Source organism: Lontra canadensis, unplaced genomic scaffold (assembly GCF_010015895.1).
Source record: "Lontra canadensis isolate GAN:19392208 unplaced genomic scaffold, GSC_riverotter_1.0 scaffold35, whole genome shotgun sequence".
NCBI classification, from domain to species: Eukaryota; Metazoa; Chordata; class Mammalia; order Carnivora; family Mustelidae; genus Lontra; species Lontra canadensis.
Genome location: NW_022631029.1, coordinates 10,983,173 through 11,044,120, shown reverse-complemented (window position 1 = coordinate 11,044,120; position 60,948 = coordinate 10,983,173). Strand labels below are relative to the sequence as shown.

Sequence of the window (60,948 nt, the reverse complement as noted above, 5' to 3'; positions counted from 1 at the left end):
TTCAGTGCTCATTGACCCTCAGCAAGGTTCCTCCCCCAACCACCCCAGCACCCAGTATGGCTCTGAGCAAAAAGTGTATGCTCAGTCTCTCCTTAGTAAGTCCTAACCTCCAGAATGAGAGAAAATGGTCCCCTGACTCTGTGCCCAAGAACCCCTCAGAGTCTGTATCCTGGACTCCCCTGAGGCTTTGCTCTTTGGACTTAGCCTGGAGCATTTCCCTTTTGGCTTCTTTGCCCCCAGCAAAGCGATCTCCCGTCTCTGCCAGGCCAGCCCACCAGGATGCCCAGGGTTAGGAGTATGTGGACATGAAGAGCTCTTCATTGGTTCTGCTTCAGGGGCTAGCCATGGAGGAGGCAGCTGCTTGGCTGGGGATAAAGGGAGCGGGAGCCTACCTCGTCTGCCAGCTCAAGCTCCATGGGGATGGGCAAGCTGCCCAGGTCAAGCCCTTGGGCATCTCAGCCATTAGGCCAAATACATTAGGCTGACCCTTTGGCACTTTGCCCTCCTCTCTAGGTACAGTCCTGTCCCAGGTGGGTGCCTGATTTACCTTGCCCTCCAGAACAGCATGTCCCCTCCCCCTCCAAAAGCCTCTCTTACCTTATCTGGTTTCATATTTTTCATAGCACTTAGCACTATATGAAATTTTATTACCAGGCTTGTTTCAATTGTTTCCCTTCCACTATATTTTAGGTTCCTGAAGGGCCAGATTTTTGTCTGCTTCCATTCTTATGATTACCCTCACAGGACAGATAGATAGAAAATATCTCCTATTCAATAGATGAGCAGATGGAGGTTGCCAGGTTAGTGAGTAACAGAATGAGGATTCAGGGCCGGGTCTGTCTCATAGTCAAACAAATTCTGAACCTCTATCATTGGATACAGTTTGAGTAATTTGGCAAGATGGAGTGGGGGAGGAGAGGGGATCGGCCTTGAGCCCTGTGGTCTGTTTCCAACAGCACTAGGCAGCTGTAACAGGGCAGGAGGCATTTATGGAACTCCTAGGAGCCTTCCCCAATACTGCTGCAACACTCTTGCCTTCTTGAAGCTCATGGCTGTTTAGGCAGAGACACATATTCTAGACTCTTCACCGCAAAGCAGATTGTGCTAGAAGCTATAAAGGTCACAAAGTGCTTTCCAGGTGCTTAGGCTGCTGGAACAACATACAAAGGACCAGGTGGCTTAAATGACAGGCATTTATTTATTATTTTTTTAAAGATTTTATTTATTTATTTATTTGACAGACAGAGATCACAAGTAGACGGAGAGTCAGGGAGAGAGAGAGAGGGAAGCAGGCTTCCTGCTGAGCAGAGAGCCCAATGTGGGACTCGATCCCAGAACCCTGAGATCATGACCTGAGCCGAAGGCAGCGGCTTAACCCACTGAGCCACAGGCGCCCCAATGACAGGCATTTATTTATTGCAGTTCTGGAGGCTGCAAAGTTCAAGATAAAGGCTGGCCAGTTTGTAGATGGCTGCCTTCTTGCTGTGTCCTCATATGGCAGAGAGAGAGCATTCCTTTCTCTCTTATGTCTTCTTATAAAGGCACTAACCCCATTCATGAAGGTACCACGCTCATAACCTATTACCTCCCAAAGGCCCCACCTCCAAGTACCATCACACTGGGGATTAGGGGTTCAACATGAATTTGGGGAGGACACCAGCATTCACTCCATAGCAGGTGTTGACTGTAGTACTCAGGAAAGTCGGGACAATGGGGTCTGGGAGAGTGAGTGAGAGGCTGGATGGGCCATCAGGGAAGGCACTTTGGGCAGAGGGCAACAAGAACAAAGGCTAATGAGATGGGGCCTCTTTGAGGAATGCTAAGTGTTCCGAATGGACCAGAGAGTGCTGGGAAAGGGCAGTGGTGGCGTGAAAGGTAGTTCAGAAAGTAGACTGGGGTCAAATCAGGGAAGGCCTAAAAGAGACTGGGAAAGTGGGCTTCCTAGGACTGCATAGTAGATAAGAACAAGGACAGAGCAGCCGATGCTGTGCGTTGTGCTTCATGTTTTACAAAGCGCTTCCCGACCATTCCTCTGCTCTGTCCTCACAACGGGTAGCATGTAGGCAAAAGAGGGGGTTTAGGATCTGAAGCCCCAGGTTGGCTCCACTCACGTCTAGTCTTACTCATCTGACCACAGGGCCCAATTACACGCACATGAAAATGCTGATTTAACTTCCGGTCCTTCAGTCCTTTCTGTGTAAAATAATGGTAATTCCTGTCCTGCCTAATTCTGGGGGTTGTGGTCCAGCTTTGTAAACCAAGACCAAAAGGCAAGAATCTTATGAACAAGGCCGGGAAGTTCATGTTTCTTAGCTGGGAGGCTGAGAGCCTCAGGGACGGGACTTTGGCTACTTTTAACAGCTTCACTTAACTTACTCGGGACGGTAAGAAGCAGGAACAGAAACCTCACAAGCTCGGAGCGAACGAGAGAAGAAACGCGGCGCCGGCTCAGTGACGTCACTCAAGCCGACCGCTTAATGGACCAAAACCTTTCGTGCTCCGCCTCCGCCGCCGCAAGATCACCAATCAAAGGGCGAGTCGCTCCGTGACGCTATCTCTTTGCGACGCGGCGGGTAGGCGGTGGCGTTTGCTGGTGACCGAGTCCCGGCGCTGAAGCTATGGGCAGCAGGGAGGTGCTGGGTCAGGCGGCCCGCCTGGCCTCCTCCGGTCTGCTCCTGCAGGTACTCTCTGCCCGGCTGGCCCAAGCTCGACCCGCAGCCGGGATGCTCGGGGAGGCGGCCCTGGGGCCCTTGTGAGCACGCCCCGGGCTACACCCAGTCCCGGTGTGGACCCCACTTACAGAGGGGTTGGACAAGAGGCAGTGGCGGCGGCGAAGGGGCGCCTGGGCCTGGAGCGCGGAGCGCTGGCTGGGAGACTGCAAACAAGTCACTTTCGTTCTGAGCATTGTATCTCCCAAATGGTAGTAGGAGACGGGTCGGGTGGCAGGTGGTCTAGAATATGCTTTTAAGGGAAGGGGTTCACTTTCTCCATGCCCCATCGCTGACCCTCGGACCCCTTTTCAGACGATCTGACTCCCACCGAGTTGAGAGAGACAGTATGGCATAACTAAGAAAAAGAAACCTGGTGTAGGAATCCTGGTTCTGCCTTGTGCTAGTTGCATGACCCAGGACAAACGACTTCTGCTAAGACTCAGCTCCTCATGGGAAAACTGGGGTCATACTAGTACCTAGCTCATAAATTTGCTATGAGGCTTGACTGGAGTCATAAAGATAATTGTACTTAATGCTGAACCCGACTCTTAGTATGCACTTAGTAAATATTGGCTGCATTTTCCCTCTGGCTATGTGACCTTGGATAAGTCACGTCCCCTTTTTGGCCCTAATTTTCATCATCTCTCAGATAAGGTACATGCCAGTTGGTCCAAATGGTCTCTAAAGATTCTTTTAACCTAGGAGCTGGTCATTCTAAGTCAAGGGGCTCAGTTTTTCCTGTGTTGCACTCTTGAGCCGTTTAGCCCTTACTCAGAAGAATCCTGAATCTGCCCTCCCCTTTATTTTAGAGACAGCATTTCACTTGGGTAATAGAGAGAACCAGGCACACTTGAGCTCAAGTGTAATCCTCCTTACTTGGCAGATCCCTGACCTTGTGAAAAATTGCTTTACTTTGAGCATCAGTGTTCTTCATCTTAAATGAGAGCAGTAATGCAGCCTCATAGGGCCATTAGCAAGATTAGATGGCATGACTGTTAAGTGCCTGGCTCATTATGAGTACTTAGTAAATGTTGGGTATTTTTATTATGGTAATAAGGATTTTTAAAATGGTCCTTATAGGAATGAAATGAAATAATCACATAAAGCATGTAGAAGAGTTCCTTGCACAAGATAAATGCTTAATAAACATTCACCTAACCCTAAAGTAGGTGAATACTGAATTTACCAAGTCTTTTTTCTTCTATTCCACAACATAAATAATGGAGTTCGGTGTTTGAGCCATAATGCTGATTGTTCAATCTTTGATGATACCTTACCACCCAGATTGGCTTCATAAACAAACAAACAGACCACATCTTAGCAGAAAATACAATGGACTAGAGTCAGGTGCCTACCTGTAAAGTGAAGCTGGTTCATGTGATTGTTGTGTGACATTGAGCAAATCACTTTGCTCTGAGTCTTAACTTGCTTCCTGTGCATTTACCCAGTTGCTTTGAAGGGGCAAATGGGTACCAAATGTAAGAGCTATTTTTAAGTTGTAAAGCCCTTGAGGGAGGTGGGTGGGGGACAGGCTAGATGGGTGATAGGTATTAAAGAGGGCACTTGTGATGAGCACTGGGTGTCGTGTGAACAGGATAAATCACTGAATTCTACTCCAGAAACCAGTATTGCACTGTATATTAACTAAAATTAAAATATACATATATGATGCATGTAATAAATTCCTTTTAATGTGAAAAAATAAACTGTGAAGTCCTTTACGAAGTTAAATGAAGATTGTGTTGCTAATAAGGGCCACTATGTGGAGCAGATACTGTGTGGCATGAACAACTTCAGAGCTTCATTAACTTAACTCTTCAACTAGGAGATAGGGATATAGCCCGAGACATTTTCTTAGACAATGATAACTTTGACTCTTGTTAGCATAAATAGATGTACGTCATTTTAAGAATACAGCCATAATCTAGGCTTCCTGAGTGTTTTTTAATCTGTGTATGTTTAATCTCATATGCGTCCTCACATTACGATGCAAATACTTGAGGTAGGTTTGCAATTACATTGTATTCTGCAAGAATTTGAGAGCTTATTCTCTCTCTTAATTCTGAGCTGATCATAGTGAAAGTATGAAGGTCTTTCATTTGTATGTGTTTTTCAAAATGTTTTCACCTTCACAATCTTGTCTGATCCTGTTCTCAACCCTATGAGATAGGTAGAGGAGTTAGGAGATGATGGGTTTAACAGCTAAGTGGTGATTTTTCCATTGACGGCCCCATGAATTGGCTTCAAACGTCTAAAATTGAGTAAAGAATTTGATATATCTATATCTATATCTATATCTATATCTGCATGTTTCCTAGGAGAGCTACAGAACTTTCATCAGGCGTTTCCCTAAAGGCCACCTTTGACTCCATAAAGGTTAAGACTGTGGTAGCTTGGCTTTGGAAACTTTGTTGCTCTATGACACTTTAGTGTTACAGACACTAACAGTGGTAAACTGTACTCTCCGTTTTTGGTCATATCTTTCCCCAGAGATTTTCAAACCATCATGGCCTATTGGCATACTTTGATTGAAATCTTTCAAGGTTTAGCTGTTCAGGAGCGCTTAGGTGGCTCAGTCAGGAGAGCATTCCAACTCTTGATTTCGGCTCAGGTCATGATCTCACATTCGTGAGATCGAGCCCCATGTCAGGCTTCACACTGGGTGTGGAGTCTGCTGAGGATTTTAAGATTCTCTCTGTCCCTCTCCCTCTGCTCCCTCCTCTTCCCTCCACCTCCCCAAAAGGGCACTTGCTCTCTCTCAAAAAAACAACCAGGGATGCCTGGGCGGCTCAGTCCATTAAGCATCTGCATTCAGCTTGGGTCGTGATCCAGGATTCTGGCATCAAGTCCAGCATCAGGCTCCCTGCTCAGTGGGGAGCCTGCTTCTCCTCCTTCTGCTGCTGCCCCTGCTTGTGTGCTCACTCACTTTCTCTCTCTCTCTCTGTCAAATAAAATAAACAAAATCTTTGTTAAAGAACCCAAATAACCAAAACCAAAAAACAACCAAACAAATTGCAGCTGTTCACACGTAACTCAGAGTGATTTGTCATTTGCTGGGGAGCACACTTGAGTTCTACCTGCTGTGCTGCCTGGATGCAGAGGGGGCGCTGAGGTTTGCAGCTGGTCAATATCCCCATTTAGCATCCCACCTGGCACCCTGTTCTCTTGTCTCCTGCAATAATTCTTTGCTCGGGTAGTTTTCTTGAATTGACAGGTTTGAAATTTTGGTATATATCCTCTTCAATGGCGATAGCTGGACTCTTTCTCCCTTTCCCCATTTTATATTATCTTATTATTTACAGTTATCATTTAAAAGTTACCTCATTGTGTGTTGGTGGTACTCAAAAATTTTTTTAAAGGATTTTATTTTTGGGGTGCCTGAATGGCTCAGTGGGTTAAGCCTCTGCCTTCGGCTCAGGTTATGATCTCAGGGTCCTGGGATCGAGCCCCACATCAGGCTCTCTGCTCGGCAGGGAGCCTGCTTCCTCCTCTCTCTCTGCCTGCCTCTCTGCCTACTTGTGATCTCCGTCTGTCAAATAAATAAATAAGTAAATCCTTAAAAAAATAAATAAAGGATTTTATTTTTAAGTAATCCCTATACCTAGCTTGGGGCTCAAACTCATAACCCCAAGATCAAGAGTCACATGCTCTACTAAGTCAGCCAGGCACCCCTGTACTCAAATTAAAAAAAAAAAAAAAAAAGATATTTCAACTCCTCTCAGGAAAGTAGCAAATATTTTTTCTTTTCTAATTGAGAATACAAGTTAAAAGAGACTAAAAGTCATTATCAGAATCCCCAGATATTACTAGGCAGAGAAGAAAGAGAAATTAGGCCCTGTGATTCCTAGAGATTCTGCCGTACCCTGCAGGCTCCCACTTGCTAAGTGTGTGCTATTTCTAAACAGGCTTGGGGGGCAGGCAATGTGAAGCACTAACTAGAATTCTCTGTCTCCTGGAGCACCTAACTTTGAGCCCAAAGAAATTCACTGAATATGTCAGGGCCTCCCTCTTATCAATAAATTAGGGAGCCTTCCATGTGCCTTTGTGGGTTCTTGACCATTGCACAGGTGTGCTGAGGGACCCCAAGGAATGACATTTCAGCAGAAATGCAGACAGGTGGCGCATTTCTGAGAGGGTCTCTGGCGAAGCTGCTGTCAGTACGTTATTAGGGAGAACAGCCACATTGTTTTCATTTCACAAGTAAATGTTCCCAACATAATTCAGTGTATTTTCCCTCTTTTTCCGTAGGTGTTGTTTCGAGTGATCACCTTTGTCTTGAATGCGTTTGTTCTTCGCTTCCTGTCAAAGGAAATCGTTGGCATAGTGAATGTAAGGTAAGAAGAGATGAGCCCTGGCACTGCCCACAGCCCACACCCCGAGTCAGGGCACCTTTGTGTCACCCTCGGATTTTAGAAGCACGGCCCTTTCCCAGAAGCGGAGTGTTCTAGCAGCGGGCTGAGGGAGAGCGTGCTGGGGTGGGGGAATGAGCAGGCGATGTTGCTTCTAATGGCCCCATGGAGTGTTTTCCATTAGCAGCCTCCAAATGCACATTTCTCTGTCAGCTGTTCCGGTTTGGCTGCTCTGGGAACCCAGGAGAGGAGTGGGAGTAATTCCTTGCAAACCCTGTCTCAGGTATAATCCTGTGTTCTTGTCCTGCTGACAGTGAGGGAAGCAGGAATTCTGCAGTGCTTGAGGATGTGCTTCATAACTGCAGGCCTGGAGCAGGCTGCCTTCCCTTCTCAGTGACTTCTATAATTGGAGAATGGAAGCTAGGGTGAGAGCTTGAGTCCCTGTCACGAGTCCCTCAGTGGCGGCTCTTAGAGAGCTGCTTTGCTTTGTCTTTAAGACTCCATTTTTTTTTTTTTTTTTTTATTCCTCTCCTTTCCGTTCAAGGGCGCCCACACATATTCTGAATTCACAAATGACACGAAAGTATATGGAATAATGTGAGTGCTCAGAATAGCTCAGCCTCTCAGGTGTAGCATCGTGTCCTGATAAATAAGACAGTATGTTCCAGACAGGATTTCACACAGAATACCCACCAAACAAGCTCTGGGCTCTGTTCTCCGATCTTGCAGAAGGTTCTCAAACTTTGATGGGCAAAGGGATCATGTGGTTTACAGTAGGTGGGACTGAGGAGGGGCCCAGGAATCAGTATTTTGACAAGCTCCTCAGATAATTTTTTAAAAAAATATTTTATTTATTTGACAGAGAGAGAGATCACAAGTAGGCAGAGAGTCAGGCAGAGAGAGAGGGGGAGCAGCTCCCTGCCGAGCAGAGATCCCAACGTGGGGCTCGATCCCAGGACCCTGAGATCATGACCCGAGCCGAAGGCAGAGGCTTAACCCACTGAGCCATCCAGATGCCCCTCCTCGGATAATTTTAAAGTAAGGACCATACTTTAAGAAATACTGTGAAAAGCAGGAAGAGGGGCGCTTGGCTGGCTCAGTGGGTGGAGCATGTGACCCTTGATCTTGAGGTTTTAAGTTTGAGCACTATGTTGGATGTAGAGATTACTTAAAAATAAAATCTTTTTTAAAAAATGTAAAAAATGTGGGCACCTGGGTGGCTCAGTCAGTTAAGGGTCTGCCTGTAGCTCAGGTCATGATCCTGGGATCCTGGCATGGAGCCTTGCCTGGGGCTCCCTGCTCAGTGGAAAGTCTGCTTCTCCCTCTGCCCCTCCCCCCACTCATCTCTCTTCCTCTCAAATAAATAAATAAAATCTTTCAAAAATCTTTTTTAAAAAAGCAGGAAGGAAGGGGACCAAATCTCCTCTTAGGTGCTCAGATTTGAAAACAGTTTGGGCCTCTCGCCATCTGGTCTCCTCCAGATTGGCAAGTCTCTGCTTTGACAGCCATGGTCTAGCCCGCCCCCTACTTACCATATGGTCCAGTCTCCTCATTGGCAGTGGTGGACGGAAGCCTTGGGTGGCCACATGATCCTTGGACAACCTCAGAGAGACCTTAGCCGTGGGCTGTCCCCACTCTAGCTTCATCAGCCACAGCCTGTTGATGAGGGAAAACCTCAGCTACCACTCACCCAGGTGCAGGAAGGTCCACCTAGGTACTGCCCACCCAGCAAGTATGCAGACAAGCCTTGCTGACCTGGGTTGCGGTGACGTGTGTAACAAGTCTGTTGGCTGTCCTGAGAAAGCTTTTGGCCAGAGCTTCCGCTCAGTAGAGCCTCTGCTTCTCTTATAAGAACTGATAGGTCACCGGTCTCAGTGTGACCAAGAGATCCGATTGCTGTGTGCAGTCATACCTTGTCCTTTTCTCCTTAGTGTCAGAGCCACACCTCTGCTATTTGCTCTGAAGCGGTAGGTTTTGGGGGCCACTGCGGCAGTGTCTATTCTGGCATAATGCTCTGTAGGCACACTCTCAGGTGTCCCTTGTTCCATTCCTAACTCTGCTGTTCAAGTGGATCAGGTTAGTATGGGGCCCTGCAGGAACTCACTGCTCTTCACATCACCACCAGTGACTTATACCCAAGACTTTTCCTTCCTCTCGCTGGCAAAATCTCAGAAATTCTCTCTGTGAAAAAAAACAGAGTCATTATTGATTTCTGCTTTTCCTTTACAGGCTAACACTGCTTTACTCGACCACCATCTTCCTGGCCAGAGAGGCCTTCCGTAGAGCATGTCTGAGCGGGGGCCCCCAGCGAGACTGGAGCCAAACCTTTAACCTCTTGTGGCTAACGTGAGTTGTGGTTTGGCGGGAGACAGTGCGAAAGCAAGTGTCTTAAAGGTTAAACAGCAACATCTGCCCAAAGCTGAATTGTCTCCAGCTTTGGTTTAATGGGGTGTTTCTGGGGCCTGGGCATGGGGCAAGAAGGAGAGAGTGTCCAATTGGAAAGAGTTTGTTGGCTGTTTTCTCTGTGGGTAGCCAAGAGCTCTGGGTGGGGGTTTCGGGGCCAGGTTTCTAGCCCTGTTTCTACCCTCTTGGGAGGTTGTTTTCTGCCATTCCTGATGCCCATTCTGGGCCCCACTGGGACTGTGCTATCTTCTTCATTCGTAATCTTTGCCCCTGTAGTCTTTTCCAAGCTTTTAACAACCACTTAGTATTTTTTGAAAGCCTTTTAGGGCTTTCATTATATCTTTCTTCAGTTTTGTTAGGTTGATTTCAGTTCTGAGCCTTTTAGAATAATCCTGAAGGTCAAATACATCAGCTAAAACTTGTAATGGCTTTTCTGCAGTTAGATCCCTGCAGAGAGGGCTGGTGCTGGCTTACATGACTCCTTCTTGCCCCATGGAAATGACTGTCGTGAGGCTGGTAGGGGTTCATTTTATTCAAGGCCTGACAGTTAACTACTTAGTCATATTGAAGTGCTCTGTGGTGTACGTGCGAAGGGACGCTGCGCACTGGACCGTTGCTTATTTGGGTGCAAGAACCAATGGGATACTGTCTTTTAGTCATTCGCGGTGCCAACAACAGGCACGTACTTTCCGGGAATTTTGCTTATCTCCTCAGCGTAATACACTTGATAGGAGTGTAGGTTTTGGCGTTAGATGGGGATCAGGTTCTGCTTCTGCCCTTGACTAACTGTCCATGACCTTGGCCACATTACCCAGTGCTCGTCATCAGCCTTAGTTCCCTCATCACTTAAATGGGGATAATGATAGGATCATTGGGAGGTGTTGGAAACGTAAAGGGAGTGAATCGAGTACCTGGCATATAGGAAGTGCCTTGATAAGTGGTAGCTATTTTTATGATTATATTTCCTTTCTGTTCAGTGTGACTATTTTAATATATATTTATTTTTATACTTAGCATATTAAAAAAAAAATTTTTTCCCTTTTCTAGCGTCCCCCTGGGTGTGTTTTGGTCCTTGTTCCTGGGCTGGGTGTGGTTACGGTTGCTTGAAGTGCCGGATCCTAATGTCATCTCCCACTATGGAACTGGAGTGGTGGTGTTTGGCCTTTCGGCCGTGGTAGAGCTTCTGGGAGAGCCCTTCTGGGTCTTGGCACAAGCACAGATGTTTGTCAAACTCAAGGTCAGTGTGCCTTCTGCTTTGATGGGAAGTGTGAAAAATAAGAGAAAGAGCGGTTTCTTAAAAATGTTTTCTAGGAGAGGATGGTTTTTTTCAGATTTGCATCTAAAAATGAATTTGGAAAAAGATAACATGATCGGTTTAGTTTATTCCCTTGAAATTTGGCAGATGGGCTGGGCTTAAGTTTACCTCTGCTATATACTAATAATGCAAAATAGATTTACTAATAGGGAAGTTACTAGTTTAGATAAGACTTTAAGAGGACTGTAAAGGTTTTTCAGATTTTTCTAGTGATTCTGTTCGTAATTGCATACTAACAATAACTTATCATCTTGCAAAATAGGTAACTTGATATGTACAAGAGAATACATAGCATATGTGTGAAGCTTAAAGCATGGTAGTATACTGAAGGTCCATGGACAAACCGCCCAGCCCACTGGAGCATTATGGGTGCTGTGTCTAACCCTGTGCCCCATCCTCACTGCCACGGTGGCCACTGTCCCAGGTTCCTATTTGTCATTCCTGTGCGTCTTTAGCTTTTATTAATGTGAGATGCCCCTTTACCCTGTTCCTGCAGGTGATTGCTGAGAGCCTGTCCGTCATCCTCAAGAGTGTCCTGACAGCTTTTCTCGTGCTGTGGTTGCCTCACTGGGGGCTGTACATTTTCTCTTTGGCCCAGGTAAGAGTTATAGCTTTTCACTTTTGTATAATCTATGTTTCTCCATTTTATTTTTTTTCTTCTTGTTCCCATTACTGTGTGATTTCCATCTGGAGTATTCATGCATGTGAGGCAGGCTGGGAGCTCTAAAAAGACAGCCTTGACAGTGCTTTTCCTTTGGCTGTCCCTCCTGCTCCTGGCGTCCCCAGGGGCCTGGTGAGGTCCCTGCATTAGACTTTGCTGTCAAACATAGCGACTCCTTTAGATGTTCTGTGGGCAAGCCCGTTCCAAGTTCACCTTTGATTGTCTTATGGAGGAGGGGAGAAAGCAGCGAGGGGGTGGGGTGGGAGTCAAATTGCATGTGTGTGATTTTTCCCTGGATTTCAATCAGATGTTTTCAGAATAGGAGGAAATTCTGCCAAGCCTGTTCGGAGCTTGGACTGTGATCTTACACAATTCAGAGCACAGGAGCCAAGTCCTGGCAGGCACACTCTCACTTCCGGCAGGCCTGGCCTCATTGCCGTCCCATGTTCTAGTTCTAGTTCATATTCCTAGCTCTAATGAAAGTACAACTGGAGTACGGTGTTCATTTTAAAAAATGAAACCTACGATCACATAGTTACTGGAACAGCTTATAGTACAAAGCAGTTTGTAATTTTTCTTAATGTATAGGAAGATAAGTTAAAATTTTTAGTAGCAACTTATGTGAAAGTCTTTCCCGTATCTTAGCAAAAACTACAAATATTGTTGTGAAACACAGAAAAAGTAGATTTCAAATCAGTGGTATAAGAATGAGAATTGCCTCCTAAAAGCAGTTTGCAAATAGTTGAAATAGTTGCATATCTTAGAGGAGTTATTTGTGATAATTTTTGCCATGTTTTATTCGATCTGGGACTACAGTTCTCCACATTCATCATGTTTTTTATATACTCTCCCTAATAGGACAGGAGGCCATGAAGATGCCCAATTATTGGTTGACTCCTCTTGGGAAAGACACTTGTGTTAGGACTTTCTGATGCTCCCACCCAGGATACATCCTAGGTCAGCAAGGCCCATTCCAAGTTTACTTGCTTTCTTATTATAAGACTTGGGAGAGCTCTTCTCTGGCATTTTCTCTGTCAGTGTCTGTGTGAGAGGTCTAAGAGCCAACAGCACCTCCTATCAGCAGGCGATCCCCACCACGGCTCTGGGATTCCCCTTTGTTCAACCCACTTCCAGGTTCTTCCGTAAACAGTCCCTTACCCCATGGCATCGTATGTCGAATAAAGGGGTCACTCTAGAATATATAAAGAATTCTTACAACTCACCAACAAAAAGGCACATTACCCAAAAAGTAGGTAAAGGACCTCAATAAACATCTCTCCAAAGAAGATACCCAAATAGCCAATAACCACATGAAAAGATGTTCCATATCATTAGTCATTAGCAAACGTAAATCAAAACCACAATGAGATACTACTTTGCACCCATTAGGGTGGCTGTTACCAAAAAATAAGAAGATAACAAGTGTCGATGTGGATATGCAGAAATTGGAGCCCTCATATCGCTGGCGGGGATGTAACATGGTGCAGCCATTGTGGAAAACAGTTTGTCAGTTCCTCAAAAAGTTAAATGTAGAACTGACGTATTATGCCCAGCAATTCTGCCCCTAGGTATATTCCCAAAAGATTGAAAACGTGTTCAAACAACTCATACACAGATACTCACAGCAACGCTATTCACCACAGCCAAAAGGTGGAAACAGGCCCGATGTCCATCATCTGATGAATGGATGAACAAAACGTGGCATACGTGCACAGCGGATTAGTCCTCAGCCATAAAAATGATAACGTGCCACGGCACCATGAACTCGGAAACCATTATACTAAGTGGATGACGCCAGGCTCCAGGCCACCGATTGCACGCTTCCATTAATATGCAGTGTCCAGATAGGCGAGTCTATAGAGACAAAGCAGATTTTCATTGCCGGGGTGTGGAGGACGGGAGCGTGATGGCTTAATGGGCACAGAATTTCCTTTTGGAGTGATGGAAATGTTCTGGAATAAAGTGGTGGTTGTACAACACTGTGAATGTACTAAAAGCCACTGAATTGCATGTTTTAAAATGGTTATAACACTCGGTGTTATCCTATGTAAATTTTTCCTCAGTCAAAATAGCGGAAGGATCACGTAGTTAGGATGTCCTACCTGAAGACTGCCCATGGACTGTCGCTCTTTCCCCAGGTGCTGGTCTGCGGGAAGGTGCAGGGAGGTGGAGGAGGGAATCCTCTTGTCATAGGGGCTGTTGCATCTGGTGGCATGGCTCACAACAGAGCTATGTCTTCTTACAAGGCATGAAAGGACGGTGGACTCTGCCTTGGCTACAGGAGCAGGCTTAGCATTTCCAGATTGAAAGCAGGACCTAGAGGGCCCGTTCCCTTCCGAGCTAGTGTGCATTGCCTTCACAGCAAGGAGAGAAGGCAGAAGGGAGCCTGTGAAAGGGGCTGTTTGGATACTCCTCCCAAACTGCAAACAAAACCCCAGGCTGCGGCTCCTGGCCCCAAGCCACCCTTTTGTCCTGGCTCTGTGGAGGGAAGGGTGGGCCCTCTTATCACCCCCAAACCCCGACTCCCTCCTCCGTCCTGGAGTGGCTCTTGCCCTGCCCATGCACCCGGCTGAGAGGAGGGAGCTAAGAGCTCAGTTCTGCTTTGTAGTCCCCGTCACAGCTTCTGGGTTTCTGGGAAAGCCCCCGTCATCTAGGACAGGGGTCTCTGCATGTAAGCACAGGACATGTGGGTCCTCACAGGGTGCTGTCGAGGCAGGAGGGTCGTTCCTTTGAGAACATGTCTGTCATTGCTGTGGTGGTGGCCCTAGGGGATGTCTGTCAGGGAAATGATGTTCTGCCTGCCCAGAGCTGTTCTCCCAGTCAGCTGCCGTGTTTGGAGCTCTTTCCCCAGAGATGCCGCAGTGGAGCTGGCTCTTCCCCGGAGCGGGAGGCACTGCTGACTGGAAGGTGCAGTTAATGAAGACAGTTCTCTTTGTTATTTGGCCTTTGAGGTCAGATTTCCAGGCAAATCTTAATTCTGCCCGTATTAAAAGCATGCCACTTAAATCCACTATTTTCTTTTTTCAGCTCTTATATACTACCGTCCTGGTGCTCTGCTATGTTATTTATTTCACAAAGTTATTGGGCTCTGCAGAATCAAGCAAGCAACAGACTCTTCCCATCTCCAGAATGACAGATCTGTTACCCAGTGTTACAAGAAATAGAGTAAGTAATACACTCTATCTCTTATCATTTTAATCACAGATGCTGATTATCCTGGAAAGGAGGAAACTATTACTTTCTCACTGCTGTCATTGTAAGGATGATTTCAGAGCTCACACTTATTAAGTGCTTGCTGTGTGCTGGGGCAGGGTTTCTCAGCCTGGGCACTACTGACTTTTGGGGCTGGATAATTCCTTATTGTGGGGGCTGGCCTGGGCATTACAGGATGTTTACAGCACCCTTGATCTTTGCTCACTAAGTGCCAGTAGCTACCACCTCTCAGCTGTAATAACCAAAAATGTCTCCGTGGGGGACACATGTCCCATGGGGGGCAGCACTGCCCCCCGTTTAGAACCATTGTGTAGCCACAGTGCTGAATGCTTTACCTGCCTTATGTTTAAAGTTTATACCGACTCTGTGAGGCTGACCTTATTATTTCTATTTTAGGGTTGAGGAACTGAGGTTTAGAGACTAACCCTCTGGCCACGGTGGGGGTCAGAGTGAGGGCAGGAGCCTGGAGCGGCTTGAATGCCCACAGAGCACGGACTGTAACCACCGCATGCATCTCTCTATTCGGCTGTGTCTTGGTTTTTCCCAGGACTGACTTGCAGCACAGGGAGTCCAGTGCGCCGACAAAGCAGGGATGATCCCTGCGTTGCTCCATTACCTAGAGCCGGGCCGGTCTTTCTGGTGACGCCCTTTCCATTGAGGGAAATCCCACTGAGGATTCCAGGTGCTGATGTGTAGGAGCAAGGCATAACCTTTTTCTTCGGAACTCTTCAACGCTCAGTCCATTTGACTTTTATTTCCTGACTCTGGTGGGGTCTTTGCTACTGTCTGCAGTCCCTGACTTGTGCACGTGACGTGATGGCTCACTGCCTCTGCTCAGTGCTCTGTGAATGGGGCTGACCCACTTTCCCTTTTTCCCATGCTTGTTTGTTGGCTAGATGCGGTGCACGTAGCTGAGGTAAGGCTTCAGCTGGACTTCTCCTTATTCCTGTTTTGTGATTACTTGAGAAATTAGGAAAGTATTTGAGGCATATATCTCAGAACTTCTGGAATCCTGTTATACAGCTTTTCAAGAAAGACCAGATATTATGTAACAAAGAAAGATACGTTCTCGTTTGTTAGGTAAGAGTTCTCCGTTCTGATCAAACAGATATCACCTTTAACCTAAATCACCGTGGCAGTTTTGGGATACCACAGTGCCTTATCTGTGGGCTTAGAGGGTATGGACTTGGGATCACTTCTGTCTGGTGCTGCTGCAGCCTGCCCACAGAGCAGGTCTGAGTGTTCAGGAAAGTTCCCCTCCTGAGTGCTCCCCAGTGTTCATCTGTATCAGGCCTGGCCAGCTTTTCATACTGTGCTGGTTCCTGTGCCCAGCAGCATTTTGTAAGGGAGCATTTAGTCCATTAATACAGGAAAGGGGACAGTGGGTAGTGAAAAGAGCCTTAGTGTATATTTAGCCCAGTGGTGGGCTCACAGCTCCAAGCTGCGGTTTCCTTATCTGTCAAGTGGGGATACTAAGAGTACCTCTCTTCTAAGGTGCTTGTGTGAGTACGATGAAATGGGGCATGGCTGACACAAGTGGGTGTCCGTAAGTGACAGCTGATACCGTCCCCTGTGCTGCTGCTGCTCTAGCAGGGATGGGTCCACCGGCATAGCTTAGCAAGGCAGTGTCTGATGGCGTTGGGTGGGAACTCAGTGGTTTAATCTGGCACTCCATCCTGCAAGTTCCCAGGCTCCGACTGCTGGTACAGAGCCTTGACGGTGAGAAGGGATGTGTATCTGTCTTTATTTTTTATTTTTATTTTTTAAGATTTTATTTATTTATTTGCCAGAGAGAGAGAGAGGGAGAGCGAGCACAGGCAGACAGAATGGCAGGCAGAGGCAGAGGGAGAAGCAGGCTCCCCGCCGAGCAAGGAGCCCGATGTGGGACTCGATCCCAGGACGCTAGGATCATGACCTGAGCCGAAGGCAGCTGCTCAACCAACTGAGCCACCCAGGCGTCCCTGTATCTGTCTTTAGACAGGGGCACCGTCCCTGCTGATAGATAGAACACAGCCCCATGCTGTGTTGGGGGATACGAACCTGTAGGAAGGGGATTACTGGGCCTCGGGGAGTTTCTTGTGCATTTAGGGGTCAGTGAGTGCAGATATAAAGCCTATAGAACTCTCTCCAGACCTCAGGGTCCTTATTTTTAAGGTGAAATTATTGGGTCTATACGACCCATGAGGCCCCTTTGAAGACTTAAGGAATCGTGAAGGTATTTGAACTTGCACAAAGCTGTTTATAGTAGCTACCATTGACTGCACGGTCACCGTGTGCCTGGTGCTATGCTGAGCACTTGGCATGGACTTGTGTGTTGAGCCATCCTGGTAACCCTGTGAGGTACTGTCTCCATTTTGCCAGTGAGAAAACTGAGGTTCGGAGGAGTCAAGTGGCAAAACCAACATCACCCACCTGACTTGGGACCCACTTCTCTCTAACTTGTGTCTGTGGACTAGCCTTAGTCTGTGGTTTAATCTCTCTGCTGTGCAGTCTTCCAAAAGAAATTGGCTTATTGCCCAAAGTAGTTATTTGTATACTTAACGATTAGGAAGTTCGAGGTAGAACAATCCATGATTCAAGCTTATTTTTGTAAAAGAGGAAGGAAATGAATTGAATCTGAATGCATTGGATGACTTTCCCACCAGCGGTGTGCCCACCTTCACTCTCGGGAGCAGCTTTGTGCCCTGGGGGCTCCCTCAGACAGCTCCTTGAGCAGTTACACCCAAACCGCTTTGACCAGATGGGGAGATTTGTTTCTGTACTTGTAGAATTCCATCTTCTGTAGAGACTTACTTAGCCTTAACATAAATAAGTGGTACCTCAGATTAATGGCTGCCTTTTCTATCTTTTTTATTCTTTGACACTTCTGAGTGGTTTCATAGGAGAGATCTGCTAATATTTAAGTAAAGCTGAGGAATTTAACCCAGCGAGCATGTATTAAGCAGTACTCTGTGGTAAGCACTGTTTCAGGTGTCCCGAGTGGGGGCCCCGCCCTCAGAACTTGCCTTGTGGAGGGGAGATAAGGTGTGGACTCAGCTAACCACTGCCAGACAGTGTGTGTGGAGTGTTAACAAAATAGAAGCACAGGAAAAGGATCTGAATTCCCTGGGGAACATTGAGGAAGGCTTTTGAGCTGGGCCTCGACACGTGGGCAGGCAGAGGTGAATGTGCACGTGTGGTGGAAATGAGTGTGTGTGGCTGGGGGAGAAAGGACATTTGCTTGGGGCCGTTACATGCCCCTCGCTGTGTTGGCATTGGGATTGCGGGGATGACTATGGAACTTAGGTTGGCTGGACAGTGGGGGTGAGGTGAGGAAACAAAAGTTGGAAGGAGGTTCTGGCCTGCTGGGCTAGGGCCAGTGGTGGTGGCCTTGGTGCCCTGGAGTGTGGGCTTGATTCTGGGGCAGCAGAGCCTGATGAAAGGTTCGGGAACAGTGCTGGGATCCAGTTGCCTATGTTGAGGTGCTTACCATCTGCTTCACATTTATCAAGGGTCTCTTTTCTCTCATTCAGTCTTTAGACCAGCTCTAGGAGATGACTCCTTATCTCATTTTGTGGATGGGAAAATGGAGGCCTAGCAAAATTAAGTGTCTTACCTGTAGCTTTCGCACTCAGAAGTTGGGAGCTGCACCTTGAGCCTCAGTGTCTGAGCTCTACTCCAAAGGCCAGACCCTCCCAGGAGAAGGATGGGCTAGAGAAAAGTTTGGAGATGAAAGAACTTACGAGGAGGCAGTGGCAGTTGTCCAAATGAGAGTGATGAGGACAGTGGGTGGACATGGGAGTATGGACACAGCTGGGGCAGAGTCGATGGCCCCAGAGCAAGAGGGAGGTGAAGGGGTCCTGTGTGGGATGTGGAGGTGATACAGGGGAGGACACAGGACCATGGCTGTAGACCCCCAGCTGACTCTTGTCAGTGGAGGCACATGGCTACTGGACCATTCTGAGGCTGAAGAGTTTGGGAAGGGGAACACTGACTCACTCCATCCTGGGTCCCCAAGTTCTGACTGCAGACCTTCCCCCTAGGGCACTGCCCATCACCTTTTGCCATCCATGCCTCAGTTTCTCTACTAGTACAGCGAGGCAGTGGAATGGCTTGTTGATGAGAGGATTCCAGAGAAATGCACAGCCATGAAGACCAGCTAAGCAGTAACAACCTAGCTCTTGTGAAATAGGCTTCTTTTGACCTCCCAAATGACAAATCTGTTCTAAAGAAAATGGTAAAAGCCCAAAGAATATGCTACTTCTTTCCTACTACTTAGCAGACACCTCGGAGAAGAAACCCAATCTCTGATCAGACTTCCTGCCTCTATGCCCTGAGCGAGCATTTTGGAGATTAAGTACTTAGTGTGACCATTCCTTCTAAACTGTGGGCCCATTTAAATTGAAGCCATTAGGAGAATGGAATGCCCCCGTATGAGCTTTCAGGTCAGACGCACTGTCAAGATTACACTCTGATAAACCTTTTTTTTAGAGAGCTCCATCCATCACGTTCCCAAACCCATTCACAGCCTCTGGCAAGTGGGCGCCACGGGAACCCCATGGCCAGCTGTAACTGTTCATTTTCTTGGAAGAGAGCACGGGCACTGCTGCACAGATCCTCCCCAGGGGACCACCTCGTGTTGGGGTGTAGAGTGCGACAGAGATAGAACTTTCTGCCCTCCACTACCCTGGAGCAAAGGGCCCTGGAGCAAAGGGCCCGATGGGTGCTGGGGATGATGCGGTTCACAGTGCCCCCTAGTGGTGGTAAATACTCAGGCACTCTTCGTTCTGGGGGAAAGGAGATGCCTAATTTTCTCCTACAGCAAGAGGGGAGATTTACCCCTGGGCTAGAGCTCCCAGTGGCATCTGCTCCAGGTCCAGTGATGCTCTGAGGGCAGCATGGTTTGGGAGGATTCAGGCCCGTCTTCACAGTGTCTGGAAGAAAGGCTGTGAAATCAAGGGGTGAAGAGATTTGAAGACGGAAAATGACCCTTGTTTTCAAGGGATTCTCTGGACTTACTCTGTTCTAAATGGTAGCCGCCAGCCAGCTGTGGCTATAGAGCATATGGGATTGAGATGGGCTGTATGTGCAATGCAAGCACTGGATTTCAAAGACTTAGTATGGAAAAAACGTGAAATGCCTTTAATACTTATATATGTGTTGAAATGCTGGTGTTTGGGGTTAAATAAATATACTAAAATAATCTTACTAAAAAATTAAAATAGTCTTACTTTTTTTTTTTTACTGTTCACTGTGACCGCTAGAAAATTTTAAATTCTATGTGTAGCTTGCATTATATTTCCAGCGGACAACAGTGCTCTATTGAGCGGGGTTTGGGCAGAGGTAAGGGGACCATGTGACTAGAACAGGTTCTACATCTACCCTTCGGCCAACTTCCATAGCTGTAACTGATCTCTTAGAGAGGTAAAATGGGCTTGGCTCAGCCCTTTCCTCCCAAAGAGCCCCCTGAAATTCTACCTTTCAAAGTCATCACTTTGAGTTAATAAGAATTTTTCAAAATGCAGGTGCTCTGAGATTAAAAGCCTAACACCTAGATTAAACATTCTGGGATCCAAGGATGCCTCCGTGAGAGAGGAGGGGCCTTCAGAGGGTACTGCGGGAGATAGAAGTCTTGTTTGGCTGGGTGCCTTATTCCTCCGTTTTGTGGTCAGCAAGCTGCCTTTGAGATGGCCTCTCTCTTACAGGTTGACCTCTGCCCTTCCTGAGTGTTTGCTTTCTTCTTACCCTCCTTGTCCTTAGGAAATGGACAATTTGGGAAGAGCCATATCAAAGCTCTGGGCTTGTTTTTTCTTTTCCTCTGTCATACCAGTTCTGAGCAGTTTGGCTGACCGAGGAAGCCTGGTTTCCTTTTGAAACACACAAACAAAGCTCATATACTTTGTGTAAAGGGACCCTGAGTGGCTAGATATAGCATTAAATTAAATATAGCATTAAATGTAGTGGGGTGTGTGGAGCAGAATTTGTTCTGCACCATGGCGTGCTTCAGACATTTTTAAAGGCACGAAATGACTCTGAGTTGTGTGTGTTAGATACAGCTGGCTTACCGTCTGGGCATTGAGGGGACAGCTCAGTTCCTTAGGGGTCTCAGATAATGACTCTTGGGCAGGATCCTTCCATGGGCGCTGTTTCCACCTAGAGACTTTGTCTTTGTGTTAAGCAATGGAAACCCTTTGCCAGGATTCATTGGTTCCCTTCTGTGTGCTTAGTATTAAATGAAAAATGAGTGGGAACTCTCCAAGTTGGGATTTAGGGAGCAGGATGAGTTTGCCTCCCCTGGAGGCTTCTTGTACTCGTAGACTTAAAGTGTCTGGGAGCTTTTTGTTTTGTTTTGTTTTCTCTCCTAGGCTTTTGTAAATTGGAATGAGGCTAAATTGACTTGGAGTTTTTTCAAACAGTCTTTCTTGAAGCAGATTTTGACAGAAGGTAAGTAAAAGTCACTCTAAGCAGTCAGGACACCATAGTATAAGGGAGGGGATTCCACAAAACTGAAGATTACCTAGACCCAGACTTCCTACTTTCTAGAGCCCCTGTGGGCAGAGGAATCTCAGAAATGGAAGCTTTTGAAATAGGGAGAGGGAAACTAACATTGATTTAGTTTGATAGTGTGGGACAGTGCTGTTGTATAACTTCTACGGGGTCCTACAGTAATGAGGAACAACTTACCTCTTCTTTCTTTCTTTTTTAAAATTTTATTTATTTATTTATCTGAGAGAGAGAAAGTGAGAGAGAGCATGAGAGGGGAAAAGGTCAGAGGGAGAAGCAGAACCCTTGCGGAGCTGGGAGCCCGATGCGGGACTTGATCCCAAGACTCTGGGATCATGACCTGAGCCAGAGGCAGTTGCTTAACCAACTGAGCCACCCAGGTGCCCCGAACAACTTACTTTGAATCTAATTCTAACTCTCAAACGCTGTTTTATCATTTGAAGAAGTGTATTATGTAGTTTTATATCAATTAGAGAAAATTTGGAAAATAAAGAAAATTATCCGTAATCTCATTATCCTATTCTTTTTATACATTTCTTTTTTTTTTTTTTAAGATTTTATTTTATTTATTTGACAGAGAGAGAAGGATCACAAGTAGGCAGAGAGGCAGGCAGAGAGAGAGGGGGAAGCAGACTCCCCACCAAGCAGAGAGGCCAAGGTGGGGCTCGATCCTAGGACCCTGAGATGATGACCTGAGCCGAAGGCAGAGGCTTAACCCACTGAGCCACCCAGGCGCCCCTACATTTCTTTTTTTGAACATCACTTTTAAGAACAGGATTCCCTCATTTATTTTCTTAAATAAGATTTACCTGTGTGGTGGTTTGGCCAGATTTCCAGTATCTTAAGGCTTTCCAGTTTAACAGTGACAGAGCTGTACACGGAGGGCTGACATGGAGCTGAAAGTTCATCTAGTTTTTCTACCTATGTGTATTGATTTATTTGTGCCCAGCTTTAATTCAAAGAACGAGATTTGAAGCATCTAGAAGTGCATAAAGGTAGTGGTTTCTCTCTATATAAATTTCATATGTCTATGTCCATATATCTATTACCGAATATATTTTTAAATCTTTGCAAAAATTATCTTTTTTTTTTTTTTTTTTTTAAAGAGAGCAAAGGGAGGCCACATGTGTACGAGCTGCAGGGCAGGGAAAGAGAATCTTAAGCAGGCTCCTCCCTGAGCACAGAGCCAGATGCAGGGCTCAGTCTCATGTCCCTGAGAGCAGGAGCTGAGCCAAAATCAAGGGTCAGTCCTTTAACTGATTGAGCCACCCAGGTGCCCCTCAAACATTGTCTTTTTATTATAAAAATAGTATAACTTCATTATAAAAATTTTGGAAAATAGAAAAAAGTTCCCCACAATTCTAGCATTCTAATACAACCATCATTATTATTACCTTATTATTTCCTTTTCTCCCCTCTCTATCTTTATTTTTCATTAATTATGCTTCCAAAGGGAAGGAATTCCCCTAAGCCTCACTTGCCCCATCTGTGAGTTAAGAGATAGGACCAGGAGGGGTCTGAGGGCTCTTGAGCCTTGAGAGTGCTTAGTTCTAGCCTGAGCCTATAACATTGCCATTTCAAAGTGGAACTTTGGGGGAAACCAGGACTCCTGGGGGAAATAAGGGTCACAAGCCTTTGGAGAACTGAGTGAAGGTGCCTTAATTATATGTTTCTTGGGAGCAGGATGTGCCATTTACCACTGTCTCTCCAGTACCCTGCTGGAACTGGCACACAGTTGGTGTTCAACAAGTATCTTTTGAGAAAGGTGTCTGTAGTGAAATTATATATTGTGATAGTTTATATTGTTAGAACAGGAAAATCAGTAGAGGGAATTTGGAAAGGGCATTTGCTTTATGCACTTTCTTTTCCTTCCAAAGTTTTAGGAGCAGTTTAAATGAGTTGAGGAGTGGACCCAGTCCAAGCAATGTCCCGAAATTGACTGTCTGGACCATAGTAGCTAGACGGCAGCAGGTGTCAGTGAGCCAGGTCTCAGTGTGGTGCCGATAGCTCACTCGCCCCATGGCTGGACCTCTCCAGCCTGATTGGCAGAGGGCTGTTAGGAACCATCTCAATCTCCATCACTGTAAAATAAGGAAGTGACTGGACAAGAACCCTTCCCCCCCACCCCCAAATTCTTTTTATGTAAAAACTACAATACTAAAAAAAAGTTGAAATCATTCATTGTAATAGCAAAAATATAGATGCTTTTACCTTCTGCCCCCACATTTCCTGAACACTGTATGCCAGGTGCTGAGAATACACAGATGAATGAATTATAGGCCACAGCCTCAAGGAGCTCATTCTCTCACTCAAGACGAAGACTTTTGTGTGGTTAGTTATGAACCAGGGCTGTGAGGGCTGTACTTGGAAACATTAGTGTCTTTCAAGTGCCATTGCATTTCCTGGAGCTCTGCTAGGAGACCAGGGACAGAGAAATGAGGGAGATGTGTTTCCTGCCTCCTGGGAGCTTACAGAGTGTGGGAAGAGAGGCCAGTTGTACCAGAGCACAGGGAGGTCCCTACGGAGAAGCCAGTCTATGTAGCCAGCAGTGCTAAGAACAGAGGCTGGGAGCAGGAGGGGCTCCAGACCTGGAGGGGCTAAAACCTGATCAGGTAAAGCAGAGGATGACAATGTAATGCCAGGAGGTGGGGATGAATTTGCTGAAGAAAGGCCAAAAAGATAGTCTGGGGTCAACTTATAAAAGGCCTCAAATGCAGAATTAAGGAGCCTGGACTTTTTGTAAACACCAAAGAGCAATTTAAAGGTATGGAAGCAGGGATTGCCTTAAGATCTGTATTGCTGAAACTGGGACTGTTAGCAGTGAGGATGGATTAGGGCAGTGCAGAGATGTGGACAGGAGCGAGTACTGTACTGTGGGCCATGCCCGAGAGGGCCTGCAGATGCCCCTGCCACTGATGCAGTGCTGGGAGAGTGCAGGGAGGCTGGGACCGAAGGGAGACTTAAGAGAAGATCCTCACTTCTTCTGGTCTCTGAAGATTGCTTTCCTTTTTGAGCAGGTTGCGAGGAGGTGAGAATTTGCCCGTTTAGGGCTGTGGTCACTCCAGAGCTCCGTCTCTACAGTGGGTTGTGTTTTCCACTGACAGATAATAACATGTATGGAAGGTGGGGGAGGGGCTCTGGACTGGTGTCTTCACCTTGAAGGCATTAGCTTGTCTTATATTTGAATCATGAGCTTGGGCTCCGAAGCCTTTCCAGTCTCCATAGAGCTTTCTCCACCCAGGGAGGCAACTTGACACATTTGTGCATATGATCATGGACCTCTCATTTCACAGAATTTACACTTAAAATTTGGAACAATCATTTTCATTATTAACATTTTTGTAATCTCCCTCCTCCCCGCTTTTTAAGTTATTAGACTAGTTTTATTGACTTTGTTTCGTTTTTAATTTAACTGGTTTGGATATTTGCTGTCAGTAAATGCCCCACCACTTTCCCAGTTGTTACTATTTTGAGATTTTTTGAAATCAACATTAGGACAAGGAAGATATCTTCAATTGATTTTATAATTTTTCTCCTTTGAGAGTATCTGCCAGCTGGAGAGTTGCTAGACAATAAGAATAAAGGAAACAAGAAAATTACGTACTCTTAAAATGCTAATTATTTTACTTCTCTGTTTGTAGGCGAGCGATACGTAATGACGTTTTTGAACGTGTTAAATTTTGGCGATCAGGGTAAGATGAAAATTCTGTAGTGAATACCATTAGTAGATACTTTCTAATATTTTTCCCAGCAGTTTGACACATTTAATGAAAAATAAGCCTGATGATGATAAAAGATGGAGACCGTAATAAAATGATGCCTGAAGATTGAAAATTGCAGGTGTCTGCAGATGTCTACAGTGTATTGACTACCCGCTCTCGTGTGACTCGGGTGGCAGGTCCTCTTTAGAGGTCCCCTGGTTTCTGCAGAGCTCTGGTGCCTGTTGCAGGGTTGGGGTGCTAAGGGAAAAGGGAGCTTCATTATCACAATCACAGATCTGCCCTGTGTTTGTACAGCTAGATAAGTCTTGATATTTTCTTCTTATTTATTTATTAAGGATTTTATGTATTTATTTGAGAGAGACACAAGCAGAGGGGAGGCAGAGGGAAAGGGAGAGAGAGAGCGAATCCTCAAGCAGACTCACATCTGAGTGTGGGGCTCGATCCCAGGACCCTCAGATCATGACCTGAGCTGAAGTCAGACACTTAACTGACTGAACCACCCAGGTGCCCCACTTCATATTTATTTTTAACTGTAATGTTAAAGTAGAGGAAAGAAACATTTTCAAAAATCAACTATGCATTAATGATTTTTTTAAAGATTTAGTTATTTCTTAGAGAGAGTGAGGGGAGGGGCAGAAGGAGAGAATCCTCAAGCTGACTCCCTGCTGAGTGCAGAGCCTGATGCAGGGCTGAGTCCCCGGACCCTGAGATCATGACCTGAGCCGAAACCAAGAGTTGGACGCCCAACTGAGCCACCCAGGTGCCCGGCATTAATGATTTTTTTTTAAGATTTTATTTATTTATTTGACAGACAGAGATCATAAGTAGGCAGAGAGGCAGACAGAGAGGAAGGGAAGCAGGCTCCCCGCCGAGCAGAGAGCCTGATGCGGGGCTCAATCCCAGGACCCCGGGATCATGACCCGAGCTGAAGGCAAAGGCTTAACCCACTGAGCCACCCAGGCGCCCCAGCATTAATGATTTTTATAGAGAGGGGCCGGTGACGGGAATGTTCTGTATTTGACCGTATCAGTGTCAGTACCCTAGCTGTGATATTGGCCAATACTGTCACAAGATGTTACTGTTCAGGAAACTGGGTAATGGATCTGTTATGTTTTCGAATTTCATGTGAATCTATAATTATCTCAAACAGCTTAATAAAAAAAAATTAAGTCAGAAAAAAATGTTAATGGTGCTGTGAAATTCAAATAGAAAAACCAGAAGGATTGTTGTTTCTTCCTTTTTGTCTTCTAGGTGTATATGACATAGTGAATAATCTTGGCTCTCTAGTGGCCAGGTTAATTTTCCAGCCAATAGAGGAGAGTTTTTACATATTCTTTGCTAAGGTGCTGGAGAGAGGAAAGGATGCCACACTTCAGAAGCAGGTAGTCTTGGTTCTAATGTCACTATTTCTCAGGTGAATTCTCCAGTTGTGGGATAAACAGACTGAAATGTAGAGCAGTCAGTTTCCCTCTGTTTGGAATTTCCTTCTAGGTCTCATTCTTCCGTCTGAATGGAATGATGGCAGGACTCTGAGCTCACTTCTTTCACAGTCTCTGCCCTTTGCCCTGGCTGGCCCTTTCCTTCTTACCCTTACTCCTTGTCTGTGACCTCATTCTTGATCCAGAACTCTCTGCTGCTGTCCCCAGTGTGGCATAGACCCCCCTTTCCATGGTCTTCCTAGGCTTAGCTGGAAGATTGAGATTGCCTCCTCCATCCTCAGATTCTCAAGATCCAAGCATGAGCTGAAGGACGCCAGGGCTGGAGCAAGGCTCACATACAGCGTGGGGAAGAGAGGACATGCTCATTTCATTTCACTCACCACACCAGTTGGTTAAGCTTCTTAAAGACTATGAAGTGCCCAGACTGCACTCTGACCGTGAGAACCTACCTACTCTGATTGGCAAATGCAGAAGAGATTTTAATCCAGGCGTATCTGGTTGTAGAAACTTCCCTTTTCTGAAACCGTTGAAAATGTCTGACTTATCTGAGAATTAAAAGGAAGCGAAGTTGGCCTCTTACATGTCTTAGAAGACACTTCGCAAAATACAATTTATGCACAATATCTGGAAACAAACTAATCTGGTTCTCGGTTGATTTAGGAATATTTTCCTCAGCATACTTCGACGAGAACGTCAGGATTTGGAAATGTTTGTCAGGAGAAGCACTCTGACGAAGTGGGCCATCTAGCAACGTAAAAACTTGCTCTCTATTTAAGAATAAATATTGGAGAGGAAAGTGAACGTTTCCTAAGCAACCTATGAAATAACGTATCCCAAATGAGCTAAAAACCACACCTCTCCCGCACTACCTAAGGAGGAACAGATTGGCTTTTCCCCTTCATTTCCTTCGTGCTAATTGACATGAAAACACACACAGGCTGCAGAGAAGCAGGGTTGCCTCTCAGCAGTTGAAAGAGTGATCTGTGAGACAGCAGAGAGAGAAGGACAAATGTGAAGTTTTTCTTTAGCTCATGATTCATCCGACTTCCTTCCCTCTCCCCCCGCCCCAGGAGGACGTTGCTGTGGCCGCCGCGGTTTTGGAGTCGCTGCTCAAGCTGGCCCTGCTGACCGGCCTGACCATCACCGTTTTTGGCTTTGCCTATTCTCAGCTGGCTTTGGATATCTATGGAGGGGCCATGCTTAGCTCTGGATCAGGTATGCACAAGAGTTTTGCCAGATTTGTTCTTTTGTGCAAACAGGAATGAGTCTTACGAAATTCAAAAACTTGGGTGCATACAGGTTGGTGTCTGTCGGTGTCTGTGCCTGGGCCTCTGAGACCGTTGCCCTCAGATGAGGTCAGAAACAGCTCAGTGTCCGGGGCTTTAGCACTGTCTGTTTGGGCCGTCAGTCCCCCAACCTCACTTGGAGAAGTCATTATGAATCCTTGGCTTTCCTCCCAGGCCTAAAATGTGTTTTGCTGGGTACTTCCCTGTGCACCCTCTGGAGTGAGGGAAGAAGGCAGAGAGCAGGCTCTAATGAGTCTCCACTTGATATTAAACATGTCTGAAGGTAGTAAATGCCGCATAAATCTCCCAGCCTGATGCATGAGCCTCTGAAGGGTAACTCAGAGCCATTTGCAGAGAATAAAATGGATCTCAGCAAGCAAAAAGGGATATTTAATCCAGTGACTCTTGGTTTTTGAAGGACAAAAGTATGGAATGTATCTAACTTAGAAGTACCTGGTACCCATGCCACTGAGTCTCTCATGGCACTTGCTAGGCCCTGGGGACTTTACCAGTTTCAAAATGTGCTGGGCCATAGGTTGGCAGTCCATTTGCAGTCCGTTTCATCTTGGGTTCAGCAAAAATGCTTTCAGTTCCTCGTGTCACTAGACAAGAACTCTGAAGACTTCTTTCTGCGGCTCTGTCTCAACATAAAGGCCTTTTTCAAATGTCATTTTACAAGTTCGCTGTCATGTTTCGGTCTCTGCCATAATGGGCCCAGACTTTGGTATTAGGGGACGAAGGGCCAAGTTTCTACCCAAGAGTAAAGGTCGTTCAGTTTGTAGAAACACCTGTTATGAAACCATGATGTGGTTGCAGCTGCCTGGGGCTCGTGCTTTGAGACCTGCGTTTCCATCAGGCAGGCAGGGGGCTCGTCAGGAAGCCATTAGTAAGTCGTGTGCAGACACTGGGCACTCAACTGTTTTTGCAGATGCACAGCCCCTTCAGAAAGGTGATTCCCCAAGGAACAGCCTTGATTGTCACATAGTCACAGGACATGGTCATGAGGAGAAGGCTGTCCCATCAGCACAGTGTTCACCAGGTGGAGTACTTAGTCATAGAAGGTCTAGAAGCAGACTGCTGTGACTGTGTGGGCCTTTGGTGCAAGTGAGAGGCTGGTGCCAGTTTTCAGCATTGGTAGTAAGAGTTACCAGTTAAAAGGGTCAGTGGTAGTTGATTTTTAAGGTAGTAAATTCTGTTTCTAATGGCTTATGTCAGAGCCATTAATAATTTTAGACTCAACACAACGAGCAGTGAGTAATGTATAGAGTAGTTGAATCACTGTATTGTACACCTGAAAGTAATACAGCACTGTAAGAAGAAGAATTTTAGATTCAAAAAGATACTCTCTTGGTATCATCTTCTGAAAGAGGAAAATCTTAAGAATGGTCTGGTTTCTCAGCCTCTGGAAAGAATGTGCTGTCTGGTGAACCAGGACCACTGTCATCTCTGGCCCAGGGCTCTATCATTGTCACTGTCCCAACAGGGTCTTCTAGCATCTGTCTCCTTGTTGTAGCTGCCTCACACTTTGACCAAACTTCGGGCTCTCTGTAACCCACAGTGGCTCCTGGTAGTCCGTCCCCTCTGGGCCCCTGCTGGCTTCCTTCCCTCATCTCCACGCCACCCTGCATCTCCTTGCCCTGTTCCTAACTCCTCAGACTAGTGCTGTGGATCCAAACATCTTTCCTGTGCTGGAAAAGGTGAACGCTGGTGCTCTCCCCTGCTAGTCTTCATTCACCTAAATACTCCACACAGCTTGGGGCACCTCGGGGGCTCAATCAGTGAAGCCTCTGACTATTGATTTTGGCTCAAGTCATGATCTCGGGGGGTGGGGGTGGGATTGAGCCCCGCGTGAGGCTCTGCACTCAGCATTGGGTCTTCTTGAGATTCTTTCCCTCTCCCTCTTCCTTCCCCTGTCTCGTGTGCTCGCTCTTTCCCTAAATAAATAAGTAGAATCTTTAAAAAAAAAAAAAATCAAAACAAAACTCCATAAAACTTGACTATCTCTAGCCTGAATTTAATAAGAAAAGAATGGCAACTTTCTGTGGCTCAACCAAATCACCTGAGTTTTGTTTTTATTTTTTTTTTTAAGATTTTATATATTTATTTGGTAGAGAGAGAACACAAGTAAGCAGAGCGGCAGGGAGAGGGAGAGAGAGAAGCAGGCTCTCCGCTGAGCAGGGAGCCCGATGCGGGGCTCAATCCCAGGACCCTGGAATCATAACAAGCTAAAGGCAGCTGCTTAACCAACTGAGCCACCTAGGTGCCCCAACCTGAGTTTTGTGAAAGTGAAACTTGCAACACTGCTGACTTCAGTTGTCCCAGTTGTGTATTGGTCTTTGTCCTCACCTGGGAAGTGGACTTACCTATGACCTGAACTGGCCTCTTTGAGCCCCTATCCCCTGTGCTGCCATCTCCATGTGTGGGACCTGGACGCTACATCGGTGGGGGCCAACATCCTGGTTAAGATCTGCAACCTTTCCTTTATCCAAGAAAGCTCTTTCAGGACTCTTTCCAGTCAACTGCCCATCCTCCATCTCAGAGGCAACCACTCTTTTGATTTCTATCACCATAGAATAGTACTGCTTTTATAATTTTTTTTCACTTGATCGAGAGAGAGAGCCTGAGCAGGGGGAGGGGCAGGCAGAGAAGCAGACTCCATGCCCAGCGCAGAGCCCGTCATGGGGCTTGATCCCATGATCCCATGATCATAACCTGAGCCAAAACCAAGAGTCAGACGCTTAACCGACTGAGCCACCCAGGCACCCCAGATTAGTATTGCTTTTAAAAGGGACTTCCTTGTCCCAGATCCTTGTCCCAGTGAAATCATACACCATGGACACTTTGGTGTTTGGCTTCTTTCTCTCAAGATATATTTTTGGGGATTCATCCGTATTTTTGCATGGATCAGTACTTTTTTCCTCTTGGATTCCTTCTCTGAAAGGTATTTCTTTATATGGATGCCCATATTTTATTTATTCTTTCTCTTGTTGATGGTCAGTTTGGACTATTATAGGTAAAGCTTCTATGGACATTTTTGTACAAGTGCTTATGTGAACATATACATTTATTTTTGTTGGTTGTATATTTAGGAGTGGGATTGCTGGGTCATAGGCTGTTTTGTTAGAAGTTGCTTGGCTGCCTCTTGGTAATGGCCCTCCCAAAAGAGAGGACCCATTCCATTTTATTTTTTTTTTAAAGATTTTATTTATTTATTTACAGGCAGAGATCACAAGTAGACAGAGAAGCAGGCAGAGAGAGAGAGGGGGAAGCAGGCTCCCCGCTGAGCAGAGAGCCTGATAATGGGGCTCGATCCCTGCACCCTGAGATCATGTCCTGAGCCAAAGGCAGAGGCTTTAACCCACTGAGCCACACAGGCACCCCGACCCATTCCATTTTTAAGGCTGCCAGTCTTTTGTTAGCAGATTTTTTCATCAGCTATCGGTCTGCATCACCATGTTTTAGAAGAAAATGTCATGGTTATTCTGATTTTCTCTGCAGATTTGTAGGTGTGTTCTGTCTCTAGTGTTTTGCTGCTCCCAAGTCCTGGGCTTCTCCCCATGGTCTTGTCTTCAGGACCCCTTTAGCCAAGTTCTCTTGCTATGCAGGGCCCTTGAGTGCTCAAACCACCAGACCTCTTCATGCTAGTTTAAGAAGCAAGAAGATTTGCTTCCTGGGCAGATAACATTTTGTTAAGCGAGACATTTGTAGATCTATTCCTTTTTTTTTTTTTTTTTAAGATTTTATTTATTTATTTGAGAGAGAGAGAGTGCACACAGCAGGGGGAGGGAGAGAGACAAGCTGCTTCCATGCTGAGCAGGGATCCCAATATGGGACTCAGTCCCAGGACCCCAAGACCATGACCTGAGCCGAAACCAAGAGTCAGACACTAAGCTGACTGAGCCACCCAGGCCCCCCTGGAGGTTTATTCTTAATTGCCCTTTCATTGTTTTTTTTTTAATTATTATTTTTATTAACATGTATTATTTGCCCCAGGGGTACAGGTCTGTGAATCATCAGGCTTACACATTTCACAGCACACTCCATATCACATACCCTCCCCTATAATTGTCCTTTCTTTTTCAACTGTTTATTTTAATCAGTGCCATAGAGTACTAGAAGTCCTTCCAGGATTAAGACCATAGGCTCAAGTGTGTGTCTGCCTATTGACGACACCATCCGGGCTCCTGACCCAGTTCTGGTACATGCAGACCTCCTATCTGGGCTCTAGAGTCTAGAGAGACTCTAGAGTCTCAGTGGGTTGTTTCCTTATAGGTCCTATTTTGCTGCGTTCCTACTGTTTCTATGTCCTCCTGCTTGCCATCAACGGAGTGACGGAGTGTTTCACATTTGCTGCCATGAGCAAAGAGGAGGTCGACAGGTAGGTACCCAGAAAGACCTGCCTTTAATCATGGCCTTGGGCCAAACTGAAGTAACTTGCCCATCTTCTTTCTTTTCATCCTGAACATGCGTTCCCAGAAAGCGTTGTAGAGGTAGCGCTCCCCGCTGGTGTGGCACCATTGCTGGGTGGCCAGTGCTGGCTCGGGAGCCATGCGGTGAGTTCTCCCCATGCAGGACTGGGGCGGCAGCTGCCCTTCACCTCCCTTCGGAGGAGGGAGAAACCTGGGCCCTGAAGGGCTGTGTTAGCCTAGGTTTGCAGCGACAGCCACAAGACAAGCTCCCCTCCTCTGCCTCTGTGCCCAGCGCCTCAGTGGGTTATCATGGAGCTTCTTCAAGATACAGCATCCTACCCCCGAGACTCTCTTAGGCTCTGGAGAAGCTCAGACATCTGTGTTGTCTCTCCTCCAAGAAAGGCCCAAGTACATATACACATTTTGCCACCATTTTTGAAAAGTGGCATGAAGGCTCCGCCGCTGGCAGATGAGGTTGAGGAGGATAGAATTGACGGGAAAAGGAGAGGAAGAGAAGGCAAAGACAGCAGAGGGGTGGTTAGAGGGAATCGGGCACGCGGTCCTTGTTATCCCTTTGCCCCCTGACGCCTGGGTCTCCTGGGGGCTTTCGTGCTGTCTCTGTAAGGCCTTGAGTGCCTAGACCAACTGTACTAGCACTGAGGGGCTTGGGCCAAAGAACCTGTCATCACAGCCCCAGGAGATTTCCGATGATAGGGCCTTGGAAACCTCGGGCCCAGACCAGCTTATCAGTAAAACGACTCAGAGCCCTGTGACTCTCTACATAGGCCGGTGGGCCTGACTGAGTGGAGCTTTCACAAAGCAGTAATGCCCCAGCTACGCGCAGGACGCACTGATGGATTTTACTTCCGTTTTATTTCATTTTTCAGACTGCCTGTCATGACTCATTCCCTGAGTCAGTTGATTTCCCTGCCCACTTTTAGCTCCCAGCCCATGGTTTTCAAATATTTGTCCAGATAGGTTTTTTACGTCAGAGAGTTAAATATATAGCTGGCAAACGACTTTGAGGCCACCCTCCCCACCCCTTATTTTTTTCATGGATGAAAAGGCCGATTTAAGTTTGATTTTGAGATAATGTGTTTTTATTTAAAAGGTGCTTCAAACATGAGATAATTTTTAGATACAATGTGAAATATACTAAAGGAGACACTGAGCCCCAATGGAAAGAGCTCTGGACTAGGAATCTCTCTTCGAAGGGAATTTTGTGGTAATAATTTCAGCGTTGGTGTGTGGGGGGCAGAGTCAGCATTAAGCCTGCTTAAAATGTTAAAAATGGATCTTACAATCAAATCATGAGGGAATAAAGACAGTGGCTAGTTGCTTTCTTTCCTCTTACATAGCATTGAACCAGAAGAAACAACTTTTTAAGTTAGTTGTAATAGGATTTTGATGATACATAAACATCCGGAAAATTGTTTTCATGATATGAATAGTTAACATAGAGAAAAGACAGACCCAGAGCGCCTTCTTTTCTTTTTTTTTTTTATTTGACAGACAGATCACAAGCAGGCGGGGCGGGGGGGAGGAGGCAGGCTTCCTGCTGAGCAGAGAGCCTGATGGGGAACTCGATCCCAGGACCCTAAGATCATGACCTGAGCCGAAGGCAGAGGCTTTAACCACTGAGCCACCCAGGCACCCCCCCAGAGCGCCTTCTAATGCACTTTTCATCTGCAGTAACACACTTCCCCGAAGAGTTAAATGTGACTTTAAACATGGTCTTCCTATGTGTATAACCATAGCAGCCTAGGTCCTGTCTGGGCCCCTGGCCCAGCCCCCAGCTGTGGTCTGAACACATGGCACCTGGTCTCGTCACAGACCCCAGCATTTTTTCATCTCTGTGAATTTAACCAGACTGCCAAACTACCAGACTACCAAACTCTAGTAAGGATTTTTATGGTGGGATTGGGTGGCTTCATTAAATGCCATCATTGATTGACATTTCAGATTCTGAATTGAAAAAAAATACCACATTGATAAAATCATGGGCTTTTACTTAACTTCAGGTCAATCCGTGTTTTTCTAAATAAAAATAGGGCATTTGATTGGATGTGAAATATTAGAACATCCTTCGAATTCCAAGTTGCTTTTTTGTTAATAACTGCATAATATATATCGAATATGACTGACGGGTTTTTCAACCCGCCCCATTGATGAATTTTATTCTGTTTTGTTAAGGGTGTCTCAGTTTCTTTTGTTCATTTGACAAGTGCTTTTTGAGCCTCTACTCTACTGGGCCTCATTTTAAGTCCCAGGAATATAGCAGTAAAAAGACGAGATCCCTGCTCTCCTGGAGCTGACGTCAGGGAGGCAGACAGCAAACAAGTAAATAAATAAGGAAATATTGCGCCATATGGATAACTAAAACAAGGTTATGCAGTGAGAGTGGGGCTCTTTTAGGTTGGGAGGCCCCTCTGGGAAGATGGCATTTGGGCTGAGGCTGAATGACCAAGCAGAGTTTGCCAGGCACAGAGGTCAGTGATGCAAAAGCCCAAGACTGTCTGATTTGCTGGCCTGTGAATGCCCACCTTGGAGCTGGACTCCATAACTCAAGAAGTGAAGGGTGAGCGCGATCTTCCCACTTTGGCGATGAGAGACTGGCGCCATCCCTTCCGTGGCTGCCAAGGCTACACTGATGGATGGTGGGTCTTGATGTGTTCAGCCAGCACCCACTGGGGGGCGCTTTGGTTGCTGCCGTGGTCAACATCCTTGACCGGCAGTCTCTTAATAAGCCTGATTTTAATCCCAGTTATCTTCTTGGGGCCATGGAAAAACTAAGTGTTGACTGTTTTATAAATAAATAATAACTGACTGTTTATGTTAACCGAACCTTAAAAAATAGTCATTATTGTCACTAATTTTGCACTGATTTTAAAAGTGGCTTTTTTTTTTTTTTTTTTTTTTTTTAGTTTAATAAGCATTTATTCCTTTAGGTAAACAGTCTATACACACAAAATATATATGGTTTAGGATCTCTTTCTGAGTGGAAAGGAATTTAGGTCTCAAGAAGTTTTGAGCCTGCTGTGTTTTCTGGAAATCATTTACCTGAGCTTAAGACCCCTGGAAAAAAATACAAAAACTGGTTCAAGGAAACCGGCAATTAGATTTTGAGATCGAACTGCGGGGTTGGGTCAGCAAACTTAGAATTGGGGCATTTCCTCTTTTGTGTTTCCCACACTCAAATTCACCGTGGGAAACAGAAACCTTGTCTACTGAAGATAAGATAGAAACACAGTGTGGTGCTTTGCTTGACATCAAGATGGGCGCCGTTGATGGGCCAGCAAGTTTATGGTGGAATGGTAAGGATTTTGAGGGGTTGGGCAACAATGAGAAAAGTGACTGTAGACAACACCTAAGGTAAGATCTGAAACTATAAACTGGTATTGACACCAACTACATTATTTTTCTCGGTAGCCTGTAGGAATGGATAAGGTGAGTTCACCCAAGATGACTTAAGACTTGGAATGAGCAATGGTGTACTTTTAAGTAAAGCCAACCATATTTTTTCCCCAAGGTGGCTTGTGGATTCATAATGATCACAGACACCACAGATAAAGCATTTAAAATTCTGATCAAAGCCAACTTTAATTTTTTATCTTCACACTTAAAAGGTTATCTGATGGCCACCAATTTCTCAATCCTAATATTGGTTGCTGGCTTACAAATCTCAAGGTAAATTCATCTCCTTTACCTCATGTTCAGTTTCCATCAGTTTTAATATACACCAGTATAAATATCATTACTGACTACTTTGTATGAAATTCAGTATTCTACAGATCCCATGAAGTTGTGGGATAGAACCAGGAACCTCTGCCTTTTATGTGAACTTGAGTGGTACTGTGGAGATCAAGGCAATTTTGCTTACCTTTATTTATTTACATTTGTAAGAGAACCCTCTTGCAACAGGTTTATTCAGTTTTTAAAAAGTGGTATTTTAATTGCATCTTTAAATTTCTTTTTTTCCTGAAGTGGATTATGCTTTTAAGGTTCTAGATTTGTGAGTTCTGGAAAGTTCCACAGCTGCAGAGCCCTATTCTAGTGAAAAACAGTGGACCCCATTATCAGCTCTTCCCAAATGGCTACACCAAAGAAGCTACACTGTTGAATTAGCATAAATTAACTACTGATTTCATTCATTATTGACATTTTACTTGGAGCTGGGTGAGGATGACTTTGAAAGTTTGTGCACCTATAGTCCCCACTCCGAGGATTTGAGATGGTTTCTGGGGGAGAAAAAGACCATACATCTCTGCTCTTTTTTGGAAAAGAGGTCGGATAACTAACCCATCTGGGATGGCCCCCACCCTCAGTGGCTTGTTATGAAGTTGGCTGTTCTGATCATTGATCAGTAGTTAGGGAAAAGCACACCTCCACTATTGGGGAAGTGTATGTGTGTGTGTGTTGGGGAAGTGTGTGTGTGTGTTAGTAGTAGTAGTAATAGTAGTAGTAGTAGTAGTAGTAGTAGTTGTAGTATCACCCCCTCTGATAAAGTATATCTCCATAGCACCTTGGGCTTCGTCAACCCAAGGACCAGTACCTGGGCATTCAGCAGACACAGTGGCTTTCTTACCACCCCTCATGTGTGGAACCTGAGTGGCCTCCCTAACCCAGCAGACAGGGCTGGAGGACCTAACAGTTTGCTTCCCTCAACAACTGTGTACTTAGAATTGCCTGCTGCTCACTAAGCAGAAACCAGATGCTGGAAAATTTTGTGCATGGCTATACCACAAGCCTTTTGGAAGACTACAGCAGCTGTTTCATCTTTGCTGAGACTCAGTTTCCCTTGGTGAGGACTGAAGGTAACTAAGCTAACTAAATGGAAGGGTAGTGTAATCTATCCAGTGAGGAATTCAGAGAGCTCTGGACAGGGAAAAGATGTGTAAGAGTCTGAGGGTCACTGTCATGGTTCTGGCCTTACTCCCTAAGTACATGTCATTTTGAAGGCGGGTAACTTACTTTAAGTGAGCGCCACAGGCCAAGGTTACAGGGTTTCTCCTTTCCCCAAGGGAAATGGTGTGCATTTCCCTAAGTTGAGGGACCAGAGTCAGGTCACTCCTTAGGCAAATTGCCCAGCCTCCTTGTGCCTGGTTTCCTTGTCTCTAAAATGCAGCCAGACCTCACAGGGCAAGGGCCACGTGTGTTCACCCATCAGCGTAGGCCTGTGCTCCTGACAGGCTGTCACAGAGTTTGCATTCACATATAATTATTATCCGTGTCATGTTCTTGTGCCTCACATTCAATACTTGGGCTGAACAGGATTTTTCTGTGTTTGGATCACAAAGGGTCACTTAAACTAACCAGTTATCCTTAAAAACCATAATACCTTGCGTCAATCATTTCCTCACTCTTCTCCATACAGTGTTCACAGCTAAGAAAACCAGCTGGGCTACTGCTGCTCAGAGGTGCTCTCTGGGATTCCATGGTCACGGCCGCTCGTTTTGGAGCAGGCTTGTCCGGGACAAGGCACCCACTCGCCCGCTTTGCCGCTCTCCCTCTCCCCAGGTACAGTTTCACCATGCTGGCCCTCTCGTCTTCATTCCTGGGGTTTTCCTATCTCCTGACCCGATGGTGCGGCAGCGTGGGCTTCATCTTGGCCAACTGCTTTAACATGGGCGTTCGCATCACACAGAGCCTTTGGTTCATCCGCCGCTACTATGGAAGGAGCCGCCATAGGCCTCTGGCGGGCCTGTACCTGTCACCCGCCCTCCTCGGGGCATTCGCCCTCAGTGGTGGGATTACCGGTGTTTCTGAGGTGAGACCCCCTGCAGGCCCCCCACCCCCTACTTTTGCAGTCTGCCCATTGTTCCCTGGCTCTGCTCTTCCTGGACCAGCTGGGCCAGTAGCTGCCTCCTCTTGCCCCTTCCCCAAGCCTCGAAGACAGCATGTCTTGATAGATGTGGCCAAACTGAGTCACCAGTGGGAACAGTTAGCCCCTCGGTACACAGCTGTCACACCTTTTATCTGACTCCAAGCTGGAGCGGCTGGGCCTCCGCTCCCCCGGCTTGCCCCCGATTTCCAGGTGGAGGGGCCCGAGTGGTGACGGTGGTATCTCTCTGCAGGTGTTCCTCTGCTGTGAGCAGGGCTGGCCAGCCAGGCTGGCACACATTGCTGTGGGGGCCTTCTGTCTGGGACTGACTCTTGGGACAGCGTTCCTTACAGAGACCAAGCTGATAAACTTCGTGAGGACTCAGTTGGGTGTGTCCAGACTGGCCGACAAAACCTCATGACCTCAGAGGCATGGACACCTGTGGCACCTGGACCAGCTGTGGGGCGGTTTTGTGGGCAGAACGCATTAGCCGTGCAGGAGAGCCCTGCTGATGGGTCTGCGGTGGGGGAGGACTGACTGCAGTGGGGGAGAACCGACCCCGGTGGGCAAGATGTCGGAGAGAAGCGCCAGCCTGAACGCCATCCGTTTGAAGCCTCAAACAGGAAGGAGGAGTTCCAGTTCTAAGGGAAGACCAGAGACTCTTTTAAAATAGATACATTATTTTTGTCACCATTTTGTTCTCTTCCACATTTTTCTTTTTGGTTAATGTATTCCTTTTGGGTGTAATTGACCTAAGGAGCTCCGTAAGGCAACAAACTATCTTGGATATGATAGTTAACAATAATCTGGTCCAGAAAGAGAAAGGTAGCCATTTTACTTGTCACAGGAACATGCCACTGTAAAAGCAGGAAGGAGACCTGATGTTGTGCACCGAATGAGACCAGAGGTGGCCCAGGAGTTGTGGCTTCCCCCATGCAAACCCTGTGGTCTGGGTTTTTAGAGAGGGAATGACATTTCTCAATGAGAAATCCAAGAAATGAACACAAAGTTTTTCAGGTTGCTTTTTCCAGAGTTAGCTGGGGAGAGTCTCTCCCCTCATCGTCATTGCACGTGCCCTTGACCGCGTGCCTTCCCAGAGCCGGTGCAAGGCTGGCGCCAGACCCCCGGCCTGCCACCTGATAGAGAAGGCTCTGAAGGAAGCAGAGATCTGGTGTGAGCTACCTTCCTTCCCCGAAGGAAACACTGCTCATGTGGGGATTGCACGGATGGCAGCCGACGGTGAAGTGTATGTTTTCCCCTCAAACAAAATGGGGTAAGTGCTATATGGCAAGCCCTTCCCACTGACCCATTGCTTCCTGCACTGGTCAGTAGACCTGAATGGACCAGTGTGGCAAGCCTGGGGGCCTGGTGCTCCAGCCAGCAGTGTGAGCCCAGGCCGAGGCCCACCTCCCTGCATCCCACATCCTGCGCCCAGCAGGCAACGTTGTTGGGCATTGTTCTGAGGTGACAAGGCATCTTTCTTCTTTCGATAATGTATTCCTTTTGGGTGTGATTCACCTTTGCAGCTACATGCACAGACAATAGGATGATAACAGTAATCATCTGGGCCTGATGTCCCAAACTTGCTGTTTACACCCAGAGAGCAGGGCACCTTGCATCAGAGGGAGGTTTGGCCAGAATGCACACATTTAAATCCACTGGCCAGGAGCCAGAGCTGAAGGGCCAAGGATCAAGACCCATCAGCACACTGAGACTAGCACTCAGGCACTTGGGCATTTTTTATGTTCAAAGGGAGAATGCTTCCCGCTAATTGGAAAAATAGCTACACGTAAGGTGTCATGACCAGTCAGAGACCCTCCAAAAGCATGGTCGTGGTTATGGTCTTATGAGGCTGTCAGGCTATCTCAGAAGAACCAATTGTCCCATGGTGGGGAGCCCTGGGGTGGGTGGGGGCGGCACACACTGAGGCAGCCTTCCCTCCCTGTCATGTAGTTTTGTCTCTTGATGCACAGAAGTGAACCTTAGTCCTCACAAGTTCCTTCCCTGCCGCCCTGGAGACCCACTGCCTCCCCCAGAACCCTATTACCCACCCCATGCCCACTCGACCCCAGACCCCAAGCATGGCCCTGCAACTACCTGCCTCAGAAGTGCTGGTGGTGAGTCAGAAATGTAGGTTCCCGGGACCCATTCCAGACCTTTGCAACCATTGTCTCTGGGGCAGGGCTCTGGGATCAGCTTTTTTAGTGAACCAAGGTTGGCACACCCCATCGCCCTCACCTGCTTCAGGGCCTGAGACCTGTTGTCCACAATGTCCGTCCTCTGCTCCAGGAAGAGTTGCTGTTGCCTGGACATTGCCAGCCCCCCAGCTCGCGGGAGCAGGCCCACTCAGGTTTCTGCTCTGCTCTCCGGCGTGGAGAGAGGCTGTGCCTGATGGTGCCCGCCTGGCCTTGCCTCGTCCCAAGCCATCCCGCTGGCGCTTCTGTTTGCACGGGGCCGCTGGAGGCAGGATCAGCTCCTCTTGAAAGACGGCCAGCCGGGCCGGCAGACTGGGGCTCCTTCCCACATCCTACTTCCCTGTTTATAGGAAAAGCCCCATGGGAAGCGGTTATTTACTTACCACTAGCACCTGCCCCCTGGGCTGTCTGTCCGGAGGTAGCGGGCCCTCTGCACTTCACCAACCTCTGCCGCCACCCGCTGGCCGCCTCCAGGAAGTGCAGTTGGGCCTGAGCTCTGCCTCTGGAGCTTTCCCTTGCTGACCCCCTGAAGTCACACGGGTGCCCCAGGGAGCTTGCATACACATGTGCTGAGCTGCCTTGCTTTCCCCAAAGGGCTTCTGGGGGGATTCACACGTTTGGCTTTAAGTACCACTTAAGACATCGTGAGGCTACTTCTCCATGGAAACAAGTCTGTAAAGCACATCCTTTTATGAAACGAAGAAGCTTTGATGGTGGGAATAGCGGCATTCCTTCTGTGCTGCTCTGGCCGTGCCTTCGAGTTGGTGACTTCATATTGGGCCTCTTGGGTCCCTCTATGAGGGGCTGCTGCTGCCTTGCCAGTTCCTGCTCACTCCTGGCTCAGAGGTGCTGTGTGCTCTGTCCCATTCCTGGCCACCCGCCAGCCTGATGCCAGCAGGGCACGCCCTCCTGCCTGCCTCCTTTCATCATAAGTTTGTGTTGCTAGTTTCATGTCAGTCTCCTGATTTTAAAACAAATCAATTATTTTTGCATCTCTTCCTTTCAAAGAAGAAAAAAATTCCAAAAGGAAGGTAGGCCAATGGCTTGAGTACGTGAACCATCTTTATTCCTTATGGTAACTTTTCTCCGCACACAGATGCTGTTCCTGGGCTGTGGGTCCTGACTCACAGGGGGACCGTTGTTGCCTGGCCTCTGTGAGGGAGCCTTCTGTGTCCGGGGCAGAAAGGCCTGGCAGCGCGCCCCTGCTCTTCCCTTCCCGCCCTGAGTGTTGTTCCTCTTTGCTTAACTGTGCACTCCTCTCTCCTGTCTTCTCTGTCTGGCCTGGACCTCATCTTGGTCTGTTTTTGTTTTGTTTTGTTTTGTTTTTTTTTAAGCAGCCATTCCTTGACAGGTGAGTTTATATATCGTATCGGGCCAGTAGAGCAAGTGTGTTACTTTAGTGCGATTTGCGGGGATCCCACAGTACCCTCTCACCTTTATCAAGTGCTGGACCATGTATTTACTTCGGACATTGGACTTGTGAGCTGATCAGATGCTATTGTTTTCTTCTGCCCTGCTTGCTGTGCCGGGGTGAGGGAGCTTTTAATGTCAGTCAGTATTTCATTTGCTAATTAACTTTCAAAGGTAGGGGGGAAAGATGCTTTTTTGGAAGAGTTTGAGGGGAAGGAAGGACTTCTGTTGATTTGCACCATCTTTGACCCGTTCCCATTGCATTATCAGTCTTGCTATTTAATGTCAATTCCTTTTTAACCAGAATCGTCTGGGTCCATCGCAGTAACATTGGAAAACTGGGCTCCTAGTGTCGTTTGGCCTCCTTTAGGGGCCTAATGAAGAAGACTTATAAATACTTCTTTTTTTTTTTTTAAGATTTTATTTATTTGTTTGGCAGACAGAGATCACAAGTAGGCAGAGCAGCATGCAGAGAGAGAGGAGGAAGCAGGTTTCCTGCTGAGCAGAGAGCCCGATGCGGGGCTCAATCCCAGGACCCTGAGATCATGACCTGTGCCGAAGGCAGAGGCTTAACCCACCGAGCCACCTAGGGGCCCCAATAAATACTTCTTAATGAACAGAAGTTGCTGCGTGCCCCTGTCCCAAAGTGCAGTCAGTGTTTTGCCCAGCAACTTCATCATCCCTGGGCAGTGCGGCTTAGGTGGAAGGGGCTGGAGGGGAGGTGTAGGGCGTTCAGTCTTTCCCTCGTGACTAGATCCTCCCCAGAGTCAGTGCACCCAGACCTCCGCGCCACCCGCTGCAGGCTCCAGCGCCCTCATGGAGACCCTGCTCCCAGCTTGTCAGAGCTAGTGCTATGCCCTGTGCCCCTGCCATCGAACACAGCGAGTGTACATGTGCACAAAGTTGTGGTTGGCGATTGGCACACTGTGTTGTTGCTGGGTCAGGTTCCTCAGGAGTTGAGGGCCCCTGGATGCTGCACCCGAGAGGCCCAGTGAACACGGGGCCCTGGGAGCCAGGGAAGGAGGGAGCAGTGCCCGCGAAGCCAGCTGGCTGGGAGGCTGGAGGCCTGGCGCGGGCACCAGGGCAGCTCCCTGGCCCCTCTGCTCTTTCTGGCCTCATGCTGGGGCGATTCTCGCCTTTCCTGGGGCCCAGACAGCGGGGTGGAGGGGTGCTTAGGCTGCTGGGCGGTGCAAGGAGTCATCCTCAGAACCGGATGCTGCCTCAGGGCGGGGGCCTGGGCTTTGCCACTGATGAGACCCTATCTTTCACCTTTTCTTTTGTCTCCAGCCCCCAGTCCTCTCAGCTTTAACTTCTGTTCCCAATGCAAAACCCCTGCAGGACAAAGAGAGCTGGCGCTCATTATCCCTATAGGGCTGAGTCCGTGGGTCAAGGCCATAAGTGAGCCAGTGGCTGAGCCGCCCATGGGGCAGCTGAGCCCAGGTCAGTCCGCTCTCACCCCACCGCTCTGGGTGGGGGCCAGGCAGGGTGATATGTGCCATCCAGGGTTGCCCCTCAGCCTCAGGAGCTGCGTAAGGGCCCCGATAGAACAGCTGACTTGCGAAGGAATCTTCTAAAGCCCCATTGGTTTGCCTCATTTCCTCCCTCCCTCCAGTGGATGTGTCCCAAAGTTATGACCCTGTTGACCCCGCTGTGTCAGTGTTGCCCTGGCTGACAAATGCATTTGGCCGAGGCCACCTGGTTCACGGCGCTTGGTGAGAAAGGAGCCGAGAAACCTGGGGGGTGGGGGTGGGGGTCTCAGTCCTCGAATCTCATCCCTACCACCCTGTCACAAACTGGGGCCTTGAGGCAGGGCTCTGAGGCTGTCAGAGCAGGCAGCGAGCAGGGACAGATTAAGACATGACTGCATTAGTCACACTGGACGTGACAGCTGAGCAGCCTGTCTCAGGTTCGTGTCTCAGAGACCCTGACACCCTTTCCAGTAATGCGGAAGTAATAGTGTGTGGCTTCCACAAGCCTGTGTGGCAGGGAGAAGGCGGTCCGGAGCGAAAGCGTGACTCACTGGGGGCAGCGCCGGTTTTGTTCCTGGCTCATCTACTCCCCGCTCACTTATTTGCACCTGCTTTTGAAAAATCACAAAAAGTGACACAAGAGAATGACTTATGGGGGACCAAAGGGCCTCTCCCAGATGGCCTTTTCACTTCCACCCCATACCCAGGCAAACTGTGGGACACTTCAGGTGACCCAGGCGCCTCCCTCCTTCCTGTAGGTGTGCAGACCCACCGCCGCGCCCCCCCCAGCTGGTTAAATCTCCCCAGTCTCCGACCACACTTCACGCTCTTATCCAGGCCTCCTCAGGGCCTAGCATGGCTGTGCAGGTGGCGAGGGGCGGCGGGGGGGGGGGGGACGATGAAAACACAGGAAAAGCAAACCTCTGTAGCCATGACAAAAATGGGAATGTTTTCCTCCGCACATAATCTCAACCAAACTAGGGAATGTTGCGAAAATAGCTTTCTGTTTCCCCCAGGGCATTCACAGTTTTATGAACAAACCAGATGAGCAGAGTGCATTTTTATGTTCCTGAACTAGAGCCCAAGATTCCTTCTTCCCCGTGTAGGGCATGTGATCCCCGAGTGGTGTCTCTCCAGTGACAAGAGGATGTCTTGCAGGCATGCAGATGTCAGGCTGTGGGGGGCAACAGAAGGGACAGAGCTCCTTGCCATTTTTTCTCTTGTATCCTTGAGTGAAATCCGGTGGCACTCTGGCTCCCCGGCGGGGTGATGGCCTGACGCCCAGGCACTGTGGCGACTCAGCCTTGCCTCCTCTCAGCTCTCCTGCAGCAAACCTGCAAACACAGGGCTGAGAGCCAGTCTCCGGGGGCAGGACCCCAGAGGTGTCCTGCCTGAGCCGTTTCTTCCATCTGCACGGTCACTGAGGGAACCCACTGGCGGCTTCAGAAGCACTCGAGCAGGGTTTGGTTTTCTAAAGGGCATGTGGCAACGCACACGTGCTGTCGGTTATACTGCAGCCTAGCAGCCCTTGCCTAATTCACTGGGTGACCCTGAACACGCCCCTCTTGCTCTGCCAATTATGGAGCTCTGACCACGTGCCGGGTACTGAGCGACCGCACACCTGATGAGTGTCAGTGGTTAGATCTTCACAGCAGCGCCGTCTGCTGTCTTCGTGATGCAGGTGACGAAGCTGAGGCACAGGGAAGTCGCTTGATTTCCCTGGGCCACCCGCTAGGAAGAAGGTGGCGGAACTGGGGGTCTGCCCGATTCCTGAGCCCTGCCCACAGATCCCATCCTCCCTGATCCTAAGGCCTGGTGCCATCTGTGGTGGGAACCCCTGAGCGTGAGTCGGGGCAGGCACTGTCCTGCTCCTGCTCTGCTCCCCGCCCCCACCCACCCCTCTCCAGAAAGAGCAGTGCTGTCTTTTATTCATTTTGAAATTTGGCCATTAGTTTAAGAATTTGCTTGAAAGAAGAGTTATTTTTGTTTAAAAAAAAAAAAACAAATGAAAAAACCCACTTTGAAATCTACAGGACTTGATATTTTGAAGCACTTTCCTGACCTCCTCGGGCCCATTTCCCCCTACAACACCTGCCTCAGCCCCTCAGTCTTCATCCCAACTTAATCTGAGATTGTCGCTTTGCATAGGCATTAGCATTAGCTCGAATAAGAAATATTCGAGAAAAATCAATCTTAACCAAATAATGATGTTGCATTACAAAGAAAAAGCTCCCCCCCGCCCCCGCCCAGACTGTGGGTGTCCTTCACCCCGGGGGATGCCACCGAGGAGTGGGAAGGCAGCTGACTTTGGGAGTCCCAAGCCACTTCCTCACTTTGCAGGAGAGCTTGCCCGCTGTGCCCAGCTTTCTCATCTGTCACTAGCCACCCTGCATGGCCCGGGGAAGGTGAAAGAACAGAGGCAGGCCAGCAGAGGCAGCTCTGAGAGCTGTGGGAAACAGGCCTCAGCAAGGCTTCCTACACACCCCATGGGCCCACCTCTCTGCCTGCTTTCCCTTGTGCTCCCCATCCCTTCGCCAGGTTTACTCCCACAACACTCTTTACCCCCCTCCATGCCCACCCCGGCCCCACTCTTCCACCCTGTGGACCCAACTCAGAGGCCTATTTCAGGCTGAGCTCGCAGAGGAGAGAGAAGCAAAGGCATTACACACTCGGGAGCTCACTGCTTTTCCTTGGCTCTGTCACCCACAAAAAGCATTCATCCAGAGCGTGTGGCATGGGAAACCCAGCTCCCCGTCCCTTTCCTCGGTTCCTACGGGGGCTGACTCTAAGGGTTCCCTGGGGAGCCTGGATGCTGTCCATACCTGCTGTCCGACCTCCAGCCCTCACATCTTTCCTCACCTCCCCAGCTGCTCGGCCCTTGCCCCCATCAGGCCCAGTTGCCTGTGCATTTGACCTCCCAGGCTGCTCTGTCCCCATCCCACTCCTTTCCCTTTCTTCCAACAACCCTGTGCTCTTTCTTCCTTGAGAATTAGGAAGGCAGGTTGTGGTGGGGGCTCCTCCAGAGAGGGGCCTGGAGGCAGATCCAGCCCCACTTCAGACTGTGTGACGTTGAGCGAGGCACTTTCCCTCTGAGCCTCAGTCGACTCATCTGAAAATGGGCACAAGAGCACGTGCCTCCTGGGGTGTGGCCAGAAATGAAGGAGAGGCTGTAGGGCCCTGAGCAGGGGTGCCTAGCACCAGTCTAGTGTTTGCCCTGTGAGTGAAATGATAAGTCTGCCCCACAGAGTTCATGAGGAACTGGGGCTCTGGGGATATCGGTTTCACCCCTGCCTGCTTACCCCTCCCCATTCCCAGTCCACAGAAGTTACATGCATGTGGTTGAGAGTCTTTTCTTCCTCAAGCAGGAACATTTCTTTCCCCTTTCCTTGAAGGTGAAGCTACACTTGAAGAGGAAATGAAAGCTCCTCTTCAGCCCAGCTTGCCCAGAGGAGCTAGTGAGGGTGAGAACATGGGTTGGGACTGTGCAGAGCCAGGCCTTACACCCCCTGAATCTTGGCAGACTCTGGTGGCCAGGCCTGGGGAGGCAAAGCCACGGCTTCCGGAGGGGGCCTCCAGTGGCCAGCAAATGCCTCTCTCCGGCTCAGCCTGAGCGGCTTCCCAGAACAAGAGGGGACGCTTTGGAAGCTGGTTAAGTGATTTTCAGCAATTTCAGAAATTGCCTCCGCTGGTTTAGATTTCCCCACAGCCTTAGATTAAACCAGAAAGAAAAAGGGCCCCTGGTGATTAGAAGAAAGCGTGGCTTTGTCCTAGGCGGGCCAGCCGCTGTCGGCTGCTTCTGAAGGAGAGGGAGAGGCCTGAGTCGGTCCTGCCATGCGGGCGGGCGGCCTGCCACAGGCCCTGGCTCCCCCTGGCCTCAGCTTTAGGCCCGGGGCCCTGGCTCCCCTACACGGCGTCACTCACCAGTTTTCCACGTCCTCAGCTCGAACCCTCTCATCACAGCTGATGCAACACTTAGGGAGTTCTTCCTCCTCGCCCTAAAAAAAGACAACAAAAACCAAGCATTGTCTCTGCAGTCAGCGTATCAGACTTAACCTCTGAACTCTCTGTTTGCTTCTGTTTTTCCTTCTGGATGGGGATGAGGGTACCAGGTTCAGATCAACTAGCCTTCTCTTTCCAGAAGCAGCTGGGAGGAAGAAAAAGGCCAGTTCTTGGGGTACCCAGTGGGTGCCGTCTTGAGTGCTACTCTTAAGGTGGGGTTTCCTGAAAAGGGACATGTGTCCCGGCCACAGCTAGAACTCATAGACATAGACATAGCTTGCAGACAGCAGGCATATCTGGGCCTGGTGCTGATCTTTGGGGAAGGAGAAAGGCTACTGACATTGAGTGTCTGGGTCATATCTCAGTGGTGGGGCTCTGTCAGGCCTTCTTCGTCCTCCTCTTCCTCCTCCTCAAAGAGCTGTGACCTGGGCGTGCCTGGTTCTGACCCACACAGCCCATTGCTCCAGGTTCTCCCATTTCCATCTGCCTCCATGGGCCACCCCTCCAGCCTCTGCCAGGGCTCCAGTCACCTTCGCAGCCTGGGAGATGAGGTTTTGGCCCTGGAACCCGCTGTTGTTCCGGATAACCAACAGAGCCAGAGAGCCTGAGAATCACATTCTAACTCCAGCCGTGCTTTTGTCTCCATGTAAGACCCTAGGGGTTAACTTGACCTCTTTTCCATCTCCAGAAGATTCTCACCTCTGCTCCCTATTGCTCCGGCACCATCATGGGATCCAAGAAAAAGTCACTGTACAGCAGTTCTTGGGGCTGGAGTGGGGAGCTGGAGAGCAGGTGTGCCTGTGTGCTCCAAGGCTGGAGCCCGGGCCATGATCAGACGGGGGAGGTGGACCAGAGTCACACATCTGCGTGCACTGTCTAGCCTGATAACAAATGGTTTTATCTCCTGATACTATGTATCAGAAGTATGTATTTTATGTATGTATCAGTATGAATTTTATATATTTCCTAATATTAAATTGTAAATTATAAATTATCCCGGGGCAGGGGTGCCTGCATAGCTCAGTCGGTTAAGCGTTCGACTCTTGGTTTCGGCTCAGATCCTGATCTCAGGGTCATGAGATCGAGCCCCATGTCAGGCTCTGAGCTCAGCAGGGAGTCTGCTTGTCCCTCACCCTCTGCCCCTTCCCACCTTCTCTGAAATAAATAAGTGAAATCTTAAAAAAAAAAAAATTTCCCCAAGCAGCCAGTGCCCTGCAGACGGTATAAAAGGCCACATCGTGTCGCTGCCTCTTTCACCTTACATGTGGCGCGCACACCCCGCCCTGCTCCTCCTGCCCTCTGCGATGCCCATCCTTTTACCATGTGTCTGCACCTGAAGGTGGTCTCCGTTTTTTTGCTATGTTGTAAACTGCACGGGAGTCAGGATCCTGACATGGAGACCTCTCCGTACAGACCTGCATCTGCATTTCACCTGCGCATGAACCTGGGCAGCACACTTGTCGTATCAGAGCAGGTCACTGCCTCCCAGCAACAATCAGAGCCCAATCGGAGCCCGAGGAAGTCCAGGATGGCGAGAAGACGGCCCAGCTCATGCTGAGCTCATGACTGACCGGCCAGCCTGGAGGCCTGGACTCAGGACCTTCTGGCCAGTGGGCCAAGCCCCTCCTTTCACAGGTCCCATGCCTGGAAAGGGCTTCACGTGATACCAGGCACACAGTAATGGTCAGCATTAACCAGGGTATCACAGCAGCCTGTCATTTGGTCACTCGATCAACAGTCTTACTGCTGACGCCAGGAACAGCGGGTCTCGGTGTCCCTGGTGACCACAAGCCAGCAATGAGGACATGAAGCTCCAGGCTCCACTGCCTCCTTGGCTGCAGCTGGAAGGCGAGTGTGCATCTGTTGCAAAGAATGGCTTCCCAGAAAGTGTCAGGAAAGTCACTGATGCCCCAGGTCTCCTCTGATTAATCTGAATAATCAGCCTGACTGCATGGGGAACTTGGGGACAAAAGACGCCAAAAAGGAGAAAGGAAGGGAACAGCCCAGGTAAGCGTCTCTGCCTGCTACTCCCCCTACCCTGGGGAAGACGTGCTCTCCGCGGACTGGTGGCTGTGAGCCCTTGTTTCCCTGCCCAGAGGCATGGAGTGCATCCCATTAAGCTCCAAGCCCATTTTTGCAGCCTTTGCGGGTACTTAGAGAGCTGCCCAGTCCATAGGTTGAGTCCCTGGTCTTGACAAAGTCACCCCAAGCTCTCGTGCTTTCGGCCACAGACCTGAGCGCAGATCCCCGCTACACTGTCTCCTGATTTCATGATTTACTGGGTGATTTACTCCCTCTTGAGCCTCAGCCTGAACTCTGTCTAAATGCTACCTATTTTTTATTTTCAATTTTTCTTTTGATCAAAATAATCCGTGTCCAAAGTTTTAAAAGTGGAGCAATATTACAAGGCTGGTAACCCAAAAGTGACAGGTTCTGCCCCCCCAACTCTGAGCTTCCCTTTCCCTGGCCCCTCCTTTCAGTCCTTCTGGCCGGTTCCTCTTCTGTTTCCCTTCTCATTTCTAAATAATTTGCTTATATTGCTATTTCTTGATTTTTTTCCCCTGTTAGAACATAGACCTCATAGTATGGAGAAATGAGCAAACTTTATATACTTCCCTCCCATCCTTCCAAAGGCACAGTCTGGGGCAAATGGACAGTCAGTGTTTATATGTTTTAAAACTATGTAAATATTGTTCTCTGCTAAACCAAATAGTATACTATTTCCTTTCTGCTACAATCCATTGTTTTTCCTCAAGCTACTAATTATTATCTCTTTTCTTTCCATTTGCGACTGCCGCTTCTCCTCCCCCTCCTCCTCCTCCTTCACGCTCTACCCTACAATATCAGAAAACTCTGTGCAAACACCATAAAGACCTAAACCAGGAGAGAGCCCCCAGCCTGAGGCTGTTGCAGCCCAGAGAGGTGACAGCCATGTGAGCAGGACCACAGGGAAGGTTTAATAGGACTGCACGTGAGGGCAGAGGGCAGAGGCAGTTCCTCCTGCTTGTCCTGAATGTTCCTTCCCCCATGCCCTTTCCATCCCTACTCCAGGTAGACCTGACCACAGGCTGGGCCACACTTTTCTCTGACCACCTTCTGGCTACCTGCCCTTAAATGTGCTCAACCAGGCCAAAACTGTGAAGAGTCGTGGCTCCAGATCAGGTACTGAGCGTTTAGTACAAACAAAGTGACCTGCCTGGCCCTGGGAATAGTTGGCATCCAGGGTAGGAGGTGACCAATGACAGCCCAAGCCCCAGAGAAGGACTCAGTGCCCATGAGGCCCCTGCCCAAGTTCCCCGCACGCCTCCAGGGCCACCAGCACCACCACCCCCCCCATCCCAGACAGGGCCATTCTTCCCTACTCCCAAGTCTCCTTCATCGGGGTGCTGCGCTCTGACCCCACTCCCAGTGAGCTCTGATCTTTGTTGCTCAGAGTTGGCTAAGGTCAGCTCTGGGGAAAGTGTGGAGGGCCCAGCCATCCAGTTGTTTCCACAAAGGCAACCCTCAGCCATGGTTGCCTGAGTCCCTAAAAGCACCACACACCCCTGAAGGGGACAGAGAGAGCCTCCTAAGTCCAGAGCTCTTGCCAGAAACCCCTGTGCCTCACATCAAAGAGGCCTGGTCATTGTCTGGTGCCACTGACGGCCACTGTCCGGCTTACCTCAGAGGTGACACACCAGAGTGCCGTCCATGTGGTTGTGCCAGTGCGAAGCCACATCTCAGGGGGTCTGCCCCTGGGCCAGGACCATCCCTGGGAGCAGCACCCCAGGAACAACGCCGGGACCAGGGAACCTCCTCGGCCTCAGCCATCAGGAAACAAGGAGTGGGCATCAGAGGCACTTGGGAAATTGAAGACGCAGACATCCCTCCAAGCAGCTGCACACTTTCTAAACAGACAACTCACCAGGATCTAATCTGCAACTCAGATTCAATTGGCTAAGTAGGGAAGAAGAAAGTGTGTGGTTGTCATGGCAACACCAAATTGCCCAGGACTGGTTGATCTCTAAGGTGGAGAAGGGAGGGGAACAGAGCCAAGCTTCTGTTTCACTGGCAGGGATGTTCTGGGGAACGGGGGCCAGGCTGGACCCACCGGCATTCTTCCTGTCCCCCCAGCTCGGGACTGCGGCCTGAGCCGCGTGCTGTGGGGCCGAGGGGGCTGGCTGGCTTAGGGCCCGCACTTGGGGGCTGGGCTCAGGTGGCTTGGCGTCTGTGTTCCAGCCCCACCGCATAGCAGCTTGGACTTGGAGCCCCCTGCTCTACCTGACCCCAGTCCTGGGCCTTCCTGCCCATGCTTGTGCCTTTGGGCCTGCTCACGGATGGCACAGCCCCTGAGTCCAGTCTGGATGACCAAGGAAACAACAGCTTCATCAGAGAGCGCAAACCACAGCCTCATGGAGGAGGATGTGGGGCCAATCCTTCCACTCACCAGCACACCACGCTGCCAGTCTGGCCCTTCCTCCTCACCAGAAATGAAATGGAGCCAGCCCAATGGGTTGCCAGTGTGGACCATGCCAGCCTGGGCCCAGGCCTGAGGCCCACCTCATCGCTGCTCAACCTCTGACCATCCAGGGCCCATAGGAAGAGGTCCTGGCCCTCAGCAGACCTCCAAGGCCCCGCCAATGGCTGCGTGTCATCTTTGTGGTTGCAGGGCCTGGCCATAGGAGGGGCTCCGTGGACACTCCGTGCAGGGATGAACGAGCGAATGCATGAGCGGACGGCTGGATGTGTGAGGACCGGGAGCAGAAGAGACGGGAGGCCAGGTTGGGGTGACTAGCTGGCGTGAAAGCCTCAAACTAGGCTGAGAGGGGGCTGTATGTCAGGCGCCCCGTCCCCAAGTTCTGCCTTAGTCCTGGAGAAGCTCCCGTCTTCCAGAGGGACCACTGGGGTCCCTGGCAGATGTGGCCTTGTCACTTGATCCCCCTCAGAGAGACCGAGACCCCAGGGCCCATCCCCCAAAGCCTGGCTCACCTGGGCCCTGGTGGAGCCTCCCTGGGACCCTACAGACATGACTGCTTTGCTACATGGCACGTGGGTTCTCCCTCTTGTCCAATTAGTGCTAATTGGGAGCAGGAAGTTGAGGGGGGTGCTGGAGCTCTGATGTCCTGGGCAGAACCTAGAGGCTTCCTGCAACAGGCCCTTCCCCAGAGCTGCAGGGTCTCCTGTACGACCCAGGCAGGAAGGCTCTCAGCCGCTGCAGCTTGGGCTGTCCTGGCCACTGCCTAGCCCGGGTGCCAGCTGCCCCCAGGGATGGGCAGGCCCACCTGGTCTACACTGCATCTTGTGCCTGGCAGGAGTCATGACTCTTCGTAGTTTCAGAAGATAGAAAGGAAGGGCAGGAGGTCTCAGGGCCTGGTGCGGAGGGCCTGGTGCGGAGGGACTTGGGGGGGGAGGGTCTGCTGAGGCTGAGGTCTTAGTCTCCACCCACGGCTCAGTAAAGGCAAGGAAAGACTTGCTTGTCTGCCCAGGCACACACTCTTGCCTCCCTGGAGAGGTGGGATTTCCCCTTATGTTCCCCTCCTCCCCCATGTCCCTTGCCCCCCTCCTGGGGTTTGGGGCAGAGATAGAGGTGTCCAGAGGCAAAGCACCTTTTGGCTCAGGGCCCTAGGCCAAGTTCTCAACTCCAGTGGTATTTCCCCACTGACGGGCGCTAGCCACAGCCTGATGTCAGAGGCTGCAGTCAGGGAAGGCCCCACTCCAGCTGGTCAGGGACGCTCCCCATTCCAGAGCTAAGGCTCTCCTAAACCCTAGAGCACTTGCATTGGCCGCCATCTGTGAGTGCTTTCATGCTGGGCACAGGCAGGCCTCCCTCATGACAGACTCAGACCCCGTCGCCCTAGGACCACCCAGAGCCTCAGCTGGGGGGCTCACATCTGGAAGCAGGGATCTCAGAGCTCAAGGGTGCTCAGAGATTAAGATTCCTGGGCGCTGGCTCCTCGGACCAGCCTCAGTTTCAGCCCCTGCACAATGGGTCTGTTCCTGTGCAGCAAGCAGGCACTTCAAGAAGGCAGAGAGGGATAACTGGGCTCCTCTGAGGCTCCAGAGCTGGGGAGAGGCCAGGGAGCTGGGGAGAGGCCCAGCCACCAGTGACCACTAGAGGGCGGAACGCTCCCATGTGTTTCTTCCAGAAGTCTAGTGAGTGGAGCGGGGCTGGAAGGAAACAATGACCTAGTGGACCCCTGGATGTGGACGTCCTCTGCCGCAGGACTGCTGTTAGGTTCCAGCAGACGCTGGGACACTGGCCAGGAGTCCACCTGTGCCCCAGACCCCACAAGACCTCCCTGCGCCTTCAGGCTTTCACTTCTGGCCGGCCCAGTCCTGAGCCTGCCCCGTACCTTTCTCTTCTTAGAACATCAGCAGGAGAGGCCCTCCAGCCTCCTCTGGGCACGTTAAGGAAACTGAGGCAGGGAAGGACGTACCTGCATCCTGTCAGTTGGGTTGGGGTAGACATTTCCTGAGAGGTGACCATGAGCCAGGCACCCACCATAACTCCTCGGGGCTGTTGCTATTGGAATCACCCCACTTTTGCAGATGAGGAAACTGAGGCTCAGACAGGCTTTCATTTGCCTCAGGTCCCATAGCAGGGGTGGGAGCCGGATTCCAGCCCAGACAGGGTAATGGCCGAGCAGACACATCTTCCTGTAACCCTCCCGACGAGAACATGGACATGCACGCAGGGCCTGGTGGCTGTGGCAAGAACAGGGTGCCAGGCTCCTGCCATCTGCCCTCATCCAGACCTGGCCAAGGACCACTGTCTCTGGGGTCCGTGCTCTCCATGAGGATGCCCACCTTCTCCCCCGGGCAGGAGGAGCCGTGAAGAAGTTGCTTTATGCCTGAGCAGCGCCCCTCAGGTAGGGCCACTCGGTGCTCTCGGGAAGTGGGTGCCCTTTAAGGGCACCGAGGGCAGGTTGCTGACCTCGTGAGGCCCTGCCTGCAGCCCCGGAGATCAAGGACCCGCTTCTGGGCCCTTTGCTTGGCCTGGCTCTCCCAGCCAAGCTTGGAGCTCTCTGACCAGGGCAGGGGAGGGGTAATTCCTGCCTCAGACAGCCCCACTTCTGCCCTGTGACAGAACAAGAAGGCCTCGGGCCCTAGAGCTGCTGCTGGGCATCATATCCCCAGTGGGAGCCCGAGCAGTTGGAGGCTGAGGCCGGCTCTCCCACTACTGTCAGGGAGCACCGGAGATCGAGGGTGTGTTGGGGGCCTGTTTGTGGAGCTGGCGCTGGGCTGTGGCCTGTAAGGCTCATGAACGAAGCTGATGTGAATAGACGCAGCTCAGCAGCTGGGTTAGGGTGCAGGGTCCGGGGTCCGATGGGAGAGGTAGCTCTGGAGCCAGATCTTTCTCTGCAGCCCAGATGGGGGCCCCCGGTGTGTTGAGACCATCAACATCAGGCAGTCCTGGGAGAGTAGCTGCACAGGCAGGTACAAATGAGGGACTTAGGGGAACCCTGCCCTCCAGCCAAGTATCTGGGGAATCAAACCCCTCAGACTGCAGAGCACACCCCCATTAGTGCGAAGGTCCCCTCAGCAGCTCCAGGGTCCAATGGAATCACTGTACCCATTTTACAGATGAGGACACCCAGCCTCAGGCCTCACCACCCTTTTGCCAACAGCTTCTTCACCAATCTCCTTGGCTTTAGTTTTCTCTTTTTCTTCCTTATTTTCAGCTTTCAAAAAAAAAAATAGTTTAAATTCTAAAAGTAATTATTTAGTTTTTATTATGTAAAAATACATGAACATACCTTCCTTTTTAAAATGTAATACCAAAAAATTAGGGGCACCTGGGTGGCTCAGTCACTTAAGCATCCAGTTCCTGGTTTCACTCAGGTCATCTCAGGATCCTGGGATCAATCCCTGCATCAGGCTCAGCACTCAGCATAGAGTCTGCTTGAGATTCTCTCTCTCTCTCTTCTTCCCCTCTGACTCTCTCCCTGTTCACACATGCCTGTACCCACATGCATGTGCTCTCCCTCCCTCTCTCTCTCTCTCTCTCTAAAATAAACAAATAAATCTTTAAAAAAGAAACCAAAAATTTTTTAAATAATAAAACAAAATGTAATACAAAAAGATTAAATCAGAAGAGTCCCATGGCCTGTTCCCTGCAAGTTCATGGTTTGCTAGAGTTAGTAGTTTAGTATTTCTCTATAAAATAGAATAATACTACTTGTGCTACCCAACCAATACGTTTGTTACATAAAAACAGGAAATGCTCGTTAGTATGTGAGTTTCACATACATCGCTGATTTTTCCAATGTCCTATGAAGGTGCAATGATTGCAGATCCGCTGGTGCTGGTCCTGGGTGGTGCTGACTGCCCTCGTCCTATAGGTAGCCCATCAGTAAGGAAGTCAGGCCCTGACTCCCTCTCTCCGTCGCCTCGTGTTGGCTTCAAGACTCAATCCTTCTTTAAAAGTTCACATCTCGAACTATTTTTAGGGCTTATTTTCTCCTTTCTCCCGACCCCTCCACAATTAGATTTGGGTTGGGATGGAAACAAATAGGGAGGTGGGAGAAGCCTGTGCCCCCACCCTAGATAAGGAGACTTATTGCACTAATACTAGGCCAAAACATTTCATTTCAATGTGAATTTTCATCATTACTCATGAATTTGCTCATCTTATTATTTATTTGTATGTATGTGTATAAGTTGGTGATTTAATATGCATATGTATTGTGATAATCAAGAAGGTCAACATATCCATGATTTCACATAGTTACCTGTTTTTGTGTGTGTTTGATGAGAACTTTCTCAGCAAAGTTCAAGTACACCATACAGTGTTGTTACCCACAGTTACCATATTGCTGATTAGCTCTCCAGAATTCCTTCATCTTGCATCGCTGAAACTATGTACATCTTCATCAATGTCTCCCACTCTTATCTCTCCCCCCACCCAGACCCTGGTAACCATTCTACTCTTTGTTTCTGTGAGTTTGGCTATCTTAGATTTTACGTGTAAGTGAGATCATACAGTTTTTGTTTTTCTGCGTCTGGCTTAATTCACTTGGCATAATGCCCTCCAGGTCCACCCATTTTGCCAATGGTGGGGTTTCCTCCTTTTTTATAGCTGAATAATAGTCCTCCGTGTGTGAGTGTGCATGTGTGCCTGTGCACATACCACAATTTCTTTAACCATTTATCCACTGGTGTACACTTAGACTGCTTCCATGTCTTGGCTATTGTGAATAATGCTGCAATGAACCTGGGAGTACAGATGTCTCTTTGAGATCTGGAATTCAATTTCTCTGGGTAGATGCTGAGAAGTAGCCTTGCAGGGTCATGTGGTAGTGCTGTTTGTGTTCCCACCAACAGAGTGCTGGGGTTCTCTTGCCAATACTTGTTTCCTTCCTTCCCTCCCTCCTTCCCTCCCTTCCTTCCTTCCTTCCTTCCTTCCTTCCATCCTTCCTTCCTTCCTTCCTTCCTTTCCTTTCTTTTTTCTCTTTCTTTCTTCCTTCCTTTCTTTTTTCTTTCTCCCTTCCTTTCTTCTTTCTTTCTTTCTTTCTCTCTCTCTCTTTCTTTCTTCTAATAGCCATCCTAATAGGTGTGCGGTGATATCTCATTGTGGTTTTGATTGGTGATGGTGAGCATTTTTTTTTAAATTTTATTTATTTATTTATTTATTTGACAGAGATCACAAGTAGGCAGAGAGGCAGGCAGAGAGAGAAGAAGGGAAGCAGGCTCCCCGCCGAGCAGAGAGCCCGATGCAGGGCTTGATCCCAGGACCCAGGGTCATGACCTGAGCCGAAGGCAGAGGCTTTAACCCACTGAGCCACCCAGGCGCCCCGATGGTGAGCATTTTGGCATATGCCTGTTGGCCATTTGTCATCTGTATGTCTTGTCTGGAAAAATGTCTATTCGGTTCCTTTGCCCATTTCTTAATCAGGTTATGTTGTTGTTGTTGTTGCTTTTGTTTTTGCTGTAGCGTTGTTCGAGTTCATTGTCGGATGGAAGGTTTGCAATTATTTCCTCCCATTCCGTAGGTTGCCTTTTCGTTTTGCTAACTCATTTTTTCTTATTTAGCAACCACTTTTTTTTTTTTTAAGATTTTGTTTATTTGAGAAAGAGAGAGTGAGCAAGTGCATGCCAAAGAGCTCAAGCAGGGGGAGGGGCAGGGGGAGAGAAGAAGCAGACTCCCGTTGAGCGGGGAGCCCAGAGCCCAAGGGCAGATGTCCAACCAACTGAGCCACTCAGGTGCCCCTTTAGCGACCACTTGTATTTCCTCTTCTGTGAAGTCTGTTTATATCGTTGGTCCAACCCCATTACGCTTTTATCTGTTTCTTACTGACGCTGCATTAGGGATTTTACTCCTTTGTTACACGTGTGCAAGTATTTTCTCTAGTCTCTCACTTGCGTTTTAACTTCGTTTATGGTGTCATTTGTCACACACACGTATACTCTTTCTAAAATGTGTTCCTGACCTTGTCTCTGCCTTGCGCAAATTCCTGGCTGTCTCCCCAGAGGGCAGTGCATGCCTGTTGCCTGTCAGGGGAGCACAGGGACTGAGAGCCTCCTCCCTGCTTCCTCCCTGCGCAGCCCTCCCTGAGCCTCAGAGTTCACAGCTGTAAAAGGGGCTAATGACAGTCCCCACTTCATGAGGCTGCAGTGGGAAGATCACAGTCCCAATGAGCCCTTGGTACCGTCATTGTCAGTATCATTACCATTCCCTGCATCCGGGCCCTTTGTGATCAACCCCCCAAACCCTTCCCAGTCCTATCTCCTGCACCATGGCCAGCGGACTTCCTCACTGTTCACTGCACTTGCCCATGTCCCCCATCTTCGCCTGTCTCATTCTTTTTCTCTGTCCCTCCCTGTCCCAGGCCTCTCATAATTTCTTAGTCTACCCTCCCTAAATTTCCATCCCCCTCCATTGGATGAGACCTGGCCCCTTCACCCCACCCCACTCCAGAACCCTCCCACTTCTCTCCCTTTCCAGTGGCCCACCCCATGCCCTTGGTCCTCAGCTACTGTGATCTGGGGCCCAGTGGGCCTTCCCATTGATGGCAGTCTTCTCAGGGATGGAAGCTAGGTGCCTCTCACCCTTGTTAGCCTTCCCTGCTCCCTGGCCCAGAGAGGATCTCACCGCGGCCTGCAGCCTATCCTGCTCTCCTATCTCCCCCAGAACCAAGGAGATACCTCTCACACTCAGCTCATGTGGAAAGGCAGGGGCAGAGCTGGGAAGATCACCCGAGGGCCTGACCTCTGCTCAACTGCATGGCACGTGTCCAGATTACAGAGTGGGAGACACCTGGCCCCACCCCCCAAGGTCTTTGTGTCTACTGAGGCAGGAGCTGCTTGGTGAGCCCTGTCCTGAAGCACAGCCTACTGACTCCTGAACTTGGCTCCTTCCCTGAGTCCGGGAGACCCTGGAGATTGGGGTCAACTGTTTGATGGGCCCTCTCCTCTGGGCTGGATCTGGACGACACCCCAGCCCCAAGTTCTCCCTGACACTGACAGCTGGGCTGGCTGAAGATGTGGCTGGCCTGGTCCTTGCTTGAGCCTAAAGTGACCCACTTGGGAAAGGTCAACCTTTCCTGGACCTCTGTCTCTGGAAGAGCGATCTCATTCTCTTGGCTTTACTTCCTGCCTCCAGAATATGGGGTGAAGGGAGAATCTGGGGCAGGAGGTAGAGAGGTGATGGGCAGGTGGGTGCTTCGGGCAGCTGAAAGGTGGGGCCCAGGTCCTGGGAGCTCCGTGTGGATTTTAGTGTCCCCCACGCTAGGTGCTGGGAGAGGCTGAAGTATCCTGGACCTGTCTCAGGTGTTTCTGCAGACCCTCCCCGAGCACATTGCCCTTCTTCCATGCCCTCCAGCAAAGAGCACTGGCGCTTTCTGGCCAGCCACCAGGGGCTCCAGGGCAAGAGAGGGCAAACCAAGAAAAGCCCACTCTTAGGAGGCCCTGGGCTCACTTTCCTTTGCCCAAAGAAGGCTCTGAGTGGAAGAGGGTGGGTAGAGATGGGGAGCAGGGGGGAGAGGGGGAGGGGCCTCCTGCCTGACTGAGGCACTTTGGGGGTTATGTTAGAGAATGTCTGGGCAGGTGATTTTTCTCAGCGCTTCTGCTTCACAATCTGTAAAGGGGGCAGCATGCTGCCTAAGTCCCAGGGCTGTGGTGAGAACGAATGAGCCAGCGTGCGAACAGACCACCCACACGTATTGGGGGCCAGGCACAAGCCCTCACTCGTCCAAAATGGCCCAGGGTTTAGGTGTAGTAGATAGATGCCCAGTAATGGTGACTGGAATCCAGGGTCAGCTCTCTGTGGGCCCATGCCTATAGGCACCCGTGCCCACCTGTAAGTCCATGCCTTAGCTGGGGGGTTCTCCTGGGGTGTGGGGGTGTGCGTGTGTGTGTGCGTGTGTGTGTGGTCTGTTCCAATGAGCAGAAACCATGTCTTGGCACAGGTGTGGGGGTACGTCCCTGGGGATCATTTCTTCCACAGAATTGGTGCTCAGAAGGCAATAGGTAGGGGGGCAGTCTGGGAAGGCTGGTGCTTGGATGGAGGGAAGAGTGGACAGGCCGAGCTTGAGTAAAAACAGGGCAGAAAAAAACACAGACAGGTGACCCCGGAGTGGGTGCAGTGGCTGAGGTCTGTTGGGGTCCAACCTTGTGGCCTCCTGCCCCAGAGTGGGCCCACAGGAGTGGGTTGTGCTGAGCACCCCGCCCCAGCAAGGTTGGCCACAGCAGGCCTTCATGCCCTACATGCCGGGCAATCTGAGGGCCTCACAAGAGCCCTGGGGTCCAACCCTGAAAGGTGGCCCAGCTCACTAGAGGGCAGGATGTGGCCCACTGGCTGTGATCGGCTGGTGTGGCCGTGGGAAAAGCCTCCATGCTGTCCACTCTACTTACCCGTTAACGAGCTCAGTCACCAGCCGGTGAGCTAGGCGTTCATTTGTGACTGATACCCGAACGAGGAGGATGAATCCCCTAGCCAGGGTCCTGCAGGACGTGTTGGACGTGGGGAGTCCTAGTGTGCAGGTGGAGGCTCAGCCCACTTCTCCCTGCAGCTGCCCCGTGCCCAGGGCACACACTAGACATTTATTTCTCCTATTGAGGAATAACCTACATGCAGTAAAGAACAGTAATCATGGGGCGCCTGGGTGGCTCAGTGGATTAAAGCCTCTGCCTTCGGCTCAGGTCATGATCCCAGGGTCCTGGGATCGAGCCCCGCATCGGGCTCTCTGCTTGGCAGGGAGCCTGCTTCCCCCTCTCTCTCTCTGCCTGCCTCTCTGGCTACTTGTGATCTCTGTGTGTCAAATAAATCAACAAAATCTTTAAAAAAAGAAAAAAACAGTAATCATGACTGTACAACCTGACGAACAGACACCTGTCGTAACCGTGACCCTGAGCAAGGGTCACTGTTCTAGAAAAGTCCCTTGTGTCCCTTGCCAGTCAAAACAACCTACCCCAGAATTAAGCAGTATTCTGACCTCTATCATCAGAGGCTGGCTGTGCCTTCGTAGACTATCAGGTAAATGTAGTTATACGGTATGTTCTTTTTTTGGCCCGTCTTCTTCCGGTTAGCATAATGTTCTTTAGAGTCATCCTTGTTCTTGTCCGTGACATTTGTTCACTCCTTTTTACAACACTGGGTAGTGTTGCACTGTATGGGCGTACCACAATTTGTTAATGTTTGCTTCTGCCGGCGGGCATTTGGGTGGTTTCCAGTTTTCGGCTATCGTGGGTAAGAGCGCTGTGAAAACTCTTGTGCAAGTCTGTGTGTGAGGACGCGTTTTTATGTCTGTGTTTTTATTTCTCCACCAATGAGTGGAGAAACTGGATCACAAGGTAAATGTGTGTTGAACTTTATAAGAAACCGCCAATAGCAATGTATGCAAATTTCAGTTGTTTCTCATCCTTGGACGTCCTTCTGCTCCAGACCCTCAGGAGCCTCAAAGACCCCACCTCCTTGCCCCATCTGGAGATGAGCCTGCCTGTTAGGAGTGGCAGACATCCTCCAGGGAGCCAGAATCCTACTGCAATGGGGCGGGGGGGGGGGTCTGGCTGATGTGAGCACGTGCAGTCTGCACCCTCTGGGGGGGAGAAAGGAAACTCACATTTGGTGATCACCAACCACAAAT

The 60,948-nt window shown here is 49.1% G+C and overlaps 1 protein-coding gene and 1 long non-coding RNA gene across 4 annotated transcripts; one reads left to right on the top strand and one right to left on the bottom strand.

Annotated features, from left to right (window-relative positions):
* Positions 1-2,568: 2,568 nt before the first annotated feature.
* RFT1 (RFT1 homolog) lies at positions 2,569-38,898 on the top strand. 3 transcript variants are annotated; one of them, XM_032868299.1, is made up of 13 exons: positions 2,569-2,681; positions 6,960-7,045; positions 9,290-9,406; positions 10,511-10,700; positions 11,275-11,376; positions 14,467-14,604; positions 20,997-21,075; positions 24,777-24,827; positions 26,109-26,239; positions 27,367-27,511; positions 31,855-31,960; positions 37,509-37,758; positions 38,066-38,892. In XM_032868299.1, the coding sequence occupies exons 1-13, from the start codon at positions 2,619-2,621 to the stop codon at positions 38,231-38,233; spliced, it is 1,626 nt and encodes a 541-aa protein (XP_032724190.1). In that variant the 5' UTR covers positions 2,569-2,618; the 3' UTR covers positions 38,234-38,892. The 3 variants fall into 3 exon arrangements, with proteins under 3 accessions (XP_032724190.1, XP_032724194.1, XP_032724193.1); XM_032868303.1 differs by lacking the exons at positions 31,855-31,960; positions 37,509-37,758 and adding an exon at positions 37,366-37,469 and having other exon boundaries at positions 38,066-38,898; XM_032868302.1 differs by lacking the exon at positions 24,777-24,827 and having other exon boundaries at positions 38,066-38,893.
* On the bottom strand, positions 6,935-9,018 carry LOC116873972. The gene is made up of 3 exons (XR_004383915.1): positions 8,816-9,018; positions 8,593-8,716; positions 6,935-7,010 (listed from the first exon to the last, which is right to left on the bottom strand). It is a non-coding gene; the product is annotated as an uncharacterized LOC116873972 (long non-coding RNA).
* Positions 38,899-60,948: the final 22,050 nt, after the last annotated feature.

What these genes read in the sequence shown, in the direction of transcription:
- RFT1 (XM_032868299.1), top strand. Translation starts at nt 2,619, where the DNA reads ATGGGCAGCAGGGAGGTGCTGGGTCAGGCGGCCCGCCTGGCCTCCTCC. An exon ending in ACATTTTCTCTTTGGCCCAG is followed by an intron (nt 11,377 to 14,466) that starts GTAAGAGTTATA and finishes TTCTTTTTTCAG; the next exon opens with CTCTTATATACTACCGTCCT. An exon ending in GAAGCAGATTTTGACAGAAG is followed by an intron (nt 21,076 to 24,776) that starts GTAAGTAAAAGT and finishes CTCTGTTTGTAG; the next exon opens with GCGAGCGATACGTAATGACG.